The sequence below is a fragment of the Lethenteron reissneri genome, chromosome 69 (genome assembly GCF_015708825.2).
Source record: "Lethenteron reissneri isolate LAM-NWPU_2019-01 chromosome 69, ASM1570882v1, whole genome shotgun sequence".
Lineage (NCBI taxonomy): Eukaryota > Metazoa > Chordata > Hyperoartia > Petromyzontiformes > Petromyzontidae > Lethenteron > Lethenteron reissneri.
The window spans coordinates 9,725,406-9,797,494 of NC_083847.1; the positions used below are offsets into that span (position 1 = coordinate 9,725,406).

The 72,089-nt window shown below is 46.5% G+C and overlaps 1 protein-coding gene across 2 annotated transcripts; it reads left to right on the plus strand.

Moving 5' to 3' along the window:
* The first annotated feature begins 10,939 nt into the window (after positions 1-10,939).
* Positions 10,940-40,640, plus strand: LOC133360557 (putative methyltransferase DDB_G0268948). 2 transcript variants are annotated; one of them, XM_061579353.1, is made up of 6 exons: positions 10,940-11,063; positions 22,471-22,631; positions 24,397-24,610; positions 36,267-36,367; positions 39,153-39,290; positions 40,268-40,640. In XM_061579353.1, exons 1-6 carry the CDS (start codon positions 11,058-11,060, stop codon positions 40,365-40,367), a joined length of 720 nt encoding a protein of 239 aa, XP_061435337.1. In that variant the 5' UTR covers positions 10,940-11,057; the 3' UTR covers positions 40,368-40,640. The 2 variants fall into 2 exon arrangements, with proteins under 2 accessions (XP_061435337.1, XP_061435336.1); XM_061579352.1 differs by having other exon boundaries at positions 10,949-11,168.
* The last annotated feature ends 31,449 nt before the right edge of the window (positions 40,641-72,089 follow it).

The window sequence follows — 72,089 nt, forward strand, 5'->3', positions numbered from 1 at the left end:
GGTCCAGCCCAGTGACTGATATTGTATGAGGTGGAGAGGCCGGGAGTGTGTGTGGCCAAGCCAAGTGCAGGCTGCTGCACCGTTGGGGATCTCTAAGGGTGAGCAACCAAGGGTGCTCGCGGAATAAGCGACTCCCAAGGCTGCTGACAGGCAGGTGCTGGCCCACCGTGTCCAGAGCGTGTTCCAGCTGCAGATCGAATCTGGCCTGCAGACAACCTGCACGCGCGCGTGCAGCGCAGCAGCTCATGGTTGACTGGCACCGTGCTAACTCGAGAGCCGTGAGCGCATGCCAGTTGTGAACCAAGCCTGCCGTTCTACACATCCTTGTGGGATTGTAGAACATATATAAAATGGGACATTAACTTTACACTCACTCACCATTTAACTGTACCTTGAACAGGTTGTGGGCCAAGAAGAATCTCAGCTTTTATGATAATTTAGTATGGATTAATGAGTAGATATATTTAATGGTTACTTAGTCTTTGTTTTTTTCGGTAACGTCACGTAGGTAAAATTAAATTAATGAAAATAACTAAATTAAATCACGACGTTTCGGGCGCAACACAAGCGTCCTTCTGCATATGGGGACAACGTAGCGAAAGCACAATCGCTTAAGTGTGTCTAAGAGATGGCTGTGAAGAGGAATTATATAGTCGCGGGGGATGGAGGGAGGGGAGAGGCCATGGTGAGTGTGGGGACGGGGTGTGAGCTGGAAGGTAACGTTGTGAACACCGGGGGTGCGCTGGGAGGCAACGCATGGCGTTCAAACTGAAGCTATGTGATGCATATGGCGGAAGTAGATAAGCAAGCTACGATTAAGCAGCCTTTAGTTATGCTGATGGGGGGGGGGGGGGGTAAATTAGAAATGTGCAAGCTAAAAAACAACGTGTGGCAATGGTGATGGTAGTGTGTGAGGACGGGGGTAACAGACTGGGAATATGGATATGTTTATGAAAATAAATCTAAACTGGCTGTCTAGCAGTAAACTGCACGGCAGCTAAAGTTTAACTTGGTTAATTACATCCTTCCAATGATTGCTGAATTTGAATCCATCATCTCGGTTGAAGTTATGTCTTTATTTGTATATCTGGTTGGCTTCATGGACAAATCTTTGGTAGTATCCAGGAGGCTTGCAGAGTACCTTGGTATCGGAGAACACAATGTCATGAGAACCAGCAGTATTATACAGTGGTCAGCTACAGCCGAGAATTCGTCCTGCCATGTTTCAAATCTGACTTGTGCTCGCAAATGCGATCAGAAATATGTCGTTTCGTTTCCCAGATATAACAATCCCCACAGGTGCAACTCAGTTTGTAGACACCAGGGTACTGTAAGTCAGGAATAACATCCTTTACGGATGGGATCAGATCACGTATCTTGTGTACTGTACTGAATCGGACCTGGATGTTGTGTTTGTTTAGCATTTTCGAAATCTTTTTGGTAACGCCTGCTATGTATGGCAACGTAATGATTTTGATCAGAGTCTCAGGTGGTTGTTTTTCCACGGTGGGAGAAACAGCTTGGCGGATAGCACGGCCCGAGTATCCATTCATCTTCGGGGCCAGATGTACACGTTCCAATTCACTGGCCAGGTGGTGTTGGTCAGAGATGCAATGGGCCCTATGATATAGTGTTTTGATGAGGGAATTATTTTGTGCCAGATGGTGGTGGGAATCAGGCTTCAGGTAGGAATCTGTGTGGGTGACCTTCCTGTAGACAGAATGTCCCAAAGAGCCATTGGGCCTCCTCTCAAACAGAACATCCAGGATTGGTAGCTTGCCATCCTTCTCCACTTCCATGGTGAATTTGATGGAGGGGTGTATGGAGTTCATGTCTTCTAGAAATTGGTTCAATGCTGGGAGGCCACGTGGCCAAATGACGAAAGTATCATCCACGTATTTTTTACACAGGGAAGGACGCATAGTGGATGTCTGGATGGCTTCTGTTTCAAATTTATCCATGAAAAACATTGGCTATCACTGGTGACAAGGGGGAACCCATAGGGGTGCCCTCATTTTGTTTGTAGAAGGTACCATTCCAGATGAAGTACGTGTTGGCGAGGCAGTGCCTAACCAGCGCAGGGACATCAGGGTTCAGTCCATGTTGGTCTAAGTCTTCAATTATTGTTATGGTGTCAGGCACTGGAACCTTGGTGAATAGAGAGACCACATCAAAGCTGATGAGGACATCATCAGGATACAGTACAATGTCCTTGACAGAGAGACCAAGTGAGTTGAGTGAAGTACTGCTGAGGTGGTCTTGCCAGTGAAGGGAAGCAGAGTGTCCGACAGAAAACGGACCAGTTTGTAGGTAGGTGAGTTGATCGTGGACACGATGGGCCGTAGTGGGATACCTTCTTTATGGATCTTGGGAAGCCCATCGAATCTGGGAGGTGTCGCAGCCGAGGGTTTCAGAGACAGCCGTTTGATTGGTTCGATTAGGGAAGTCGAACTAGTGATGGCAGCCACTCCAAAAGCAATAGAGATCCGACTAATAGCCTAACTGCTAAAACCAACACGATAATCACTAAAGGTACCCCACTACAGCCCATCGTTATACCCCGTGGCTGCCATTTCCATCATCGATTGGCCTATCTCGTCTGTTGGCAGGTTGGCTACAGAAATTTCTGCACTTTACAAATCTGAGGTCGTTTTTTTTGGTCTGTGTCAGTTGTCCATTTCATATTGTATGTGACGCACCCCAGCATTGTTTTGTATGGCTGTAGCTCTTCATCTTTTCGATGTACCCTTGCCTGTGCTAATGGCTGTGTACCCTAGAAATGTATAATTGAGTTTGTGCTCTGTTTTTCGATATCATGATGCACAGTTGTCCCGACTGTCTTTTACTGGGTATTCTCAGGCTATTGCCCTATGTAAATCATTGTGCTGGTTGTAGCAAAATCATCAGTTAGCTCACAAATCAGGTCATAACATCGGATCGCTTTTTTCATAGCCCTACCATATCCATTGGTATCTTTTCCAGTCATTGCCGATTGGGGCCTGCTCAACGATCACTGTTAAAGGGCCCCATGTCTGGTTGTACTCATTTAGCCTTACTTAATTATGTTATACCACAAGTACGGGGTTTACAGTGAATTAACGTATTACACACCACTGTATTTACTTCCTCTCTCTGACTGAGACCTGGCAAAGACCTCTTGACTATTTTTTACTGAAAGGGGCGACTCCATCTGGTTTCTATTTGTGTGAGAATCCACGGTCATCAGGGAGAGGGGGGTGGGGCTGGCCTTATTTCATGCGAATTCTGCAATTGTTAAACTTGTCCTGTTGCCAACTTTCCAGTCACTTGAGCGTCTGGCATTATATTGGAGGCCAATTTGTACCCAGCATTGCTAATATTGCCGTTTCACCCGCAAAGGTTAATTCCCACATTCCTTTCCTCTTGGTGGTGTGTGCTCGTTCTGAACGGATTATCATAATTAGTGACTTCAATGTTCATGTTGATACACCATCCAGAACTCATGTCAGGGAATTCTTGGCCATCATTGACTCTTGGTTTCATCCAGCATGTCAAACAGCCGACAGAGTCTGATGGAAATACTTTAGACTTGGTTAATTCTCATGAGCCTTCACTGTCTGAACTGAATGTGATGGATCCAGATATCCCAGACCACTCTTCTCTTTTAAATGTATTTGTAAAAAAAAAATACCTGCGATCTGCCATGAACCAAGCCCGATTAAAGCATCTGTGGATATTGTATCAATATAGCAGCATAACATTGTGCCATCCACGCCCCTTGGAGGAAATCCTAGAGCCGATGGGCCATCATGAAAGAAAAAACACACGATAACTTTTTTGTGAGTATTGTAACCTTTAAATCGTTTTTATTAATAACTGTCACTGTGAGACCTCGGACTTGCTTTGTTTAACATTATACCTTTTCTGTTTTTGGCAGTAAACAGATTCATTATTTTAATATGTAATTCCTATATTCGATTAAGTGTTATTTCGGTTATCATTAGTTTTCGTGGAACGTATTAAAAACGTTGACCGACAGACTTTTATATATTGTTCTCATATATATTTTAAATAATTTAGTCTTAGCATCTTTGTACTGGTGTTTATCTGTTGATTCGATGCCCCCTTGTGGCCGACTGTGGCCCGATGTGTCGCAAAACGCTGACCCCCAAACCATAGTTGTGCCCCCCCGGTCTAGGTAGTAATACAGGGACTCCTCTACTTACGAACGAGTTGAGTTCCAGAGGTCTGCTCGATAGTCGATTTGTTCATAAGTCCAACTTTTCTCCTGTTGATTCCGAATATGGTGTATGGCATAAACACTAAACACGGGGAATGGCTTTACAAATTGGAAATCTCCCGTAGATGTAGATGCCACTGGTTCTTCATCTTCTGCAGATGTAGATGCAACTACAGCCATCTATTGTATGGCAGTTGAACTTACGACTCTCGGTTTGAACAGTGTTGTATATGTAGGCCTTTTTCCAAAATTTATATTACGAATAATTCTGCCAATAATTTTTTTTTATAATAAATGAAACAAACACTCTCAATCCTGCTACGTCTCACAAGCCACACCAAGCATCTGGAGGTCGTAAAAAATTTAAAATAACAAACTCCGGGGCAAAGGAAGGTTAACGACGAACTGGGAAATCTCCAAATTGTCAAATAACCGCATGACATGACCTCCCCCGACGTTTTGGACAGTTCACAGACAAATAGCCAGACTCACTGGCATGGACGCAGAGCACAGGGCAAACGGACATTATAACTGATATTTTCTTTTTTAATACGGCAAAAGTTCGAAGCTAGGCTATAAGAATAAGTCGACATTATAGACTGCAGTATTCCTTATTTTATTTCTTATTGTATCTTTCTATCTACGTGAATTTACCAAGAGAACCAATGAATATGAATTCCGAGAGCTTAAGTGGAAACTTAGTTATATCTCCAACCTCAGGATATCAAAATATAACTCGAGAATACAAAGCACGGATCCCTGAATACAGACAGGGAACAAACGTTAGTAAAACCCGTGAAATACAGGAGGTAACTTATAATGGTACATTACAAATCTTGGTTAAACATGAGCCAAATAATAATCACGAGGCATTAGACCTAGAGTAACTCAAAAGAGATACAAGAAAAATAGGTCAAACACACAAGACCAGATAATATGTATTCCATGGAATCGGAGCCTCCCCGGTCGCCTTTGTCTTCCAACAATTTGACACAACACATGGTAGCCATAAAATGCGTATGAAGGGTGTCTCCCGTTAAGATAACAAACACCACGACGAGAGGGGGGAATGCAAACAAAAACATAAACTGTGATGGAAAACATCCAGTCAAATGTCAAAAAGGGGGGGGGGGGGGCAACCAGGCGGCTGCGACCAATGAGGAGAACGGTGACAGAGGGCATCTGTTTTTTCTCTCTCTCACAAGAGATGCGCAGAGAGGGGAGAGAATTTCACATATAACCAAAGACACAGATCATGTTGAGAGTACTGCAAGGGGCAGGCTCCGGGGCATGGCCTCGAGATCAACAATGGGTGTTGTGTCTCGCAGAGGTGCTGAGTTTGGCATGGACCAACAGAGTATCGCTGAAAGTTTTATTCTACATTTATCCTAATGTTTTGAGTCGCTTGCAAAGTCAAGGATTGCGATACGTTGTATTGTACTAAGCTATCAGAGTGGTGTAAGAGGTGTGCGAATATTAAACATCACACTTTTATACTATTTATTATTATATATTCTGCTATACACTATACCATTGACCGTCGCGTGAAAGGTACTAAGAGTATAAAAGTGTAATGTTTAATACAATGTATGAGGTAATATATAGTATCGTAATTGTATAGTGAATATACAGCAGTGTGGTATTCTGTAGGGTGGGTAGAATAATACATAGTGTAATGTTACAATGTATAGTCTATAAGCATATTAGTTGTTGCAGCTCCATACTATTAACATTCCTTCCCTTTATTAATGCTAACCCTACTCCCTCCCTTTGATGCTGCTAATCCTGCATAATGCACGTACATATTATGACTTTGAAACCCCCCGCCCACCTCCTATGCATTCCACAAGTAATGACTAATCCCATATCTTCATTTCCTATAAATATGCTAAATTCCTCTTGATATGCGAATTATTTTGTCAAGGTGCTCTTCCCCCTCCAACCAGCTTAAATATACGCTCCAAGCCTGGTGGTGTTTCATTCAGACGCTGTCTTTCCGACAGACCTGTTCTTCACCTGAGGACGGCTGCTTGCGTTGTGGCCGAAACGTCGTGAGAATAATTTTATTATGATTTATTTTTATTATTTTATTATTTACCTTCTACGTGACTTTACCGACAGAACCAAGAAGATGAATCCCTGCAGTCACGAAAGCTTTAAAACAACAAAATAAGTTTCAATTTGCTGAACGACCGCTCACAACTTGAAATTGAAACTGCTATTGTTAATAAAATTTGCAGTGAAATTTGCAAATTCGGAAATATGTCGTCTCCATAAAACACAATAAAACAGTCCCTCCAGAAAAACGCGGAGTTTTTTGGTGATTGTTGCGGGCAAAAATCGTTGATTATGCGGCACGTTTTCTTAAAAAATGCGATGGAATATGCGGGATATTTATGCAATTTTATGCGATTAAATTGCGGGAACTTGCAAAAACTGCGGTTTGATGAAAAAGAGAAAAAAAAGTGATTCCCCCAACACCCTATTCACTAGGCTACTACTTTAATGTAAAGAGTCATTTCTTATTACTTCCTATGATAAGCAAGCATACTACATCACAGAAAGTGCTGGGAATATTTAAGTTCTCATCTTGTTTTATTTCAGACCTTAACAAACAGATGGCTCAAACTTACAAAACATTGAGTCGAACAAGTTCTGTAGCTTTACAAAATGAATATGCTACAACTTCTGTAAAAATGAATAAATAAAATATTAAAAAATAAAATGCGTGCTTCCTGTTTTATAGAGGTAGCTATACAAAACAGACATCTTCTGTTAAAATAAGTGTTTTCAGTGCACAGTAACGTAAGCAATACAGTAACAGTACAGTCTTACAGTAATGTAAATTTACATACTACTAACAAAAAAGTGCAATCTTACAACTGTAAAGTTGCATAAACTCCTGAATAAAACTAACTACGTAGCCTCTAACACTTCATAACGTTCCCATGGCAACAGGGGAAATGGCTGCGCTTGTGTGAAGTAAACGCAACATTTTTCAACTTTCTGCTAAGATATATGTGACTTTTTGCAACGAAAATGCGGGGATTATGAAATCATGCAAGCCCGCATATTTTGCGCGCGGAAATCTGCAATTTATGCGGCAAAAGTGCGGCGTATTTGAAAAAACGCGCCCCCCGCATAAATATGCGGACTTTGGCTGATTTTGCGTGGAATCTTGCGATCGCATAATCGCGTTTTTCTGGAGGGACTGATAAAACCAAGAAGATCCAAAGGAGTTTTTGGTAGAATTTCATTCCGGTTACTGAGCAGCATTTTGCAATCTCCAATTTCTGTGAAAAGTTCGTGGCCATTGATGTTTTGTGTTCAGGTCTTTTAGTCGTAAAAACCTGTATGCGCTTCTGAACACGATCAATTTTCACAAGAATGACATTCCAGAAATGTAATAAAACTATGAAGTTAAAATTTAATATGCATGTCTGTAACTGTTCTGCATCACTTCTGGTTTCAGGCGTCATAGTTGCAGCCCTACTATTTCATCCAGTCCTTCATAGATAGCTTTAACAGCTTCTGATCGTGCACTCCAGCGAGTTTCAGGCCGTTGTAGTTTCTGCCACCAAAAATCAGGCCAGTGACTAAGGCTGAAAGACTGCGCCTGTCTGTTGTTTGGGACGTTCTTCCATGTAAGTTCTTAATAGGCGCGCGTACCAAAATGTAATTACATGACATGTAGGCTGTGTGGTGGGATATATAAACTTTTAGGTTGAGGTGTAGATTTGTGCAGTAGTTTCAGGCTGCCGCGCCCCCCGCAATAAGTTACAATGTAACGTTGTAAGCCTCATTTTGGCGCCCCTTTATCTTGGCGCCCGGGGACATATGTACCCCCCTGCCCCCCCTAGCTACGCCTCTGGCCCTGCAATCGACCAAGGATGGCGAGGCTTGCCGAGTAGTGATGTGTCACCAAGTACGAGTTCGGCGCTGACAGATGGAGTATCGTTCAAAGTTATTCTACAATGAGTACCAGCTCCCACCCGGCAGCTGCACGATCAAGGAGAGAGCAAGAGAACAAGAGAGAAATAGTGGACGAGCGGCGAGCGCGATCGAGCAACTTCAAAGACAAGCGTCGTGCCGACTCAGCTCATCCAGCAGTGAAAGGAGCCTGCAGCTGCTGCCTCAAAGAGAGAGCGAGGAAGCTGTTTGTATGACACGCTAACACTCACACACCTACAACGCTTCACCCGGCGTCTGCTTAACGCAAAGAGTTGAACAAGGAGACAAAACCACCAAGACACACATAACGCAGATATCGGGGCTAATAATAAGAAGACTAATAATAAGAGTGCGTCAACTATTAGCTGATCATGAAGAACATTGCTGCCCATTGAGTTACGTGGATATGGACGTTTAGAAGTATTTTAGTCATTATTTTTGTTAATTGCATTACTGTACCAATGAATTCATTGATGAAACTAAACATTTAGACACATCTATGTTACGAATCTACACACTCACAGGGAGACTATGGTGTTAAAATATCTCTTTTGATCACATAATCTTGCCCGCGAATTTATTGAAGCCTAAGCAAATTGATAAGCATTTGCTGAAGCAGGCACACTGCCGCACACTATTGTTCCAAGACATTTCGTTCATTGCATAATCTTACCAATTAATTCATTGAGGTCTACCTTTGCCTTTGGGACATGTTTCTTTATTGCCGTTCGTATGAATATCGTCACATTCATTTTTAAGGATTTTTTACTATCGTCGTATATGCTTGCGTTACTCCGAGGAATTAACTGATTGTTCTGTCACCCATTTTAATAAACGTAATCATTGAGGGTTAAATGTACGGATCAATGAGGAGAACATCTCCAGGAGTACTGTGTTAACAATTCCAAGCATAAGAGTGCATATTAGAGCGTTATGTTTTTTTGTTTAGAGATTAAAGTTGCTTAACACAGACGTGTCTGAGTGGTGCCTTCCTAAGTTCATACGTAATAATCTCAATCATGAGAACTGTATCCTGCGGTGAAATTTGAATTTTAAGACCTGACATAAAAATACTAAGACATAATCAGTAAATGTTAAAGCGAAAATAATTGTATTATCCCGATTGATAATACAACCCTAGACAACGAAGCCGAGTTTAATTTAGCATAATTAGATCACACTTGCACAACTTCATACAACTCATTGTATTATCCCGATTGATAATACGCCACTGGACAACAAGGCTGAGCGCAAATATCATAACTGCATATATTAGCATAATCGCATACATTAACATAACCTGAACAATAACGCCTTCCTAATCAGCATAAAGTATGTACATTCACATAATTACGCATTTGTTTGTTTGTTTCCTTTTTATTTATTTTTTAAATGTTTCAAGACCCGACATATACAACAACAGGCAACAGGAAATACAAACAGGTTTGTTTGTATCTCTGAAAGTTTGTAAGTCAAATGTTCATGAGTAAAGGAGTGCCTGTAGTAATATTTGTTATCGCTTCATTCAAATATCCCTCTTTTATAGCAACTAGAAAGCAAATTAAAACCCTGCAGGAAAAAAAAATAAACACAAAACATGAAGATAAAAATATATAACCAAAACAATAGTCGCAAATGACAAAAAAGTGATCACAATTGAGAAGTGAGTCAATTCTCACAACCGGGCCAGGAAACCTTCACGGGCGGGAGGCTGGCGGCGACGGTGGTGGTGGAGTGGTCCAAAAAGTTACTACTTGTTGAGACCGATCACTCACGATTGTCCAAAAACGTTATGTTCCTAATCAATTGGTGTATATATCTCCGGATGAAGAGGTGCCGGGGCACACCTATGGGGGGTGTTGCAGGTATGTGTGGCAGTATTATGCGATGTATAGAGGTCCAGTCAGACATAAGGGGGGACCCGAATGAAAACGTAAACAAGTGTAACACGTAGGCTTTCGTGACCAATATCACCCTTAAAACAGATTTCCTTTTGGGGTTAGATCGCATAAATATATAAATATGTCGTTAAACCCGCCACCACCCAACACAGGCAATTAGTAAGGTTTGTCACGTAAACAGAACATGCCAATTCGTTACTTATGCAGCACACCGATGCGTTGGAGAGCAATAACACAACATTTACAATCTGAGTATGACGTTTCACCAGTAATTATAACTAGCTTCATCAGGCGACAGCCAGATTGCAGAGAAGTCCTCCTGTTTCCTTCCTTGAAGCTCACTAAAACCTTCTGCTTTCATTTATGCGATCTAACCTTGTATTATGGAAGAAAACAAGTACAAACACTCCTTAACATACACGATAGACGGGTTCCTGGAAAAACGCGCATATCTGAAAATCGCTAATGTCAAAAGCTATTTTCCCATAAAAAATAATGGTAAAGGAGAGGGTCAGGAGATTTCACTCACACTCGCAGACACAATCACCTCTATTATCCTAACCTATATCAACAGGGTTTTGGTAATTACAAGCCCATAGGCTGCACATAAATGTAGCAGCCTCCTAGCATTGTTACTGAGCTAATCTGGCCCATACTTTCTAAAAACTCCAGCTCACGTATCAGTGTCATCAGTCAGTTAGACTTTCAACACACCCAACAACATGACTATGCCGAGGGGCAACTTAAGCTAGCACCTGTGACACGAGGTCACGAAAGGCATCTGACTATACATACATACACACCTTGACACACACACAGACACAAACTCACATTTGGGTGGGGTTTGTCGTTGGATCCTCTATATAAAGGGGTATCGCTCTCTGGTCTAGAACCATCAGGGAAGCTCCACACCACCTCTTCCTCCTCATCCTCGACACCTTAAGCCAGAGAAGTTCCGCGCAGTCCACCTCCTCCTCGAAGCAGCAATGTCGGTGCGTATGTTCGAGGGCACTGAACATGCCTGCCTGTACAAGCGCTACCGGCCCACCCTGTCGGCAGATGTCTTGAAAACTTTGACGGACTACGTGTGGGAAAAGGTACGTGAGTATTATGTGTGTGTGCTACAGGCTGCGTGTGCGAGTTGCTTTATTGTCAGATGGTGTATGTGTGTGTGGTGCATGCTGTATGTGTTTTGTGCATAAATTATATTCTTGCGTTTGCCAGCAATCCGTTCAGGAGCTGATTGGCAATTTCGAGATATGCTGGTCAACCACGTGGTTTAGCTTTTCCCCCTTCGTTAGAGAAGTGCAGACCTCACCTGGTATACACAAGGTCGTCTTTTCGATCCCGACTCTGACGCTTGCTGCATATTTGGAATTTGCATGTCTGTCTCCCTGAGGTCGCGTGTATTTTTCTCCAGGTCCTCTGTTTTTTTCCTCCACATTTAGAAACATGCATTGGCTGCTTTAAATTTCCACATGGTAAGCCACTTCTTTGAGCTATCATTTGTGATGACCAGGTCGGGTCTGAAAAAGAGCCACATCGCTCAGTGGTGGGGCCTTAGCTGCCAAAATAAAAATCGAACATTTTCAATCCATATGGTAACCTAGAAAGATATTTAAAGAAACTTTTTAAACTCATTGATCGTAAACAATGTGGGTTCCAAGCGTAACCAGCGAGCGCGAATAAATTATGTCAAACATGCAGAGCGTCCCTTGATTTATTTTATTATTATTACACGCTTTTATTTAACTCACTCTGTTGTTGTTGTCGTATACTCAAATCCTGCAACTCAATTTTAACCCACTTCCCAATGTGGTATCGACTGCAAACTTCGCATACTTATGTCTTACTGATGACAATCCTATATGCTATCATAAAAAATAAACAAATTTAAACAATCTTTTTACACGCTTTCTATTAACTCACTCTGTCCGTTGTTGTCGTATCCTCAAATCTTGTAAATAAATTTTAAAGTATTTTTTAATATTACTTATTCGCTTGCAGTTACTTAACGAACACTGGTGGTGAGACAAGGCCATATAAAAGGATGTGTCTGCTGTACGCCAATCCGTTTCGAAGACAATGCACATATATTATCAGAGCATGTTTGTTTGCATGTTTTGTCACAAGTACGTGTGGTTAATGCAGACTTGATGCCTTGCAATACTGTGTATCATCTATTTGTTGTTTGGACATCTTAACAGAACTGTTTTAGTATTGACAAAAAGGGTTATGAAGCCATGAAACCCATTCTTACATATCTTTTCATCATCACGTGAAATGTATGAGCGTGCTTTTTTTTACACAATCCACCAAAACGGATGCATATCTTTTTCAATGTAAATTTCCATAAGATCAGAATGGACACTTTAGCGAGGCATTCCTCAGGGCAGAGAGGAGAGTCGGAGACGAGCTCAGGGCAGCCCCGTCGGGTTGGGACAGGGAGTTATGTAATAGTTGACGTTTTGGGCAATAGGTCTTCCTCAGGAGGTACAAGAAAGTTGGATCAAAATTTAACATGCAGATGTGTCCATTAAAAGGTTTTGGGTTAGATTGCTAAATATACATCTATTCTGTTCAGGTATGGCAGAAACTGTTAAATAAAAGAGCATTTACTGAAAGAAAACGCACACTAACGCAGTCACACCATCACCCACCGCAGAAATCCTCTCTCAACAAGGCACTCAAACATCGGGCTAAGAATGTGTCAAATGGTAAAAGTCTGAGGAGTGAGATAAAACGTGTTAAAGAAGTGCTGCAATTAACGGTTTCAATGATGCACAGGAAAGGGCACTGAATGCCCAAACCAAATGAAATAGAACAAACATTAAAACTGATCAAGCAGTTAAAGGTATGACTGTATTAAAATACCGTACAATCTGGGAGGAACTGATAAACATCTGAGTGAGATTTTAATTATACATATGTATATATATGAATAGCGTGGGGTGCGGTGGTGTAGTGGTTAGCGCGCTGCGCTACCAACCCCGGCGGCCACGGGTTCGATTACCGCTCATGGCTAACAACAGTGACAATTATCTAAACCGGTTCTGGGCCTACCCATAGGTCGACTCATCCTCAAATGAGTTGTACCTAGGGTGCTGTTTGTAGTAAACGTCGCCACTTGAGAGACAAAGGAGGCCGGGTGTAGTGTCGGCCACCCAACCCTTCTTGTGCCATGCGAGCCTTCACAGGTGCTGCTTGCTAACAGCACCTGCCCGAACAGTTTTATGAGATGCAAATTGCATCTCTCAATCGCTTACAATAAACATCGCGACACGTTTAGAGGGTATTTGGCTGCTGCTATGAATTTCCACACGACGATGATAGTCCCACTTCGTTGAGCTATAATTTATGATGGCCAGGTCGGTTCTGAAAAAAAGAGTTACATAGCTCTGTTGGCCTTACATGGTAAACTAAAAATAGTTGAATAGTTTAGTTTGTGTACCACTGCTACAAAGCAGCAGCAGCAAACTATGTATTTAAAAAAGTGTTTCACGGAACCAATACCTATCCACAATCCTCTACTTTGGCACTTGCCCTATCTCACTCGGCAAATACGATCCGCCCCCTCCAGCGGTGATGCAGTGATACTCCCCCACCCACCACCTCGCCCGCCAAACGCCTGCGACACTCACACTCTGCTCATTAGCCCGATTTAGAACCCAGAAGTGACAGTTCCCGCGGTTCTCTACAAAAACAGCGCGCCAAAACAACCACCACCAGACTCCCGTAATTGTTCATTTGTATACTTGAAATTGAAATGTAACGATAAACTTTATATAAGCCTGCGAGAGGTGGGGCTGGGAGGGGTGAGGTGGGGCCGCGAGGGGTGATATGGGGTTGAGAGAGGTGAGGTGGGGTTGAGAGGGGTGAGGTGGGGTTTGAGAGTGGTAAGGTGGGACCGATAGGGGTGAAACACTTGCGGGGTTGGCCTCACTTCGAACACAGCACTCGCCACAGGAACGGCGACATCAGCTGAGGGCCGGGGGGTGAATTGTTTGACTGAGGAGTGGCGAATTTAAGTTACGAAGTTGATTTTTTTTAAACGAAAGCGGCAAATAAGCTACGCGGAAAGTTTAAGGTCCGCTTGTGGGTGTGTTGGTGTAGGTGTGTTGGTGTGGCTGTATGGGTGTGTTGGTGTGGGAGTGGGTGTGTTGGTGTGGGTGTGTTGGTGTGTTGGTGTGGGTGTGTTGGTGTGTGGTGTGTTGGTGTGGGTGTGTTGGTGTGGGTGTGTTGGTGTGAGTGCGTTGTTGTGGGTGTGTTGGTGTGGTTGTGTTGGTGTGGTTGTGTTGGTGCGGGTGTGTTGGTGCGGGTGTGTTGGTGTGGGTGTGTTGGTGTGGGTGCGTTGTTGTGGTTGTGTTGGTGTGGGTGTGTGGGGGTGTTGGTGTGTGGGTGTGTTGGTGTGGGTGTGTGGGTGTGTTGGTGTGGGTGTGTGGGGGTGTTGGTGTGTGGGTGTGTTGGTGTGGGTGTGTGGGTGTGTTGGTGTGGGTGTGTGGGTGTGTGTGTGTGGGTTGGTGTGGGTGCGTTGTTGTGGGTGCGTTGGTGTGGTTGTGTTGGTATGGTTGTGTTGGTGTGGGTGTGTTGGTGTGGGTGTGTGGGTGTGTTGGTGTGGGTGTGTTGGTGTGGGTGTGTGGGTGTGTGTGTGTGGGTTGGTGTGGGTGCGTTATTGTGGGTGCGTTGGTGTGGTTGTGTTGGTATGGTTGTGTTGGTGTGGGTGTGTTGGTGTGGGTGTGTGGGTGTGTTGGTGTGGGTGTGTTGGTGTGGGTGTGTTGGTGTGTTGGTGTGGGTGAGTTGGGGTGGGTGTGTTGGTGTGTTGGTGTGGGGGTGTTGGTGTGGGTGTGTTGGAGTGGGTGTGTTGGTGTGGGTGTGTTGGTGTGTGGGTGTGTTGGTGTGGTTGTGTGGGTGTGTTGGTGTGGGTGTGTTGGTGTGGGTGTGTTGGTGTGGGTGTGTTGGTGTGGGGGTGTTGGTGTGTGGGTGAGAATTATCATTTGGAGAGGGAGATTAAGGAATCGGCGGTGGGAGTTCATTACCACCACCATCATCACCACCACCATCACCACCACCAACATAATTACCACCATCATCACCACGACCATAACCACCACGACCATCACCACCACCACCACACGCAGCTCAGCCTTGATGGAGTGGAGTACGAGTGTAAGTGGTTGTCCACAGTTACCGACCTTTATATGTGACAGAATAACTAAGCCCTTTATTGAAGACAATGGGGCCCACGCAGCATTCAGTAAATAGTACCCTGGGTGTGTAAACATGAGCGGTTGGGATACAAAGGCGGCCGGGCGGCCTTGGTGTAGGTCACCCATACCTTCATGTGCCATGAAGGGATGGTGATACTCGCTACTAACAGCACTTGCCCCTACAGCCTGTTCCATGCTATACGTGGGATTTTTGTCTTTCTCGGGGATGAGTGGCGGTGCAGCGGTTAGCGTTACGCTGCGCTACGATACAGCGGCCAAGACCCGAGTTCGATTCCCGGCTTACGGCAACCAACACCAGTGGTAGCGATTATCCGAACCGGTCTTGGGCCTCTCCCCTTAGGTCGACTGAGCCTTAAATTAGTTACCTGGTGTGAGTGTGTAACCATCTCCACTGGAAGAGACAAAGGTGGCCGGTCGTAGTGCTGGCTCGACGCACCTCCCATAGATATAACTATAAAACTTTTTTTTATTTCACCAGGTAAGACACACTGAGCTATGTAGCTTTTTTTTTAGAAGCGACCTGGCCACAAATGATAGCTCAACGAAGTGGGCCTATCATCATTTGGATATTTATAGCAGCGGCCAAATAACTCTGACCGCGTGATGTTCATTCTAAATGTGGAGGATAAAACCCTGAGGACACGGATAAAAATCCACACGACCACCGAGAGAGAGACGCAAATTCCAAATACACAGTAGTCGTCGAGGTCGGAATCGAACCAACGACCTCCTGCATACCAGGCGAGGTAGTTAACATCTCCTAGCCACGGTAATTATGAGAGAGACCGACAAACTCCAAATATACAGGAAGATTCCAGGCACGTGTGGACAATGATGGCGAACTTGCCGATACTCTTTGACTTTTTGAAGCTATTAACATACATTTATTATCATGTTATAGTGTATTATCCGTGCTTTTTCCATTAAAAACGGTAGTCCCATATAAGTGTAAATGTTTTGTTGACGCACCCCCCTGTATATAACAGGCGTCAGGGTCGGGATCGAACCCACGCCTCCTGCATACCAAACAATGTAGATATCATCCCCTAGCCTCTGCGGTGCCCTGTTTATCATCTGGCTGTGAAGCTCAAACCTCATTCTCATGAAGAGTGAGGTTAACCGGTTTGAAGGGTAGACGATAGATTATTATTTTTTAATCAAAATATATATTTTGCCTGATAATAATGACCTTCAGGTTCAATGATGGTCATGAAAGTGACATTAATCTGGCACATGGGGGGGGGGGGGATAACAGCGACATATACCAATCACTGCTATTTGAAAAAATGATGATGTAGTCGTTTTTGCTTGAGTAATAGATGACGAAGGAGAACGATATAATTGCCATGCAGCATACATGACTAATCCCTTGCTTGTTGCTGTGCATTTTATATGTAGTATATTGTAACAGCTCCGATAATGTTATCGAGTCCAGCATGACAGATTCATGCGCACATCTCCCAGTTGTGCCTGTGACGTCCGGATTAAGATGCGAGTGTAAAATGGACGGCAAATGGAATTTTTTTCGCATCGCTCGGTGGCTCTGTTGTTCACGTGCACAAAACCAGATTGCGTTTTTTTATGTTAACTAAACTAAAAACTATTACATTTTTCCAGGAAAGGTCCACGGAGCTATTAGCTTGTTTTTCAGAAGAGACATTTCCAGCACAAATGATAGCTCAACGAAGTGGCTTATCACGTGGAAACTTATAGCAGTAGCTAAATACTCTACGTACATGTTTCTAAATGTGGAGGGGAAAAACCAGAGGACCCGGAGTAACAATCCACGCAAGCACAGGGAGAGAGGCAATGTTGTATATTTGCCAAACATTAATATTAATTGTGACATTGTCTATTTTTATTATCATAGCTACTTGCAGACAAATATGTGCATTCAGTGCATCCTGAGCATAAAAAAACCATAAGAGCGAGGACCAATTGGCATTTGAGCCAGGAGTGACCCAGGGACATTTCTGAGAGATAAATGTATGGACGTTGCAATGGTATCAGCGTCTCCACATAACTGAGCAGAACAGTATGCGAAAGGGACGATCTGTGGTAAAGCACCATAAACTCACTGACCAACCGAGGACAAATACAGGGCAAAATGACAAGAATGTCCCTTGCCATTTAAACGACTGTTTAAATTCACGAAGCCTGGTGTCTGGAAAGTTGAAATGTTCAAATTGACAACCACCTGCATATGAATAATCTTAAAGATCGTGGTGCTATATGGTAATATCATTTAGGATGTATTGTTACATGACAATACAGCAGAGTCAGGAGGGTTTGAAAATGACTAATTTGCATGTGTTTATTAATGATCACCGCTATAACATACGGTCTAAGTTAAGCATGTGAAACTTGATAATAACGGAATCATGGAAGATCATTTTGAAGTATTGAACCTAAGGATCATTCAGGACAATAACATGTATTTATATATATTCTAATTGTCAATTCTGCGCAATCAAAAATTAGGCAAAGGCTTTCGGGCGTGGCCAGAGCCACGCCCGAAAGCCTTTGTCTTCCCAGTGGGTTAATTCGGAACAGTTCAGACAACCGCCACTGTGTTGATTGTGAGTGGGACTTGAACTCGGCAAAAAAGGCTCATAAAAAGGGACACGGACACCCAAAGGGAGGAATGCAGTTTCACACTTAAACACATGGCTACAGAAACATAAAGTAGCTCTGTCTTTACACAAGTTTTGGGATGACCTCCGGAGGAAGGGAGTATGTTACGATGTATTACATCAGGTGGCAGAATATCTGCGAGCCAGAACCAAAGATGACCTGAGGCTGACCCCGATGGATGCTTGAGGGGTGTCAAAGTGGGAGGAGCTTTGGGCTCTTGATGTGCCTTTGGGAATTTATTTAAATAATTATATATGCTCGAAATTCTTAAAAACAGTACAGGAACTCCGCTACTTACAAACAAGTTAGGTTCCAGTGGTCTGTTTGTAAGTTGATTTATTCATAAGTCCAACTGAGCAGGCCCCTCCCCCCACCGAGTGTTTTTTGGCCACTTTTAATCTGCCCCTCGGCACTTTTGGCACCCACAACAACGCAACAAAATAGAGGTAATTAAAAGGGGCGTACGGTATGCGTGATTGACCTCTTGACTTTCTACTCCAAAACTAGTTTTGCAATGGAGGTGCGGCACACGGTAGCGGTAAAATTGTTACTTTGCTTGTTAAACCCAGGAATGCCTCGCTGAGTCTTGAATGTTCCTATCCAGAAGGGTTCTGCCAAGTTACCAGCATAAGTATTGCGATGATGCTGCTGCTGTTTGTAAAGGCAGTCCTTGACTTAGAAACATAATTCGTTCCCGAGACCAGTTCGTAAGTAAATGGCTGTCTGTTATTCCCACTGAAAGGGCACTGATCACAGTGATGTAATGCTTTGAAGCTACCTCCGCCGGTGTTATTCCTTAGAATGTATTTATGTTTGTCCACTGGTTCCTTGCCAGGCGAGCCAGTGTATAGTTCAGGGGTGCAACAACCTTTTTACAACACAGGGGTGGGTATGCAAGATACGACTGTGGGCCTCTCTCCTTTCTCCCGACTCACTTGTACTGAAACTGCCACAGATGGTTTTTAATCCATATCCAGTAATGCGTAGACTATAACTACATATGTATAAACAGTAGTCCCTTGGTTAAGTGATATTAGTTAACGCGTTTATGCGGCTAACGTTTCTTCTCCCATAGTGACCCCATTGTTTCGCCAGAACGTAAAAAATGTTGACTGATGGGGACGTTTTTATGTTATGCGCACGCAGTGGCGCTAATTTCGGCCAATCAAAGCACTCATACGTCTGACTGAGCTAGCCCTCAGCCAATCAGTGACGCCCATTTGTGCTCTAAATTCAATACGATTCTGCAATACGAGGACTTTAACATTCATGTAAATTCCCCATCTACCACTCCAGTAAGAGATGTGTTAGCCATCTTAGACTTATTTATTTTTCACAATATGTGCAGGGCCCTACTCACTCAGGTAGCCACACCTTGGACTTAGTCTGCTACATTGTATTCTCAACTTAAAACCTTTCTATTGCTGATATAAGCCGTTCCGATCGCTCTGAATAATATTTGAGTTACTCCCCACCACCCCATCTGGTTCCCTAAACATAATATTGCATCGCAGTGTAAAGTCTATCCCCTCTACTTTTATTACCCAGTCTATTTCCCTTTCTCCCATAACTAAGCTTAGTTCGCTTTTGGTGAATGAGGCAGCCTTGTCCTTTAACTCCATTCACAAAACACTGGATTCCCTGGCCCTCTTAAAACCAGATGCATTTCAGCCATCAAATTCTCAACTTGGAGCTCCCCACAAATGTGCGTACTAAAAACTGTAGTTATCAAATCTGAACGTGTCTAGATGAAATCAGATTTAACCATACATTATCAAATATTTAAAGCCTCACTCACACTTACAAGGACGCAATCTCCCTCACAAAGTCTTTCTTCCTCACCAACAAATTTGCTTCCAGGAAATAAACCCAAAATTTTTATTTACAACCACAAAAGCTCTTAAATCAACCTAAACCACTTGACCAGCCACTCTGTGCTCTGAAATTCACTACAGCATTTCCACCTCGAAAAAAATTATCCACCCGGTCTCAATTACTCCCCAATCATCCATATACTTTTGAGTACCCATCTCCAAGTTTTTACAGTACAGTATTAGCTGGGTTCTCTGAAATTGCAGTCTCTGAACTGACTTAATTAATTAACACATTTCATCTGATCACTTGTCCTCTGTATCCTTTTCCTGCCCATGTCCTTAGATATCATTTATTTTCTCTATTTCTATTCGTCCAACATCTTCTTAACATGTCACTAATAACTGGGATTGTCCCATCTACATTTAAGACGGCTTCAGTAACACTGCTTCTCAAGAAACGGGATCTAGATTCAGCCGTCCTTCGGAACTTACACCCAATCCCAAATCTCAATTTCAGATCGAAGATTCTTGAGTTTCACAGTTTAATTTACACCTGCTGTCAATGAATCTACTTGATCAATTTAAGTCTGATTTTAGATCTAGCTATAGCACTGAGGCAGCCGTAGTATGGGTAATGAATGATTTCCTAATTGCTGCTGATAAAGGTTCTCCAAATACTCTCCTCCTCCTTGGCCTAATCGCGGCCTTTGACACGATTGATCATAATATATTGCTCGACCGATTGAAAGTCTTGACGGGGATCTCGGGCACTTCGTTGAAATGGTTCTACTCCTATCTCTTAAACCACAACCAATGTGTTATGATGGGCACCTCTAAATCTACAACTAACACAGTAGAGCTTTATTACGACACCAAGGGTTCAACTATCACTGTCACGCAGATGACACTCAGATATACCTACAGTTGGGATTGGATGTTGTATCTACTGTTTCACTATTAGCACAGTCAATTCCTCATGGTAAAGCCTTGATGGCTCAACTTCCATAATATTAATGATGATAAAGCACAGCGTATTTTTAATTTGTACACCCCATCTATCCAATCCAATCTCTCATGTCAATAGCAACATGAGGAACCTCTTTTTTGCACTTGAGAAACATCTCGGCTCCGTCACATCCTTAACACTGCAGACACTGAAAGACTGATCCACGTATTTATTTTCTCACGCATTGACTACTGTAATGCCCTGCTTTTTTGAACCCCGAGCAAACTCCTAAATAGGCTGCAGAATGTTGAAAATGCGGCCGCCAGGGTGCTTACTACTTACTACACCCTTGAAGGATCACATCACACCTGTGCTTCTATCCGTTACTGGCTTCCTGTACATACCCGTATTGATTTTATAATTATCTTACTGATATTCAAGGACTTAAATGGACTTGCTCCTCCCTACATTATTGACCTCGTTCAGCCATTTGATCCATCACGATCATTAAGATCTTCAGATTGTACATTGCTCTGTATCCCACGGTCTTGGCGTCACACTTGAGGTGATCGTGCCTTTTGAAATTGCGGCACCTAAACTCTGGAACTCCTTTCCCTTCGAGGTTAGGACTTCGGAGACACTGCAAATCTCCAAATGTCTTTCTCTCTTTAGTTACTTTCAAACGTCTATATCACTTCTGTACTTGGTTGTTAACTATTTTCTGCCTTTGCATGAATAGCTCCCTGAGCATGATGATTTAAATTCTGCAACGTAAGGAAGGACACACTGCTACATCCTTCAACTGCCCAGTGGGCCTTACCTGGCGTTGATCAATTGCCTGGAATTGATATGGTGCTTGATGTCACAACGTTTCGAGCCCGTCCAACTACTCCCTTACATAGCCGCCGGCAGATCGCAGATTGTTCTACATTCTGCACGTCAATGAGTCGGCTCGTGACTCCCGTGGTCTGTGGCGCATTGTGAAGGGTCCTGCTGCACTCCAACCATCAATCAACCAGTCAATCCGGACTGTGCACAGTATTTGGGACGTTCTTCGCAAATAACATAGTGACGATCAAGAGGGCAGTTTCTAAGTTGAATGCAACAACATTCTCCTGGTCTGCCATCTGAGTTTGATCAACCTGGAACCAATGGAAACTCGACACTGGCAACAACGTCGGTGGCAGAGGTGTTGATGTTTATCGCATGTCTACCAAAAAGTTGTCTTGAGAGCCATAGTGACCCTGCAAACTGTGGCCCGATTTCAAACTCGAGTGATTTCAAAGTCATATAGTCCCTTTGTCTCAAGCAGTTACTTGAGAGAACACGATGGGACTGAGAAGAAAGCGGCGGCACATGTGCGAAATGCTAGTGGTACAGGATGTTTGATCATAAGTCAGCAACATTATTGCGAAACAACGTACATCGAGACGACGTATATTGGGGACCCCCTGTGCCATGGACGTCTCATTGATCATATACTGTGGAGGTGTCGCATCCTTTCAATCGATTGAGATTAGACGATTTATTTAATTTTTACATTATGAAGTTCGTAACAGAGAGCCTTTTGACGTGCATTGAGTTATAGTCTACTTTGAAAGACCACAGATGATCCTTTAGCTCTGTCACATCCCAGTTTTCCTACTCCCTCTCTCGCACTCTGGAAACCATACCCAGGTTACATGCTCGGAAGTCCATCTGAAAATAATTGTAGAAAGGCTTGGGGAGCAAACAGGCTACATTGCTAAGCCGCCTAATTCTATCTGTGTGTGTGTAGACGGGGACAAAGCCCACCCTCACTGTGGACGTTGGCTGTGGGAGTGGCCAGGGCACGGAGCTTCTGGATTCTTTGAGCACAAAAGTGTTGGGGATCGATGTGAGCCCATCGCAGATTGAAGAGGCGATGCGCGCCAAACATCCCGACAACATCACCTACAAGTAGGTTCACAACCACACGCGCAGAGATAAAGGACTCTCTGGCCTTCCATGGGCATGCATTCAAACATCCACACTAAGTGTGTATATAGGATTGAGTGAGTCAAGAGAGATTAGAGGCTGATTTGGTGGGCAATGTTTGTGTATTATATCATGCCATATAAACTAACAAAAAACTAAACGATTATTTTTTATTTTACTGGGTAACGCCCACTGAGCTGTGTAGCCTTTTTCAGAAGTGACCTGGCCACAAATGATAGATCAGCGAAGTGGCTTATCACGTGGACATTTATAGCAGCCGAACACTTTAAATGCACAGTTCTAAAATGTGCAGAGAAAAACCGGAGAACCCAGAAAAGAATCCACACGACCACAGGGAGAACTTGCAAACTCAAAATATACAGGTGTCCGGGTCGAGATCGAACCCACGACCTCCTGTGTACCAGGTAAGGTAGCTAACATGTCCTAGCTACCGCGGGGTCGTAATATTGTGGTGGCATCCACTTGCCCTGCCACCAAGTAAAGGATCAGCAAAAATACATGTACGTCTGAACCATCGATGTTTCTTTTTTATATCCGTGTATTGCAACCCTCTAACTTTAGAACAATGCAATTTTTTCAATGTTGTGGTCTATTTTTACACCACCAAAGAACATGCTTGTCACGTGCGGGGACATTAAACTAACTGGGAGAATCAGTAACAAGGCAAAGTAGCTTTAATTCCATGTGGAGTGGGTTCCCCGGAGGCACACACTTGAACTCGGGTGACTAGACCACAACGGGGTAACTACATAACCGGATCAGTCAGTAACACACTGCTTGACCCACGATGCCGAGCGTAAAAGCCAAAGACCGAGACCTGAGGATCGAAGAGATGTAGCACCGACGGGTTCCATTCCACAGACAGTTTCCATCGGCTCTCGGGACCTCCCTTTTATGCCCCTGAGCATGGCCTGGCTCTGCCCTCGGCCACGCCCCCTTCTACATCCTACGAGAAGGTTCTGGGCCATACATCACGTGTCCCTCTCACCACCCTTTGACCCCCCTCACTATCCTGTCCTGATCACGTGCCCTTTCGGGTTCATCCAGACTATCACGTCCTCAACTGCCCTCAACCTGACTGTCACCAGAACCATGCCCCCTAGGGCCCCCTTCCATGCCATACATAATCTGGTTCCAGAGAGAGGCTCTAACACGCACAGTTGCACTCTTCTCTCAGTAGCTGGCGCTAAACGTCGTAGTGACTCAATATACGTCATTACACATGTATTGGTTACAGATTGGACACCCAAGGAGATGGCAGTTTTTCAGTATGGTTGTAACATCGATGGTCATACTACTACTATGTGAGCATGCTATGCAAATGCAGCGAGCCAGGAGACTATGGCACAACGTCTCCGGCTGCGAAGTCCGAGATCGATTCCTACTCACGACCACCAACAAGGGCGACAATTATCTGGACTGGTCCTGGGCATCCTCTCGATCGACTTTGCCTCAAATTAGTTCCTTGGTGCGGTGTGTAGTAATCATCGCCACTGGGGAAACAAAGTCGGCCGGGGCCATTATGCTGACCACCCCACCCCCTCGTGCGCCACAGTGCCAGGCCTTCAAAAGCAACACTGCTCGATACTAACAGCACTCGTCCCCAACAGTCTATTAGAGGTTAAGCAGGACATCTTTGTCTCTTGTTTATGTCGCTTCGTGTAACAATGAACAAGCCACGATGCACATTCGGTTGTTTTTTTCGTCCCCCCCGACCCCATCGTAGGGTGGGGCCAGCTGAGACCCTTCCCGTAGAGGATGGCTCCGTGTCGCTGCTGACCGCCTTCGTGTCAGCGCATTGGTTCGACCTGCCAGCCTTCATGCACGAAGTCGAGCGTGTGCTGCAGCCGCGTGGCTGCCTCGTGATTTACTCCTACATGTACCCAGTTGACATCGAGTGTGGAGTTTTCTCGGAGAAACTCACACAGATCCTGTGGAAGGTGATAACATGCAACTTCAATATCAGGTTCATGGTTCTTTGGGTAAAGTCACGTAGATAGAAAATTAAAATCAAATACTATAAAAAATATATAAGCTAAAAACCACGTTATTTTAAATTTTAATGAAATTTTATTTCATAATTATATCTTCTACGTGACTTTACCAAAATAACCATCAATATGAATTCCTGCAGTCACGAAGGTTTTAAGTAAAAATTCAATATCAGGGTTTTGTGCTTCCTTTTGCTTGACTTTAATTTTGTAATCTTGATTTGAGGTTATCATGAATGCAGGAATTATTACCAATTCATTTTTATTCTTATATTATTTACTTTTTATTTTCCATCTACGTGACTTTTTGTATCTGCTTCAACCTTTCACGCTCATTACACACACAAAGTACACGCCAAATAAGAACCACAATACCTCGCCGATCTCAAGGAGCATAAACTATCATCATGCCAACTCCGCTCATCCTCAGCAGCAGCTGCTTTTGGCTGACCATCGCACAAAGACAGTCAATCTAAAGAGATATTCCTCGCTTGAAGCCTTAAATGGAGTAAGATGACGTCATCACTGTGAGGCAATCAGATGCGGAGAGCTAGAGGGGTGGTTTCATTGTAATCATAACGTAATGGATTATGTTTGTATGGAACATGTGCGTTAATCAACATTAATCATATTCATTGGATCGTTCGGTCAAGCCACGTAGATAAATCCCTACTATCATCACCACTACTACCATCACTACTACGTTCATCACCACTACTTCCATCACTACTACCATCACCACTACTACCAACACCACTACTACCATCATCAATTACCCTTGGGCTATACCCATCTCAAACCTATATAACATCCTGCTTCAACAGCTCTCCCGCTACATTTTTTTAATGCCTCAGCAGCTCTCCCGCTATATTTTTTCACCTGATGACGATTGCTTGTGTTGCCATCAAAACGTCGTGATATTTCGATTTTTTTTCTATCTACGTGGCTTTAACGATAGATCCAAAGAATATGAATTTCTGCAGTCACGAAAGCTTTAAGTCAAGATTTCACCATTAATCAGTAATACTATGCCTTGTCACGGCATATAACTGGAAGGTGTATTACTTAATAATATTCTTCCCAGCAGCACTAAGGCTGCAGCTGTGAGAACGGTGAAAATTATTTTTATTTCTCTCAGTGTCAATAGATTTTCTAATATAATTAGTCTTGGCCAGTAATAATTAGTTTTACACAACACATGAACGTTTCAAAAATAACTTTAATGTCCTTGTTGGCAAGCATGTTCTGCAACTGCCGACAGTTTGTGAGTATTCAATATGTATTTGCTGTTATTTTATTCTTATGCGAATATCTAACCCCGTCTAATGTCAGAGTTGTCGCTTGGTAAGGCTGGTTCTAGTTGTATTTAGTGGCGACACGTCACAGCAACGGAACTGTAATTGTTGTTGTGGTTTTACTCTCCAACACACAACTGGTTTAGTGCTGAACTAGTAACTAATTGACTACAATTTGTTTTACGTGACACACCTTGCAGATGGGCTGAGTCAGGGTGGTGGCGGCAGGTTTAACGACATAGTTATATTTACACGATCGAACCCAAAACACTTCTTACGGATAATATTGGTCGCTAAAGACTACTACTACTGTTATAAATTGAATGTGGTGATTATCACCCACCAATGATTTGTGCCTTGCGACATTTACATGGACAAGCCCTGGCCTGATTACAGTGGGGAGAACCTCATAACATAACAATACTTATCATAATAAGGCCACAATGTTAACTTAATGAGCTGGTTTTACGCAATGTGGTGATGTTACATGACAGACGCGGAATGGTGACAGCACCGATTCAAGACACATTCGCACATTTTACTCTCATCATTTGCAGAAAACCCCACCGAAGGATCGTAACCTTATCTTGGAGGTGGGGGTTGTGTGTTCCAATGACGCTCAGAGCTATGTCGCCTGGAGTCTTGTCCTTCTGGTAGGATCTCCCTTAGTGAACAGGTCTGTGGGAGGTGACAGAAAAATAACGATTTAAAAGCCCCTCATGAATAATTAAACAATACAAAAATTGGAGAACCTCCCCCAGACAATGGATACTCTGGGTGTGGTGTTTGCCGGTAAGTGCCTGGTAGCTGGGTGACCCACGTAACCCAGTCGGGCCCAACCTGACATAGCTACGTGGTGCTGTCCTGTGGGCCCACCATCTGCAGGACGAAGGGTGTAGGGCAGGTGCAATGCCAGTATGGCAGGGAGAGGAATGGTCTCAGACAGATTGAATCTTGGCGATGGAGACTAGCTATTGGGACATGTGTAGAGGTGATACGCGCTGGGATTAAGGATCGTATGCACAGTGCGTGATGATTGGCTGTGTAGGTGGTGACGCGCGCTGACGGTGGAGGATCAGGGGTCAGCGCGGGGTCGTGGGTTACGGGGTACCGATTGGCTGTGGGCGGTGACGCGCTGAGAGGGAGTGATCAGGTGGCAGCGCAGTGTGATTGGGGGAGTAATGTTAACACGCGCTGGGGAAAGCGGATCGTAGAGAGAGTGCGTCGTGATTGGGTCATTAAGGAACGACGCTCACGTCGACGCCGCATCAGCTCCGTCCCTCGTGAGCAGGGGCTATAAAAGGGGATGCACACAGGCGTAATAAAAGTGTGTAACCAGCGAAGAAGGAAGACGGGGATGAAGACCTAGAGCCCTGCGGTACCTAGCCCCGCTGTCCTAAGGGGACCGGGACTCTGTGTAACCCAGAGGCGAGTGTAGTGGGTGTAGCCATAGGTCTACACGAGCCGAATGTACTATGTGTAGCCAGGGCATAGGGCTTACACGAGTCGAGTGTATTGTGTAGCCAGAGGCATAGGGCTTACACGAGTCGAGTATATTGTGTGTAGCCAGAGGCATAGGGTCTACACGAGTCAAGTGTATCGGGTGTAGCCAGAGGCCTAGAGCTTACACGAGATTAGTGGAGTGTGTCGGAGGAAGAAGAGAGACCACACGTTGTATTGTGATACCTAAAGGATTTAATAAAAGTGTGTTACCCGTCAAGAAGTTCCTGCCGTCAATTCCCATACTTCAACTGGCGTCAGAAGTGAAACGGTCCTCCAAGCATGGATACAAGGAGGAACCGTCGGACCCACGGGATTGACCACGAGGACAACCTCGACGACGCGGGCCAGCGGGCATCAGGGGGTGAGGAAGAGGAGCTGCCCACGGGGCAGGATCCACCGACGGCGCCGGTCGAGCGACGGGGGACTGACACCGTGCTTCGCGAGGCACACTCCCGTCTGGCGGAGCTGCTGCTCGCCGCCGCGTCCATCTTGGCGGAGATCAGCTCGTCGGGAGGAGCGGGGACGGCGGCCGACGTGCTACAGGGTCGCCCTGCAGATTCCCGCCAAAACGATTTGGCGATTCCCGCCATTTCATCCGCTCCAACTTTTGGCGGGAACGGCCATCACCACGTGGCAGCGGTTCTCCATGCGCGGCCGCTGACGTCACCAACGCGCGCGGCGGACCGCCATCACACACCCGCCACTGGGGCCGCCATCTTACACACCGACGGGGGGGGCAGAGAGGAAGCACGAGGAGGAGGACGACTTTATCTTTCAGCAGCGCCTTCCCACGTTGTCAGCATTCAAGGCGGAAGGCGGGGATTGGAGCCAATTTCAGCGCAGATTTTTGGCGCATCAAGAGATGTCCGCCTGGTCCGACGCTACGGCACTGCGGGCACTGCCTGCCATGCTGGACGACAACGCGCTCGCGGCCTTCACGTCCGCACGCAGGTCGGACCGCTCCACGCTCAAGGATGCGCTGGCTCTCATGGCCAAAGTCTACGGTCCTCCCTCGGCGTGCCGCCATCATTTCTACGCAAGACGGAAGGCGGACACGGAGACCGTGCTCGCCTACCGCACGGCGTTGCTCGCTCTCGCTGACGCCGCGTTCCCTCGTATGGACGAGGAGGGCCAAGATGCGATGGTTTTGGAGCAGCTGCTCAAGTTGGCGCAGGACCTGGGGGTCCCCATCAACACGGCCGACGACACCGATATTTCTTCATTACGGGTCGCCACGAGCATGCAAGCGCACGAGGTCCTTCAATGAAAGCAGGGGGTCGTCTGCAACGCTGCCGTGGCCTCAACTCCGGGTCCGGTTGACACCGTGCCCCAAGTCGTCAGCCCACGAGAGGACGCGTTCATCGCGGGACGAGCGGGGGACTGGAGGTCGGGGGGTCGTTCGCCTCTGCGAGCGGCCCGCAAGCTGGAGCAACCGAGATCTCCGACTACTGTCATCACCTGCTATAACTGCGGCCTTCGTGGCCACGTGGCCTCCGGTTGCCGCGCCCCACGTCAGCGCGCCATGGGACCTCGGCTGGACGACGACCAAGGCCCCAAGTCATCACTGCAAACCCCGGCAAGTCGCGGCACCTCACATGCTTGGCCCGCATACTCGACACGTATGGGTCGTCGCGTTGCGACGAGGGAGAGCCGAGTAGAGTTCGGGGATTCGGTTCGGAGAGGGGGGTTCGGCCGGGACCGGGGAGACATTAAATGGTCGGAATTGGGGCACAGAATAGTGGCTGCCTCAGCGGGTTCATCCGTCGTTACCGGATCGATTGATGGGGTCGAGGTCAGGGTGTTAGTGGACACGGGGGCATCGGCGACTATTATTTCGGATCTCATTTATAATATTCTCCCGGTACAATGTCGTCCGCTTCTTCCGGTGGATGTGCCATTTTACGCCGCTAACGGGGGATCGTTGGGCATTATCGGTCAGATTAGGGCGTCCATTTGCATTGGTGATATCAAATTGTCGGGACCCGTTTTCGTTTCATCTTCCCTGGCGGTTCCTTGCCTATTGGGCACTGATTTTTTGGCGAAAATGCCCATCAAAATTCTCATTGATCAGCGTTGCATTGAACTACCATCGGGTCGCCGTATTTCATTTTTGACGAGCCCTAATGTAATTTGGACGGCGTGCGCTACCATTCAGGCGTTAGCAACACAGACCGTGCACGTGCCCCCGGGTTCACAAATGTTGATTCCCCTCCGGTTACGGAAGCCATGGGGGAAGGAGGCCTCGGAACAGGCCATGCTTTTGGGTCCTTCTAATAGGGCTGTTGGAGGTCTCGATTTATCGGTGGCTCACACTTTGGTTGGGGCAGACAGGGATCCGTTTGTCATGGTTTTAAACGCTGGGGCGCGGCCGGCCGTCATTCAGCAGGGCACCGTGCTGGCTCACGCGGCACGGGTCCCTGCGGAGGAGAGGCTGGTTGCGCAGGCTGATCCGAGCCCCACGAATAGCGTACCATCAAAGGAGGACCTAGATTGGATTGATATGCTGTGCGCGGACTCTGACGATTTGTCAGCGCTACAGTTGGGTGCGTTGCGCGGGTTGCTGATTGAATTTTCGGATGTCTTCAGTAAACATAAGTATGATATCGGATGCACGGACCTGCTACGCCACCACATTGAAACGGGCGATGCGGCACCGGTCAGGCAAAATCCCTTCCGACTGAGTCCTGCTGAGAAGGAACATGTTCAGTCGGCAGTTAACGATATGCTGGAAGCCGACATTATTTCGCCTTCTTCCAGTCCTTGGGGAGCACCTATTGTGCTCGTTAAAAAGCAGGACGGGTCCCTGCGATTTTGCGTCGATTTCCGCCGCCTGAATAAGATCTCGGTGGCCGACGCGTATCCGCTCCCCAGGATGGACGAGTCTCTCGACGCATTGTCCGGTGCGCGATACTTTTCGACTCTTGATTTATTGTCCGGATTTTGGCAGTTGCCACTCGACGAGGAGTCTAAGCCTAAGACTGCATTCCGGACTCCAGGGGGCCTGTTTCAGTTTAACCGGTTACCCATGGGACTTCACTCCTCTCCTGCGACGTTTCAGCGTCTTATGGAATTGGTTTTGTCGGGCTTGCAGTGGGAGACGTGCCTCATTTACCTTGACGATGTCATTGTTTTCGGTAAAACGTTCGAAGAACACCTCCAGCGATTGAGAGGGGTGTTCTTGCGAATGCGATCGGCTAAATTAAAGTTTAAACCGGCCAAATGCCATCTTTTTCGTAAATCCGTGAGGTACTTGGGTCACATTGTCGACTCTTCGGGGATTTCTACCGATCCTGCGAAGACGGACTGTGTCAGTTCGTGGCCGACGCCCACGTCAGTGTCAGACGTGCGCAGTTTCATCGGTTTTGCTTCGTATTATCGCCGATTCGTTGAGCACTTCGCCACCATTGCAAAGCCCTTGCACGCTTTAACGGCAAAAGGAGTGAAGTTCCGGTGGGGACCGGAGGAGGAGGCTGCATTCTGCTCCCTCTGGGACGCCTTGGTAAGGGCCCCACCCTTGTGCTATCCGGACTTTGAGAGTCCCTTCTTGCTAGACACGGATGCTAGCAACACGGGCATTGGGGGAGTGCTGTCCCAAGTCGTTGGAGGGGTCGAACGGGTGGTCGCCTATGGTAGCAGGGTGTTGTCGCCGGCAGAGCAGCGCTACTGCGTCACCCGTCGTGAACTACTTGCCATTGTTTTTTTTGTACAACAATTCAGGCCATATCTCTATGGTCGTCATTTCACGGTCCAGACGGACCATGCGGCGCTCCAGTATTCATTACGGGTTGCCCAGCCCTCGGGCCAATTGTCGCGGTGGTTGGAAGTCCTCCAGGACTATCAGTTCACGACTACGTACCGTAAAGGGTTGCGACACACGAATGCCGATGCCCTGTCGCGGTTGTTGCCTTGTCACAAATGTGCGTGCTTATCGGGATCGGCGCGCTGTAAACCTCCGGTTACGGAAGGTAGGGAGGCGTTGGTTGCGACCGCGAGCACACCAATTGGGGATGGTCCCGCTACCCCAGGGGGTCAGGACTCGCTGCTCTCACTGTCGTTGATTGAGTGGGGCCGTCTCCAAATGGCGGACAGCTCCCTGCTGGCATTGCGCCGAAAGACGGAGGGTTCCGAAGGTAGCCACGACCGAACTGGCTCCTACGAGCTTAAGCAGGGCCTGTTGATGAGATGGGACAGTTTGTCCCGGCGGCATGCGATTGTGGTGCCTTCTGCTGTGAGGGGGAAGGTTGTCTTGGCCGCACACGAACGCCTCTTGCATTTGGGAGTTAACAAAACGCTTGCCCTGCTTCAGCGTGACTATTATTGGCCGGGAATGGGGGGTGACGTGGTGAATATTCTGAAGGGTTGTGTTGAGTGCGCCAGACGGAAACCACCGCCCGTGGCAGCTAATCCACCGCTGCAATCTATTCAGGTCTCGCGCACTAACGAGCTCGTTGCACTCGATATTCTGGGGCCCTTTCCGGTCACGCCTAGGGGTAATAAGTACCTGTTGGTGGGGGTCGAATATTTTACCCGGTGGCCTATGGCGTGGCCACTCGCCAACCAGTCGGCGGCGGCTGTGACGGACGCCTTTGTCCAGGGCTACGTCCTGGACAAGGGGGCTCCCGAACGCTTGCTGACTGACCAAGGGAAAAATTTTTCGAGTAAATTACTGCAGGAGGTGTGCGACCTGTTGGGTACCAAAAAGGTGCGTACCTCCCCGTACCACCCGCAGACGGACGGGATGGTGGAGAGGCTTAACAGGACATTGACCTCTATGCTGTGCCAGCAGGTGTGTGAGTCGCATGTTGATTGGGACCTGCAGGTCCCTGGGGTCCTTGCCGCGTATAGAATGGCCCCCCATGCAGCTACGGGGTTTTCCCCGTTTTTTCTAATGTACGGTCGGGAAGCCGACCCGCCCATGGAAACGCAGCTGGGTCTGCCCGCACCACGAACTAATTCTAAATTGGCAGAGCATATTAAATTTAATATTCATAAACTGACAGAGGCAAGGGAGGCCACACGGCTTAATTCGCGGGCTCGCCAAATTGCGAACGAGCGGTTGCGGGCACGGAAGGTGTCCGTGCACAATTGGGAACCAGGTGACAAGGCCTGGCTGCATTGCCCTCAGGCACCTTTGGCCACGTCGCCTAAATTGTTGAAGCCGTGGCGGGGACCCGTGGAGGTCGTGCGGGTGGCACGCCCCCAGTGCGTTCAGATAAAATGGGGGAAACGCCGTTGGTACGTCCACCCCTCCCGACTGAAACCGTTCTCGCCTCCGTATGGCCTCCCCTTGTGTCGTGAGGGCCGAGCATGTGACGTGACCGACGACCCTGAGGGGGAATTGTCCTTGCCTGCTCCTCACATGTCTCCGCCTGATCCGCTCCCAGGTGTCTCGGAACTGACTGCTGCCGACCACCGGCGGCCGGATCTTCACGGCGGGGCCGGTCCTTCCAGGCCCGACCCGTGCCGTCTAGAGCTGCCGGAGACACCGGACGGTCGCCAACGTCCCGTTCCATACGACGGACCGGCCAGACGGACTCGCGCTAGGTCGCGCTACTTTGTGTAACCTACCACGTGCGGAGTCGAGGCAGCCGGAGCGCCTCGGCACTGCGTGGGTCACAGTGACACTTGGCGCGTTCGTTTTACGGTGTTCGCTTTTATTGTGTTGTTCGTCGGGCTGTATATTGCTTCATATTTAAGGTTGTGTTATGTTGTTGTTGTTGTGTTACGGGGCACACTGGGATGTGGAGTTCTTTATTACTGCGTTGCGTTATGTTGTGTTGTAGGTTAACAGCCGGGCCGGCTGCAAGCTATGTGGGAGGGGGTGATGTAGAGGTGATACGCGCTGGGATTAAGGATCGTATGCACAGTGCGTGATGATTGGCTGTGTAGGTGGTGACGCGCGCTGACGGTGGAGGATCAGGGGTCAGCGCGGGGTCGTGGGTTACGGGGTACCGATTGGCTGTGGGCGGTGACGCGCTGAGAGGGAGTGATCAGGTGGCAGCGCAGTGTGATTGGGGGAGTAATGTTAACACGCGCTGGGGAAAGCGGATCGTAGAGAGAGTGCGTCGTGATTGGGTCATTAAGGAACGACGCTCACGTCGACGCCGCATCAGCTCCGTCCCTCGTGAGCAGGGGCTATAAAAGGGGATGCACACAGGCGTAATAAAAGTGTGTAACCAGCGAAGAAGGAAGACGGGGATGAAGACCTAGAGCCCTGCGGTACCTAGCCCCGCTGTCCTAAGGGGACCGGGACTCTGTGTAACCCAGAGGCGAGTGTAGTGGGTGTAGCCATAGGTCTACACGAGCCGAATGTACTATGTGTAGCCAGGGCATAGGGCTTACACGAGTCGAGTGTATTGTGTAGCCAGAGGCATAGGGCTTACACGAGTCGAGTATATTGTGTGTAGCCAGAGGCATAGGGTCTACACGAGTCAAGTGTATCGGGTGTAGCCAGAGGCCTAGAGCTTACACGAGATTAGTGGAGTGTGTCGGAGGAAGAAGAGAGACCACACGTTGTATTGTGATACCTAAAGGATTTAATAAAAGTGTGTTACCCGTCAAGAAGTTCCTGCCGTCAATTCCCATACTTCACATGTAATGTCGCACCACTTGGGGGAAGGAGCCAGAGCTGGTGGAGGAGGTGGAAAGGTACCGACTAGACGTAGTCAGTCTCATCTCCACACACAATATTGGCACTGGAACCAAACTTCTCGATTGGGGGTGGTCTCTCTCCTATTTCGAAGTAACCCTGGGTGAGAGCCCCGTGCGTGTGTGATAGTGAATCACGAGTTGAGTTCTCGAACAAAGCTCTTGAATTACAGGTCAATCTACATTCCCACCCTCACATATGGTCAGGAGCTTAGGGTAATGACCAAACGGATGAGATCGCGGGTACAAGGGGCCGAAATTAGGTTTCTCCGCCGGATTGCCGGACTCACTCTCCGAGGTTGGGTGAGAAGCTCGGTAATCCAGGAGAGCCTCAGAGTCGAGCTGCTGCTCTTCTAGATCGAGAGGGAGCTATTTGAGATGGGGCCGGCACAGGATATACTGGCGCGAATATGTCGCTCAGCTGGCCTGGAAATACCTGGGAAATCCCCAGGAAGAGCTAGAGTTATTTGCCAAGGAAAGGGAGGTCTGGACAGCCATACTCAACATGTGTGGGGGCCGTTGGCCCCCGGGGTCCCTCCCGCCTTCATCCCCTATTCCGTTTACGTTACCCCACCTCCCTATTACCCGCTACGGTTTCGCCGGCGTTCGAACGCGACGCCCCTACTGTTACAGCCCCGCGCCGCGCTCCCACGCTGCGAGCATACGTGCGCACAGCATCATCAATCAAACGCCATACTCCCCCTCTTTGCACCGCAACGTACAGCTCTCGCACGCTGCGAGCGTGTGCCCGTCTATAGCCCTGTGCGGCACTCGCCCCCACGTCGAATAACCACGTTACCAATGCGCATCCGTATCCGACACGTAACGAACATATGCGCACTCACGCACACAGCTCCCCGCGGCATTCACTCACCACTGAATACTCGCGTTATGACCGCGCACCTGTATCACACACGGGGTGAACACACGCGACACCTACTCTCGCACCGCTCTGCGCAGCGCTCCCCCGAGGCGAGCCGCAGCACTACAGAACCACGGTGTACACACGCTCACCCGCGCGCTCAGCTCCGCGCAGCGCTGCACTCACGTGGCGAACCACTGTGCACACAGCGCACCCACACGCTCACGCTGCTCGACAAGATCACGCGAGACCACGCTTCGCTATTAATGATTTATTATATGCTACCTGCGAATTGATGTTGAATCAGTGAGTCGACGAGGCTGGCCTATTCCACCCAAACCTGTACCTATTCCCTATTTATCGGCTATTATCCTACTTCACCTCCCCACTCACTGTTTGGTGCCCGCGGAGGTTCGCTGCTCTCTGCGCTAACAGCGTACCTCGATGCGTCCCACGGACGTTCGGGTCGCTGGCTGGAGCTGCTGCTGGTCCGCTGGCCTGGAGAGAAGAGCGAGATTTCCCCTCTGCGCCCCTCTATTTATCCTCCCTACCTCAAAGGGGATGCTGCGCTGAACAATGGGCTCGTGCACCTCGAGCCCGCGCACGGCGGTTCCGGGCGCTTTTGATCTGCTAATCAGTGAGCGGCGTTGGCGGCGTACATCCTAATTAATCCCTTACCCTTCCTGACAATGGGGCCTGCGCACTCAAGCGTAATTATCCCAACCCTCCATGACTATGCGCAACAGCTCCTGCGGTCCCGCTATTCATGCTGTCCCGTCCCTCTCCTGCTTGCCCCGTCGACCCGTGGGGGTGTGTGTGGGGGGAAATGCGCCTCAACCGCGGTGGCCGAATGCCCCATGCCGCGACCACACCATATTAAGGCTGGTCGCAGCGCCGCGGCGCAACGTAGCACGGGGGAGGTCGTCCAATTCTATGATCGCCGGAAACCGTGAGAGTTAACCCCGATAAGGGTTTCTCGGATAAAAACCGGTCGGCCAGGTGACCTCCCCTCGGAGCTCTATGGGGGGGGGGGGGGGGGGGGAATGCGGGTGTGTTCGTGTGAGGTGAGGTGAGGGGGACGCGGGGTTGGCTCCGTTGCTTGGTGGTGGCGAGGTCGGGGATTTGGGCGCCTGCCGAACGGCTTCGTGGCGGCGGCATCACACATGCTGCTACCATGACCCTCACCAGGACTGAGAAACGAACGAATGAACATTTACAGAAAACGAATATGTTAAAGAACCCCCTGGGCCTAACGCGTTCAATGTAATGGTTTATTGTGGATTGCTGTTGTTGTTAGGTAACCGAAGATATTCGCCCGTACGAGAGTCACAAGATGAACCACGTGCGTGAAGATTATACTGCCATGTATGAGGCCATTCCATTTGCGGACAAGAAGAGGTTTGAATGTTTTTAACGGCCAACACCACAACATTCTAAAAACGAAGCAGCCTGGAAGGCAATGCTGTTAAAGGTGCCTGGCTCTTTGAGTCTGGGGCGAATTGAACTAAACCATAAAAGTCTAAGACACAACTCTTTGGTTCGTAATGCTTAGTTCCCACCACTCCCCATTCTCATCCCCCATTTCATTATCAGTGTCTTGCCATGAGGCAAAGTATAAATACAGTACCCTCGATTATCCACGTGCAGTTTATCCGAATTTTTAGATTAACCACGCACCTGAGATTATGACTAATAACTCATGAATTTTCCCTTAAGCCCAAATGAATAAACATTGTCATTCATTGTTATTCTTGGAAATGTTCATCACAAGTCACTTGCTTAGACCTAATAAATGTTTCTCCGGTTCATGTGAAATCCACGTGATCACGTCTACGGTACAGTAGTTAAACTAATATTCTTGGTTTTTTCGGTAAAGTCATGGAAATAGAAAACACAAATTTCAATTTTAAACAAATAAAAAAGGAAAAATAATAAAATTATATATAAATTTAAAATTTAAAATAAAAATAAATTGAAAATAATAAAAGCAAAAAACCCACGATGTTTCGATCAGGCGCCTGATGAAGACCGCTTGTGTTGCGATCTAAATGTCGTGGGTTTTTTGTTTTTATTATTTTCAATTTATTTATATGTATTTTTATTTTAAAAAATATTATATATTTTTATTTATATTTTATTGTAAAAAAAATTAGATTTTTAGTTTTCTATTTACGTGACTTTGCCGAAAGAACCAAGAATATGAATTCCAGCAGTCACGAAAGTTAAGTACAAAATTGGATAAACTAACTTTACAAAAGTGGGCTGAGTTTAATGTTAATAGGCGTGGCTCTTTATTTCCACTTTGTGAGCCAATTATTCTGCTGCACGGGAGCCGGAAAGTGTTATCACTGCGCACGCACATCGATATGGGCGATCGTTAGTATTAGTTCTAAATCGATTTTTTATTAATTAATTTAGCTCGTAAAAAAACACTTTCTTTAAGTTTTTTAGCATATACATTTTTTATTTTTGGATTATCCGCGCTTTTTACTTATCCGTGGCCGTCGTCCCCCCATTACAGTGGATAATCGAGGGTCGTACTTTATGTGGATTTGAAATTCTTGCAGAGCAGTGCAAACTACCTCTGTGTTAGAGAATAACCCACAGAAGTATATATTACAGAGCTACTTCCTGATATTCCTTCATGTGACATCCGGCCTTCTCAGTAAGGGCAGCATGTTACCACCCGCACTGCCACTGGGTGTAATGTTCACAGCATAACATTAAAAGCAATATAATACCGGAAACAGGAAGTCTTCTTCACAATTCTGGTAATGGCTTGATGAAGCTGGTTGTTGTTGTAATCACCAGCAAACCGTCAAACTCAAATTGTGAATGTTGCAGTGGGTAAACTCTCTAACACACAACGGGTTAGTGCTGAACTAGTAACTAATTCGCATGTTTTGTGCACGTGACAAACCCTTACTAAATGGTTGTGTCGGGTGGACTTGGATGAACGCCACATTCGTATTTACACGATCTAATCAAAAAAAGTATTTATTATGAATTCCATGAATGTCTGCTCTATGTCTGGCATGCACAAATATCACATGGCCTAACCCAAACAAACAAATGTGGTGTTAAATATTGACTTGAAGCTTTAATGACTGCAGGAATTAATATTATTTGGGTCTTTTGGTAAAGTCACGTAGAGGAGGTTAAAATAAAATAAGAAAAAAAAGTAAAAATTACAACGTTTCGATCGCAACACAAGCGTTCGGCATCAGGAAGAGGGGGTTAGCTTCTAAAAGTAAACTGTTCATAAAGGTTTTGATTTAAAGCTTTCGTGACTGCAGGGATTCATATTCTTGGTTCTTTCGGTAAAGTCACGTAGAAGGGAGATAAGAAAATAATATAAATATGAAACAATAAAAATTCTCACGACGTTTCGACTTAGAACATTTGAAAATTTGAGAAATTTCTGGCTGTGGATTTCACACCTGATGATGATTGCTTGTGTTGCAGTCGAAACGTCGTGAGAAATTTTATTGTTTTATATTATTTCCCTTCTACGTGACTTTACCGAAAGAACCAAGAATATGTTTATAAAGGTTTGAAATGGACGTAGCCCAAATGTCAGCAGCCAATGTTAATGTAAGTGGTGGGCAGCGACAGTGGTAGGTTTTTCCACCAATCAAAGGGCTGCAAAGTAAACATTTGCATGATAATTTAAGATCGTTGAGCGGCCTCCACGGCGGGCGCCCTGAGGTGACATTTGGGCTACGCCCATTTCAAACCTTTATAAACAGTTTACCTTTAGAGGCTAACCCCCTCTTCCTGATGACGAACGCTTGTGTTGCAATCGAAACGTCGTAGTTTTTTGTTAGTTTCTCTGAACCTATCTATGTGACTTTACCGAAAGACCCAAAGAATATAAATGTGGTGTTAGTTTCTTGAATTTTGTTGATATCAATTCATTAAATTCAATTCTAGATTTGAAGTTTTCGTGACTGCAAGGGTCCATACTCTTTGGTCATTAAATTCAAGTTTAGTAAAGCACGCCAGTTGTGTTCGATGGCAGAAGTTGCGTGTTATTACGTAGGTTTTGTTGGTTAACTTTACAATTTAGGTTTTTAGCAATGCAATAGAAAGCCGGTTCTACTGGTGCTGACAGGCGAGTAACATTTTTCTTTAAGGAGAGTTAATAATATCGACATTCCGGGTTTCTTTAAATCATCCGCAGGCTGGAGAGCATCAGGATAATTGGACTCGTCAAGCTGCCGGAATTAATGGGGTTTATCGGCAGCTTCGCCGAATACCAGGCGCTGAAAGCTGAAGATCCTCTTGCTGCACAGGCCTTGATGGAGGACACCGAGAAAAGGTAAGCTCCAGTAATAATAGTTTTTCATAGATTATATTGGCACATGATTATCCAGCTTCTTCCAATACTATCCAGCGATCCCAGGCCGATCCGACAAAACAGACAAAACCACTCCATTTAAAAAAAAACATATCCCAATTACCTAAGACATGTTCTTCAAGAACGCTATTTTAAATAATGATTTAGTGATTATCTGGCTTTTTTTTAATACGACACCCCCTTCTCCCCGAAGCTGCCAGATAGTTGATGATCGACTGTAAAACTGATCTTTATTTATAGAGCACCGTTTATACCATAAGGTTCAAGGCCACTTTGACCACACATCTTCATCGTTTTCGTCGTCACAAGCCATGGGCAGATGGCCCGAGACTCTACTCGAATGAGAAGGATGTGTGGATTGTAATGGGGAGGCTTCCCTGGTTCGTTCGTTTTCTTCAGTGGCTCGTGAACTGTAATTGGCCTACCCATATTTATGTAGGTATTCATTTAAGTGTGAATGCACACATACGCAATTCAAGCACTTTATCATATTGTTTTGTAATATCTTTGAAAAATGATCTACACCCGATTGTACACAACTGAGTCGCTTAGATGTGGACGTCTCTGAAACCGGTTGCTGCTCATGTGCAGACGCATAAGCAACCCTAAAGCGTCGATCTGCTCAGCAATTTGCAGCCACGTGTTTCATCGCATGCTTCACGTTGTGCTAACTGTAATTGGGTGTTACAATCCTGACGTGAGGGGGAGGGTGGAACTTAAAGGGGGCGGGACTCTATTGTAAAGTGGCGTAGCCAGATGCGCTTTAGCCACGCCTAGACACAGCGTGTTTGTCACACAATTCCTCGCTCAGACGTGGACAAAGCAGCTGCAAGCGATTGATGAGAGCGATTTGGATTTTGTGGTTCCGGCTTCACAGACGTATCACTGATCCATACACCAATGAGTATTGGTCAAATGGTCTACTCGTTGCATTTCAGAGTAAAAGAGACTCTAGGTGACGCGGCAGGCACTGCTGAAATGAAGATCGTGGTGAAGACCGTTCTGCTGCTGGCCTGCAACAACTCTCAGAGCTCATAATGACACTGCTGTGACCGAGCGTTCGAAGCCACCTGTTTGTAGCAAACAATACAGGGACTCCTCTGCTTAGGAACCTTTGACTTAAGAACTTTCATAGATTCGACGAACGAACCGTGTTTAGTGTACATGCCGTACAACATGTTTGGAATCGACAGGAGTAAAGTTGGACTTATAAACAAATCAATTTACAAACATAACTCTGGAACCTCACTCGTTCGTAAGTGGAGAAGTCACTGTGGTGTCGTTTCAAATAAAGCAACAGCAGGGATTGCAGATGTGATTGTCTGTGTCATTTACTTATACTTTTGGAGTCGTCTGGAATGCATTTTCACGCATTTTAAGGTATAACTCGATTCTAACGTTTAGTAATTTATGAGATCCATTGAACAAAAATGAGTCACCACATCGCATGGCTCTTTAAGATGCACTTCTGCGGTCACCTGGAATGCTCTTTCTTCCGATATTAGAAAACCACTGGAGCTATTTACTTTTAAATAATCTGCATTGACAAACTCATTTATTTGGAGTGATTGTTTTGTTTAGTTTGTTTTCCTTCCCCCACACCTACAATTTAGCATAGTTGGCTACGTACAGTGCAAAAAAAGTTCAACAAACATACAAATGTGGTCATGGGATAGGTCTTGCATTGTGCCTCGTTATTCCCATTAAATCACAAGAATCAAAATATGTATTTATACTGGAGGAGGAATCCGATAGGCTGTGAAGGTATTTTTCACAAATGTCCAGTAGGGGCATGGGGTCAGACAGATACAACAAACAATATCCACACACACGATAGGAGTGCAAAATATAAGACAGGTAAACCAATCACTTTACAAATTTATACAAATAAGCGTAAACAAATGTGTATCTTACCAGCTAAAGTCCACTGAGCTATTAGCTTTTTTTAGAAGCGACGTGTCCACATGATAGCTCAACGAAGTAACTTATCATTGTGTGGAAATTTACAGCGGAAAAATACTATAAATGCATCTTTCTTAATGTGTGTCAGGAGATACACAAACTCCATATATACAGCTGGCGTCAGGGTGGGGATCAATCCCACGAACTCCTGCATACCAGGCGAGGAAGATAACATCATACCACCGTGGCGCCCCTTGAATAAACACGTAAGAATGTCATAAAGTACAGAAGTTCGAATTGGATTGGTAGATAAATTCCAACACAATACCTCAAAATCAAGTCAGTAGTGACTGCACGCAAGCTTATCTTCAGAGCGTATCAACCAATCTCCAAGCGGGTGTGAGTCACAGACAATGGCTAAACCCATTGCCATGCAAATTAAGGTGGTGAGAATGGCAGAGGACGAGGTCTTGGCCTTTATGACGAACAACGACCTTTCTCCTTCGAACGGCATTTAAAAGGACATTTTGTTCAATGCGGTTTCATACAACTGCGCAATCAATTGATTGGTGAGTTGCTAGATCAGTGGTTTTTAACCTGGGGTGCGAAATGCCCTTTCTGGGGGTGCAAGACATGCCAGATTTTTTAGAAGGTACATTTCCGAAGCACAAATTAAGCACGGGGCAGGTAAGTGCAACTGCTTTGTTTCATCAAACCTATGTATTTATTAACATACATTCTTTTTACGAATGAGAACCAAATGGTTGCAAGTATGCAGTAAAGGTTAAGAAGCACTGCACTAGATGGCATCAGGAGTTGGTTGATGCGTCTATAGTGGCAGGGTTCATCTTCTTGGTTCTTTCGGTAAAGTCACGTAGAAGGGAAGTAATAAAATAATAAAAATAAAACATAATAAAACAATTCTCACGACGTTTCGGCCACAACGCAAGCAGCCGTCCTCAGGTGAAAACCAGGTCCGTCGAGGCGACAGAGTCTGAATGAAACAGCACACGAGCTTGGAGCATATATATAAGCTGGGCGCATTGACAAAGGAATTTGCATATCAAAAGGAATTTAGCATATTTATGGGAAATGCAGGAATGTGATTAGTACTGCATATGCATGTGCATTATGCAGGATTAACAGCATCAAAGGGAGCTGCAGTTACTGCTGCTGCTGCACTTGCTGCTGCTGCTGCAGTTGCTGCCTTATCCATTTTAATATAACACTATGTATTATTCTACCCACCCTAATGTGTATCATACTGCTATATGTTTACTGTACAATTACGACACCATACATTACTCTGCACACTGCACCATGCCAGTGAGTGGAACGTGGTCTGAAAGTCACCGTAAACGTGAACACAATCAGTTAAGATCCGAAATGGTTTATTACGTCCTTCCAATGATTGCTAAGCCAGAATCCATCTTCTCGGTTGAAATTGTCTCTGTGTTTGTATATGTGGATCGCCTCATGAACGAATCTCTCATGATAGCCAGATGGCTTGCAGAGAACCTCTGTCTTGGAGAAGTCAATGTCATGTGAGCCCACTGAATTGTAACAGTGATCTGCCACGGCTGAGGTGTTTGTCCTACCGTGTTTAAGGTCTGCCTTATGTTCACGGATGCGGTCCGAGACATGTCGTTTGGTTTCTCCAATGTAACTGCTACCACAGAGGAAACTTAGTTTGTAGACGCCAGATCACTGTTACAATTCAGTGGGCTCACATGACATTGACTTCTCCAAGACAGAGGTTCTCTGCAAGCCATCTGGCTATCATGAGAGATTCGTTCATGAGGCGATCCACATATACAAACACAGAGACAATTTCAACCGAGAAGATGGATTCTGGCTTAGCAATCATTGGAAGGACGTAATAAACCATTTCGGATCTTAACTGATTGTGTTCACGTTTACGGTGACTTTCAGACCACGTTCCACTCACTGGCATGGTGCAGTGTGCAGAGTAATGTATGGTGTCGTAATTGTACAGTAAACATATAGCAGTATGATACACATTAGGGTGGGTAGAATAATACATAGTGTTATATTAAAATGGATAAGGCAGCAACTGCAGCAGCAGCAGCAGCAAGTGCAGCAGCAGCAGCAAGTGCAGCAGCAGCAGCAAGTGCAGCAGCAGCAGCAAGTGCAGCAGCAGCAGCAAGTGCAGCAGCAGCAGCAAGTGCAGCAGCAGCAGCAAGTGCAGCAGCAGCAGCAAGTGCAGCAGCAGCAGCAAGTGCAGCAGCAGCAGCAAGTGCAGCAGCAGCAGCAAGTGCAGCAGCAGCAGCAAGTGCAGCAGCAGCAGCAAGTGCAGCAGCAGCAGCAAGTGCAGCAGCAGCAGCAACTGCAGCAGCAGCAGCAACTGCAGCAGCAGCAGTAACTGCAGCTCCCTTTGATGCTGTTAATCCTGCATAATGCACATGCATATGCAGTACTAATCACATTCCTGCATTTCCCATAAATATGCTAAATTCCTTTTGATATGCAAATTCATTTGTCAATGCGCCCAGCTTATATATATGCTCCAAGCTCGTGTGCTGTTTCATTCAGACTCTGTCGCCTCGACGGACCTGGTTTTCACCTGAGGACGGCTGCTTGCGTTGTGGCCGAAACGTCGTGAGAATTGTTTTATTATGTTTTATTTTTATTATTTTATTACTTCCCTTCTACGTGACTTTACCGAAAGAACCAAGAAGATGAATCCCTGCAGTCACGAAAGCTTTAAATCGAAAAGTGGCAGGGTTCTTTATTAATTTTTAGAGTAGGGGGGTAGCCACTTTCACCGGGCTTGTGATAGCAGCACGATGATGATAGGGGCGTTCTCACTGTTTGTGTCTTGTCAGGGGCCATACTAAACGCCACCAGGGGCCGCCAGAGGCCCGTGGTGGCCTTGCAATGAAGAAGACTGAACTTCAATATACACTAAACTACTATATGCTATTCATTACGACATACTACTATATACTACTATACAGTACGATAGACTACCCTACTATATACTGGATCCGCAGCTTTCTTTACCAAAATATAAGCTACGCCTTAACTTGTGGGAGCAATAAGTCTAACGCGTGTTTGAGGTGTCTTGAATCAAACTATTTTTTTTATTTCTTAGTTGCACAAAAATTAGCGATTTCTAAAGTTATATCTTCGCCTGTTCAGGTACTGTATCACGTTGTTGCACGGTCAAAGACTGTCCACTCGCTCCCCTCCCGGGACACCAGAGGGTTGTGGAATAGCAACTCTTTATTTCCCAGTGTTCTTCTGAGGAGTATCGTGTATCTGTACAGCATTCATTCGAATCTGAATAGCTGCCCTGTATCCTGAATTGATTACTCCACTGGTGGGCGTGGCCTACTTTGCAGTCACGTGAGTTTATGGGTCCATGGTCATCATTAACTATTCATAATTATTATAAGTGTGATTCATTACATTAGGGCCCATACCGGCTACATAAACAAAGCCAATTGAGGTCTAAACCCGCTCATTAATGGGACGTTGCTGAATGGATGAGGACGTGGCTCAGCCCCACTTACGAGCACGCAGATTGGCCGAAATTGGCGCCACCACGTGCACACAACGCAAACATGATACCGTTAGTCAACATTTGTGCCGTTCTTTCGAAACCATGAGTGTCACTATGGGAGACGAAACGTTAACTGCAAAGACCGTAAACCGATGTCACTGTAAACCGAGGGACTATCTATGTGTTTAGAATATATTTACAGTAGATCATCGCATGAAAAAATTATAATAGGTTTAACCCTTTCTGGCAAGCAAACAGGTGTCTGCATTAACCACAGGTACTTGTGGTGAACATGCAAAAAAAACATGCTTTGATAATAATATATGCATTGTCTTTTAAACGGATTGGTCTATGTTGTATATGCCGGGTCTTGAAAAATGTATAAATATAATACAAAATTAACGAAAATGGAAAAATGCGTAATTATCCGAATTTATGCAAATGTATGTAAGTGTGCGCATACACTATGCTAATTAGGAAGGTGTATTCATATTAAGTAAATGCGTGTGATTATGATAATACATGGTGTTATGATAATTAGGCTCTGCATAGTTGTCTAGGGTTGTATTATCAATCGGGATAATACAATTATTCTCACTTTAACATTTACTGATTGTGTCTTAGTGTTTTTATGTCAGGTCTCCAAATTCAAATCTCAACGCAGGATACAGGTCTTATAAATAAGATAATTATGGATGAACTCAGGAAGGAACCACTCAGACTCTTCTGTGTTAAGCTTTCGTGACTGCAGGGATTCATCTTCTTGGTTCTTTCGGTAAAGTCACGTAACTTTACCGAAAGAACCAAGAAGAAAAAAACATAACACTCTAATATACGAATTCCTATGCTTGGAATTGTCACAATACTCCTGGAGATGTTCTCCTCATTGATCCGTACATTTAACCCTCAATGATTACGTTGTTAACTGGGTAACAGAACATTCGATTAATTCCTCAGAGTAACACGAACCTATACGGCGATAGGAAAAAGTCCTTAAACATGCATGCGGCAATATTCATACGAACGGCAATAAAGAAACATATCCCGAAGGCAAAAGTATACGTCAAATGAATTCATCGGTAAGATTATGCATTTCACTAAATGTCTTGGAACAATGGTGTGCGGCAGTGTGCCTGCTTCAGCAGATGCTTATCAATTGGCTAAGGCTTCAATAAATTCGCTGGGAAGATTCTGTGATTAAAATAAAGATTTTAACACAATATTCTCCCTGTGCGCATGTAGTTCTGTAACGTAGGTTTCAAACGTTTAGTTTACATCAATTAATTCATTGGTAAAATGTATGCAATTAAAACGATAAATAACGACTAATATACTTCTAAACGACCGTATCCACGTAACTCAATGGGCAGCAATGTTCTTCGTTATCAGCTAATAGTTGACGCACCCTTATCATTAGTCTTCTTCTTATTATTCGGGGTATGTGTTTCATGTGTGTGTGGTGGTTGTCTCCTTGATCAATTCTTTGCATCAGGCAGACGATGGGCAATGCGTTGTAGTGTGTGAGTGTGGGCATGTCATACGAACAGCTTCCTCGTTCTCTCTCTCTTTTTGAGGCAGCAGCAGTTTTTGTCCACTGCTGGATGAAGAGAGTCGGCACAACGCTCGCCGTCAGCGGTGCATGATGATTCCGTCGTCAGATAGCGCCCGCAGCTCGTCCGCTGGCCGCCGTTGCTCACTCTTGTCTTGGTTCCCAGCTGGTGCTGGTCGGTGTGTGGGGTCGAACCTACGTTGCTCTCCCTGAAGCTCTCCTCTTTTTCACGGGCGGTTGGTCAGGCTCTTTCCTCTGCTGGATGAGCTGAGTTGTCACGACGCATGTCTTTGAAGGTGCTCGTAGCGCTCGCCGCTTGTCCGCTGGCAGCTGACACCCTTGCTCGGTGGCGCTGGTGGCGCTGCTGGCGCTGCTGCGTGCTCTCTCCTGCTCCATGCTCTCTGGCGGTGCACGATTGTGCGTGCAGCTGGTTCTCTGCGATGCTGGCTTGGTCGATGCTTGGCGCTTTCTGCCCTTTCTCAAGGTTGATTGCTTGACGTTGCTCGTCAGTTCAATTCGAGCTGCAGCTGCCCGTGGGAGCTGGCACTCACTCTCAAAACTTGTAAATTGTATTCGCACACCTCTTAAACCACTGTGAAAGCTTAGTACAATACAACTTATCGCAATACTTGACTTTGCAAGCGACTCAAAACATCAGGATAAATGTAGAATAAAACTTTCAGCGATACTCTGTCGGTCCATGCCGAACTCAGCACCAAGCATCACCTCGCCCCTCTTCTCTGCGAAACACCACACCCATTGTTGATCTCGAGGCCATGCCCCAGAGTCTGCTCGCTGGCAGTAATCTTCTGTAGCTGGCGGTTGACTCGTGGCTTCTGCTGATGCAGCTCGTTGATGATGTGCCAGTCACGGGGGCAAGTTCCCGGAGCCTGCCGATCGCAGCACTCTATTGTGTGTGTCGTGTCTCTATTTTTATGTGAAATTATCTCCCCTCGGCTCGCCTTCTCACAAAGGACCGGAACTTTCTTTGATTTCGCTCTCATCCTGCGGGAGCAGCTGTTCGTCCGGCCTGTGTGTGTGTGTTCTAATTTTATTGAAGTAATATAAGTTTCATCAAGGCCTTGGTTCCTGTCGCCTTCCTCAAGCTATCCCGCCATCAATGGACATAATTGTTACTTGGTTTATGTTTCCCAAGATTTGAGATTTCGCATTGTTATTACCACGTATATTCCTAGGATTGTATTAACCTTTGTTGTCTGTCTGTATCCAGGGATTTGTGTTGTTTTACTCGAGTTATATTTTGATGTCCTGAGTTTAGAGACCTAACTCAGTTTTCACTTAAGCTTTCTTTACTGCTGGAATTCATATTCCTTGGTTTTTTGTAAAGTCACGTAGATAGCAAGATACAGCAAGAAACAATATGCAAGGTGAATGAGAGTAAAATAAGGTAATTAATAAATCAAGGCCACCAATATGACTGCAGTCTGGTTTTTAATCTGGGTGAGTGTGTTGGGAGTCTATGATGCCCACTTATTCTGGTCGCTATCTTTTTTTGGACTTTTCCGTTAACTAAAATAACCTAAAAAAAACTTGTCTGTTCGGTTTTCGCCGCCCGGGAAGCTGGCGACGCCTGTTGTTATTGTACGTGCTTTGAAGCCGTGTCGAGATTTCCCCAGAATCTCAGTAGCAATCCCCCCCCGCCCCACTTTCTCTTTTGTTTTTGGGTTTTTTAAAATTACCTTTTATGGCTTATCTCCGGCTGCCTGGTCAGTGTGAGGGGCAGCTGCTTTGTGAGGGGTGGGGTGTGCTGCACCCTTTCATGTCCCATGCTCGCCCTGATCAATTATAAACAAATATTGGCAGAATTATTCTTAATATGAACTTTTTGGAAAAGACTTATATATACAACATCTACACCAGGAAAAGCCTTTTTAGGGTCTAGTCTCACCAATGTCAGACCAGCGAATGATAAAAGGCTCTTTGGTGTAGAAGGCTGTCTCTGGTGTAGACCAATCTGTTTCAAAGACAATATATATTTTTTATGCCTGTTCGTATGGTTGATGCAGACATGATTCCTAGCAAAAGGTTTCTATTTGGTGTTTGAACATCTAACTGCCTGTTTTATTGCCAGAAAGGCTAAAATCTAATCTTATTTTTTCATACTTTTATACTGGCACAAAATGACTCATGTTGTAGCTGCTCACCCCGAGCTATAAATGCCCTGATAGTGCATTGTCATTGTGATGTTCGCCTTTCGGTGTTCTCTGGTCTTACACTGGTGAGAATAGGCCCTAAAGACGCTGTGTCTGGTGTAGACCAATACTTTTAAAGACAATGCATATATTATCAGATAATGTTTTTGTTTACATGTTTATCACAAGCACGTGTGGTTAATGCAGACATGATTCCTTGCAAAAGGTTATATTTGGTGTTTGAACATCTTACTACGTGTTTTAGTGCCAGAAAGGGTAAAAATTATTTCTTATTTTTTTCATACTTTAATACTGGCAAAAAAATGTCCCATGTAGAAGATAATCGATCCTCTTTGGTTCTTTCAATAAAGTCACGTAAGTAGAAATTATGACGATTGCTTGTGTTGCGATCGAAACATCGTGATCTATTATTTTTCTACCTACGTGATTTACCGAAAGAACCAACGAGTATGGATTCCTGCAGTCACGAAAGCTTCAAATCAAGATTAGATCATTGATTACACTGGCCTACAATTTTTTAGATGTCGTCTGCCTCAGAGATTAAGTGTGCTGTTTATTATGGATTTTGACGTACTGAATTCAAATATGATAATTAAAAAAACGGATTGGTTGCTGTTCCCAAGATATTTTAGTTTTACATTTTACATCTAAATAGTGTGTAGATAGTAGAGTTTTACTCATAAATTGTAAACCTAGGCCTTTTCATGTGTATATGGTTGCTTTACATGATAACATGTCACCTGTCCTGTTTATGTGTAACACTTTAAGAATCGGCAAAAAGGTTACATAAATAACATTTATTATAAAAACAAAAGGCAAACCACAATTACGTATATACAAGTACACTAGCGGAAGGTACCCGGCGTTGCCCGGGAGAAAAAAGCAGACATACACATGGACTTACACACAGACATCGACCCACACACGTAGAAACATATCGACTTACACGCACACACACATATGGACTCACACACGGACTGTCACACACACACACACACATTGCCGTAAACACATCGACTAACAACAACAACCGCCATTCGCCACTAAGTGGCGGTGACGTCACCACGATGCTTGTGCCAGGCCAAGTGCACCTTGAGGCCACGTGAAGTGTCGAACGCCCGCTGGCAGGAGGTCACGGGGCAGACCCAGGTGAACAAGGCCGACTAACTGAGATGACTGGCCGATGCACCACCTGTGCCGCCTACTGTACCAACTTGCTGTGATTTAGCCACCCGGCACTCCGCTCGCTGTTGTGAGCGCTCCTCCACCCTCTGTTGTTGTGGGAGGGCGACTGCCTCCAACTGCCCAGTAGCGTCCTTCACGAGCCTCCTCCACAGAGGCCGATCTTAAGACTGCTGGTACCAGTCATAGGCAAGTCCACTCTACTCCACGTTCTCCTGTACCACATCACTCCTTCTACTCTCCAGCCCGTCCAGCACCCGTTTAGCCACCTCAATCCGGCCGAACAAAAGCTGTTTTGGCATGTGGTGACTGGGCATGCAGGCTACATGACCCAGCCAGTGCAGCCTTGGCTGCCGGAGGAGCTCAACGATGGGACTTTGTCCACATATTTCAAGGATTTGTGAGCTCCTTACACAATCCAGCGTGGTTAAACCCAGGATGGATCGTAGGCAGGCCAGCCTAAATGTTTCTAACCGGCGAAGATGTTCCATTAGGGGGGGCCCACGTTTCTCAAGCGTAGAGAAGGAAGGGAATGACCGTGGCCGAGAAGATCTGAAGCTTCGTGCTGAGTGATAGACCAGGTAGCTTCCACACAGCGTTACGCAACCGATGAAAAACGAATGCTGCTCGATTAATTTGGAGTGAGACCTCTGCTGTTAAACCGGAGCCGGTCATGAGCATACTGGCCAGGTATGGGAAACTCTCCACTCTCTACACAACTGACTTATCACCGATTGGGAGTTGTGGGGGTGGAGTGCCTGATGGTACAAAATACCCAGGCAGGTGCTTCGTTTTGGTGGGGCTGATGGTAAGGCCCCATCTCTTAGTGGCACACTCCAGTTTCAGCAGCAGCACCTTAAACTCCTCCTCTGAGTGAGCCGCAATTAGCAGGTCATCAGCATACATAACATGGTTGACCAAAAGGGAGCCATCCCTTGACCGCACCCGGGCATCGATCAGCCTCCCATTGTATCTGTACCAGATGGAAATTCCTCCGGTACAGCTACTGAAGGCTTCACGAACTACGTGGCCGAAATAGATGTTAAATAATGTTGGAGCCAGAGGACATCACTGTTGCACCCTCCTAGCCACGTAGTTTTACCCATCATGAAGGTCCTTAATGATCGTGAGCAGCGGGTCAGGGACTCCGAAAGCACGAAGAACAACCCTGAGCCCAGGCCTACTGATGGTATCATAGGCCTTGACCAGGTCAATAAAGCAGAGATATAGGTCTTGTTGGAATTACCTACACCTCTGCTGTAGCAAACGGGACATAAAATATGGCATCTGTCCAATTCCGCCCTTTTCTGAAACCACATTGGGGTTCTGCAAGCCTCTCCTCAGCGTGCCTGGCAACGCGGTATTGAATAATCCTTGCCAGGACACACACATACACATGGAAGTACACACACACACATTGACTGACACACATAGACACAAAAATGCACATTGACTTACACACTGACATGGAGCCATGCACACACATTGACTAACACACACACAGCGACTGATACACACACATGGACCGAGACGCACACTTGGACGGACACACACACATCGGGCGTTGTCCATTCGAAAAAGACACACACATGGACTTACCACACAGATGCATGGACCTGCACGCATACACATATGGACTCAAACACACACACACATCGACGTGCACAGCAATCCCTGATGATGGCACAGCTATCAGCATCGCAGTACTACATATCAGTAAATAGCGGGACTTGAGCAATTGAAACAATAGAAATGCATATAAAAAATAAGCTGAAATAAGTGTACATTAAATATCAGCAGTACACACAGTTACGTTGAGAAGCAGGCTACCGTCTAGATTATAGACTGGCAGTAAGCCGACTCAATGACATAAGCATTGCTACAGTGGACATAAAAATCTGGCAATACAGGCAGCAGCTGAAAAAGCAGGATACAGTCGACATGAAAGGTTGGCAGTACACTGAGTGAGGTAAAGAAGAAGGAAACAGATTATAGACTGGCATACACTCAGAGGCGTAGCTAGGGGGGGGCAGGGGGGTACACGTGTCCCCGGGCGCCAAGGTAAAGGGGCGCCAAAATGAGGCTTACAACGTCACGTGATAACTTATTGCGGCGGGCGCGGCAGCCTGAAACTACTGCACAATCTACACCTCAACCTAAAAGTGTATATATCCTGCCACACACAGCCTACATGTCATGTAATTACATTTTGGTACGCGCGCCTATTAAGAACTTACATGGAAGAACGTCCCAAACAACAGACAGGCGCAGTCTTTCAGCCTTAGTCACTGGCCTGTTTTTTGGTGGCGGAAACTACGACGGCCTATTTTTTGTTCTTATTAGTGACATCACGCTCCAGGCGGCTGCAGCAGCCGGAGCAGCCCACGCACGTCAACATAGCGTGGCCTTCATTTAGCAGCATTTACTACAAGGCTCACTTATATGTGTACGTCGCTCGTACCTTATATTTGAACTGACCTAAGAGCCGAGCCATGCTCGCTGGCGGACACTAAGTGAGAGTGTTACTGTGTTAGCTAGACCACCGGTGCCACGACTACAAGCCACCGGACGAGCGTCAACCTCGGCGGGTAAGTCTATGCCGTTACATGGCCGCGTACGACCGACAGTATAAGTTTATAGGCGGTGGCGTCCAAAGCGGCGACCTATTTTGGTTACTTGAACAACAAGAGGTATGTTTTATATTTTTTGATGAATAAATTAATGTTTTTTTAAATATAGAATACAATTTAATATATCGATATTTTTAAATATCTGCAGCATAATCTGCCTTTAAGCGTATAAATTATGTACTTTTAATCTGCATGTATAGCCTAATTATTATAATAATTATTTATTGTAGTAGCACTATGCCAGTGCCACTATGTTATTGTCTAGGCCTACACATATTTTTTTTCACTTCAGTGTACTCAGTGATATAATAATATATTTATAATTTTTGTCAACCATGTCAGGAAGAAAACGAAGTGGAGCTCAATGTCGTAAAAGAAAAAAACAAGCTGAAATGGCATAAAAGAAGTCAAGTACATTACTGGCTAGCTTTTAAAAGAAAGCCAAGAAGAAAGAAGCTGAAGCTGAAAACTCCAACTCTTCAGAATCAGAAGATGGCGGCTATCAACCACCTATTTCAGAGCATGTAAACGAGAAGGTTGAAGACATTGAGGACTCGGAGAAAAACATGGTTCAGACAGATGTTACTGTCTATGTCGGTGGTAGAGCAGGCCTCTGGAGCAGACCGCAGTCGCGTAGCTCTTCCGCGTCTGCTGGGTTTATATCCATGAGTGTGGTTCTGCCGATGGCAAGCAGAAATTCGCGAGAGTATGTGCGCCTTATGTTTAATCGACGTGATGATGACAAACAAATGCACGTAGATGGATAACACAAAAAACATAAAAACACCGATCTGATGGGAGTGTATGAGGAAGCAGAAGAGGGGAAAGCGCGGAGGTATCGAGGCTAGGCGAGCGGCTAGCCCTCACCGGCCGGCTATCCCTACCATCACACTGGCCAACGTACGCTCGCTGGAAAACAAACTGGACTATATCCGCCTTCTTCGTACAACTTCCAGGACTGTGAGTGAGTGCTGTGTCCTTGTGTTTGTGGAGACATGGCTTAACGACAGCGTCCAGGACCATGCCATTCAGCTAGCCGGGCTAACATGTTACCGGGCGGACAGAGCGCTCGCCGAGGGGGGGAAGACTCGCGGCGGGGGACTTTGTGTTTACATCACCGATGCCTGGTGCCGCGACGCTGTTGTGGTCTGCCAACACTGCTCATCATCGGTGGAGTTTATGGTAATTAAATGCTGGCCATTCTACCTGCCGAGGGAATTTAGTGCCATATTGCTGGTGGCACTATACATCCCCCCTGGCTCCGAAAACAACAGGAACGAGGCACTGTATGAACTCCATCAGCACATCAGTGACCAGCAGACAGCCCACCCAGATGCCTTCCTCATTCTGGCTGGGGATTTCAACCATGCCAACCCCAAGCTCGTGTTTCCACAACTCCAGGGACACATCAACTTTCCCACACGAGGAAACAATATCCTGGACAATGTCTACACTACACACAAAGGTGCCGACAAAGCCCGTCCCCTCCCCCACCTTGGGGCCTCAGATCACACCACTGTTCTGCTAACGTCAGCGTACAGGCCGCTGGTTAAAGTCACCAAACCAGTTATAAAGCGGATATGTGTGTGGCCTGAGGGGTCTTCAGAGGCACTCCAGGACTGCTTCTCCACCACCGACTGGAACATGTTCAGAAAGGCAGCCACCTACAACAACACCGTAGACCTCCAGGAGTACACGGAGACCGTCACTTCCTACATGAGGAAGTGCATGGAGGATGTCACGGTCACCAGAACCATCTCCATTCGGGCCAACCAGAAGCCATGGCTGACAGGGGAAGTCCACAGGCTCCTGAGGGCTCGGAACGCCGCCTTCAAAGCTGGCGAGGAGATGGGCCTGAAGACAGCCAGGGCCAACCTGTCGCGAGGCATCAGATTGGCCAAGAGGCAGTACTCCAGGAGGATCGCCGACCGCTTCAATGACAGCAGAGACACCAGGAACCTGTGGGGAGGGATGCAGACCATCACGGACTATAAACCCTCTCCGCAGACCTGTGACAGCTCCACCTCTCTGCTGAACCAGCTGAAGGACTTCTTCGCTCGCTTTGAGGCAGACAACAGCACCCCAGCACAGAAGACTCCACCACCTCCCGGTGATCAGGTGCTGACGCTATCCCCAGATAGCGTGAGGAGATCCCTCAGAAGGATGAACCCAAGGAAAGCCCAGGGCCCTGACAACATTCCGGGTCGTGTCCTGAGAGACTGTGCGGAGGAGCTCACAGATGTCTTCACCGACATCTTTAACACCTCGCTGAGACAGGCTGTTGTACCCACGTGCCTCAAAGCTACCACCATCATCCCGGTCCCGAAGAAGTCATCTCCCTCCTGCCACAATGACTACCGCCCGGTCGCACTCACTCCCATCCTTATGAAGTGCTTCGAGCGGCTAGTCCTACAACACATCAAGTCTGTCCTTCCCCCCGCCCTGGACCCTTTCCAGTTTGCGTATCGGTCTAACCGCTCAACCGATGACGCCATCTCCGCTACCCTCCACTCAGCTCTCACCCATCTGGAGACTAAAGACTCCTACGTCAGAATGCTGTTCATCGACTTTAGCTCAGCATTCAACACAATCATTCCCCAGCAGCTCATCCACAAACTAGACCACCTGGGGCTCAACACCTCCCTGTGCAACTGGCTATTGGATTTCCTGATAGGGAGACCACAGGCAGTTCGAGTTGGCAGCAACACCTCCAGCACCATCACACTGAACACAGGGGTCCCCCAAGGATGTGTGCTGAGTCCCCTCCTCTTCACTTTGCTGACCCACGACTGCACACCATCATTCAGCTCCAACCTCTTCATTAAGTTTGCGGATGACACAACTGTGGTGGGTGCCATCAAAAACGGTGATGAGACAAACTACAGGAGTGAGGTGAACAGGCTGGCCACGTGGTGCAAGGACAACAATCTCCACCTGAATGTTGAGAAGACGAAGGAGATTGTCGTGGACTTCAGGAGAATGCACACCCAGCATACTCCGCTAACCATCAACGGTGCTGCAGTGGAGAGGGTGAGATGCACCAAGTTCCTGGGTGTGCAAATCTCTGAAGACCTGTCGTGGAGTCACAACACTGCATCACTGGCCAAAAAAGCCCAACAGCGCCTGTATTTTCTCCGCAAACTGAGAAGAGCAGGAGCCCCGCCCCCCATCATGCACACCTTCTACAGAGGCACCGTTGAGAGCATCTTGACGAGCTGCATCACCGTGTGGTACGGCACCTGCACCGTGTCCTGCCGCAAGACTCTGCAGCGCATAGTGAGAGCAGCTGAGAGGATCATTGGTGTCTCTCTCCCCCCTCTTCTGGACATTTATAACACCCGCATCACCAGCAAAGCAATCAAGATTGCAGGTGATCCCACCCACCCATCTCACAGCCTCTTCAGTCTGCTGCCGTCAGGGAGGAGACTGCGGAGTCTTCCAGCCAGGACCAGCAGGCTCAAAGACAGTTTCTTTCACCAGGCTGTCAGGAGACTCAACTCCCTCCCTGCTCTACCATCACTCCCCCCCTCTGCCCACCCACCCCCCTTTGCCCCCTGACCCTATCCCCCACACACACATTCACTCGTACATCCTGATCTCTGGACTGCACATTGCACTACATCGCACTACCACACTGGTTTAAATATCTTATTTCTTTAAATACTTTATTTAAATAATATTTTACATTTTAAAAATTCTTGACTGTTGTTTATTTTAAGTTTATTACATTTTTGATTATTTATCTTGTGTTGATCGCCGATTGTTTATTGTTTATTTATGTCTGTTAATTGTGATTAATTTTTTAATTGCTTGGTTGCACCGTGGGACCAAGAGAGAGGACTGTAATTTCATCTGTGTTGTATGTCATGCATGTAACACACTTGACAATAAAGTGACTTTAAGACAATAAAGTGACTTTAAGACTCCGAAAACACTGAAGACCAGGGCGTCGTCGTTGAACAGGTTCAACATGATGATGAACTTGTTGACAGTAACGGGGAAGATGAGATAGAAGAATATTCTGATAGAGAAGCTGAAAATACTCATTATGATGCTGTTCCTGCTGTACTAAGGTTTCACGATGTTGGCTACTTAAATTTTGATAAAACGACAAAGCTATCGAAAATATCACAGCCTCTTCGCAATTAAATGATTACTCTCGGATCCTTGCCTTTTCAGCACAGAGACAATCTATCATCAGTATCCAGAGAACGTTCAATTACATCAGCATGGTTTAAACGCCGACTAGCGAACGGAGAGGAAGTGAATCGTTCGTGGCTATTATATTCACCAATCAATAAAGCTGCTTACTGTTTCTGTTGTCTATTATTTACATCATCGAGTTCAAACTCACGAGCTTCGTTTGAGTTAACAAACGGTTTCAACAAGTGGAGAAAGCCAGAAAAACTAAATTCTCATGAAAACAATCCTAGCCACCGCACAGCTTTTACTACATGGAAGGAAGCCGAACGAAGGATAATTGATGGTACTGGAATTGACGCAGTTATTCAAGCTCAGATTCATTTGGAAAAACAACGTTGGCGAGATATATTGCAAAGAATACTCACCTGTATTAAGTTTCTGGTTTCACAAAATTTGGCACTACGTGGCCATGAGGAAAATTTGAATGTGGATGAGGATAAAAATGTTGGAAACTTTCTCGCGCTGATCAAACTCGTTGCTCAGTATGACCCATTGTTAGCAAAACACGTACAGCACGCAGGAGAAAATCCGGGATCAGTTTCTTATGTCACCGGAAATCCAGAATGAATTTATCCACATACTTGCGTCGACTGTAAAGAACCAATTGTTGGGTGATATCAGGAAAAACAAGTACTACGGTATCTTACTTGACTCAACTCCGGATCTAGGACATCGGGAACAGCTTTCTCAGGTCATAAGATTTGTGGATGTGGATTTTCAAACTAAAAAAGTAACTATTAAATAATCATTTTTAGGTTATATCGAGATACATGCAAAAGATGCAGCAAGCCTAGAAAGAGTCATCGTCGAGAGACTGAAATCTGACAACATACCTCTAGCCGACTGTCGGGCACAATGTTATGACAATGCTGCTGTGATGACTGGGCATATATCCGGCCTTCAACAACGAATATGTGACAAAAATCACAGAGCATTGTTTGTCAACTGTGACAACCACAGCTTAAACTTAGCAGGAGTACACTCAGCTAAACAGGATCCACTTGTCACATTTTTTGGAACAGTTGAAAGTATATATTTGTTTTTCTCTCGTTCAACAATTCGTTGGGAAGAGTTAAAAAAAGCTGTGCCCATCACAGTAAAGCTTCTTCTTCTTCCTAGCGTTGTTCCCGCTGTGGCGCAGGGTCCGCTTTTCGGCATTGTCTTCTCCATTTGGCTCGGTCCAGGGCATCTTCAGGGGATGCGTTGACCGTCTTCATGTCTTCCTTTATTCGGTCCATCCATCGCTTCTTCGGACGTCCGCGTGGACGGCGGCCCTCTGGCTCAATACGCACGGCAGTCTTGGCCACTGATGACTCTTCACTTCGCATCACATGGCCGTACCACCGAAGCCTTGCCTCAAGCATCTTGTCCGCAATGGGGGCCACACCAAGTCGCTTCCGAACGTCTTCGTTCCTGACACAATCCCATCGAGTGAGCCCGAGGCTCCATCTGAGCATCCTCATCTCCATGGTGTGGAGAGCTTGTTCGTGTACAGTTGTGGCTGGCCAGCACTCGGATCCATAGAGTGCCACCGGTCGGACGATGGTCTTGTATATTTTTCCCTTCAGCCTATCTGGCATTTTCCGATCACAGAGGACTCCGGTGACTTGCCTCCATTTCATCCACGCCGCATTGACTCGTGACCTCACATCAGTCGTGATGCTACAGTAAAGCGGGAGTCTGAAACACGCTGGAGTGCACGATCAGAAGCTGTTAAAGCTATCTATGAAGGACTGGATGAACTAGTAGGGCTGCTAGACAAATTATCGGAGGACGTAACTATGACGCCTGAAACCAGAAGTGATGCAGAACAGTTACAGGCATGCGTATTAAGTTTTAACTTCATAGTTTTATTACATTTCTGGAATGTAATTCTTGGAAAAATTGATCGTGTTCAGAAGCGCTTACAGGCTTACAGGATCCTACTATGAATTTCAAGGAAGCAGCAACTGATCTTGAATCTTTGGAGCATGAATTTGTCAAGCTTCGTGATGATTTGAGCCAAGTTGCTGTAGAAAACGCCAAAACAAAATGCATAGCCTGGGGGATAGATGTGGACAGAAGAATTAGGCGACGTCGGAAGATGCCAGGAGAACTGGTAAGAGATGCAGGACTTTCAGCAGAAGAAGAAATTGTGCGCGTTATGAAGAGCGTATTTGATCGACTTCAACAGGAGATGTCAACACGGTTTTTACGACTAAAAGACCTGAACACAAAATTTGGATTTCTGCTGGACGTCAAAACTCTTCTATCCGACACAGATGTCGATGCAATTCGTCGAAATTGCACAGATTTTGGAAATTTCTATGACACCGACATCAATGGCCACGAACTTTTCACAGAAATTGGAGATTGCAAAATGCTGCTCAGTAACCGGAATGAAGTTCTACCAGAAACTCCTTTGGATCTTCTTGGTTTTATTGTGTTTTATGGAGACGACATATTTCCGAATTTGCGAATTTCACTGGAAATTTTATTAACAATAGCAGTTTCAATTGCAAGCTGTGAGCGGTCGTTCAGCAAATTGAAACTTATTCTGTCGTATTTGCGTGCTTCAATGGGACAAGATCGTCTCAGCGATCTTGCTCTTCTTAGCGTTGAAAGAGAAACATTGGAAAAAACTGATTTTGATTACGTGATTGACCAGTTTGCGACAGTGAAATCAAGAAAAATTTATCTTTTGTAGACTATGCCAACCAGTCTACGACAGTGAGTGAGCCATGTAATATAATTTCTATAAATTTTCTTCTTTAAATACAATGCTTCATTAAAATTTAAATTGTTATTCCTTATTCTATGTAATAGGAAAATGTGATTAAACGGGGGGGGGGCGCCAATTTTATAGTTCGTCCCCGGGCGCAAAATATCCTAGCTACGCCTCTGCATACACTCATACTGGTCGAAAGGAAAATTATCAATGTAGATAGAGTGCCAGTGCACTGACATTAAATAATCGGCAGGCAGCAGTCCACAGCACAGACTGGCAGTACACCATCGCAACATCATAAAAAATAACTAAAGGAAATATTTAGCAACCTAATAATGAAAAATGACTTTTCTGCACACAAACATTATACTAGTAATATTTGCCAATTTATTACTTTAATAATAGTAAACAATTAACCAGAGTTCTTAGCGTAGGAAACAAGGAAAATTGTACTTACTATAGCCGTTGTGAGGCCTTGTCCCGTGCGGAGCCCCCGTCCTGGCCTACATTGGCCAGCCGGAGAAGGTGACACATTGGCAGGCTGGGGGCTAGGCCGCTACCCTGCCCAAGCCGCAATAATACTATGTAATCGCTGTCGTACTATTAATATGTAAGGACTTTATATCAGTAACTGTACACATCGTGTTGGGCGGGGGGTGGCGACGAGGACATCAGACTCTGAAGAAATAGCCGCAGGGTTATGTATATATTTATAGAATGTGAAACACCTAAAAAAAATGTCTCCCGTGAGCGCGCATCACTTGGCAGGGTAAGCCCCTCCCCCACGCAAGTGGCGTGAGTTGGTACGGTCGGTTTCGCGCAATAAATAAATCTATCTAAATCACACTAAATCATATTCTTAGGTGTTTTTGGTAAAGTCACGTAGGTAAAACATCAAAATTAATAAAAATAATAAAATAAAATAAAGATCACGACGTTTCGGAGGCAACACAAGTCTCCGTCATCAGGTGGGACAGTCACAGCCAGATTAGCTGCATCAAGTGAGGCAATGATTCAAGATGTAATCCCTTAAAAGCGAGTTGAGGGGGGAGGAGAGGGGGGGCTCATCAGAATGTGGTAGCCAATGAATGGAAAGTATCGGGAGAGAGGGGCCAAAAAAGGGTGATGTTTTACCTACGTGACTTTACCGAAAACACCTAAGAATATGATTCCTTGCAGTCACGAAAGCTTCAAGTCTAGAATTCACACTAAATCGCTAATTTACCTAATTTAAAGGTGACGGACGTGAAAATGGAATATCCTATTCCCATCGCGGGGCTGATTGCGTGCTGGATGGCAAAACAAATTAGACATATATCCCACCGTTCGTGAGCCAAAATCCCTCGCAAGTGAGTACGCGCGGAGAACTTTATATATAAACTAGCGGTAAGTACCCGGCGTTGCTCGGGCAAAAAAGGAAGATACACACATGGACTTACACACAGACATTGACCCACACACATAGAAACACATCAACTTAGACGCACACACACACATATATGGTTAAATCCAGGAAAGGATCGTTAGCAGGCCAACCTAAATGTTTCTAACCGGTGAAGATGTTCCATTAGGGGGGTGCACGTTTCGCAAGCGTAGAGAAGGGAGGGAATTACCATGCCCGAGAAGACCTGGAGCTTCATGGAGCGAAAGACCAGGTAGCTTCCACACAGCGTAACACAGCCGATGAAAAGATAATGGCGCTCGACTGATTTGGAGTGAGACCTCTGCTGTTAAACCGGAGCCGGTCATGAGCACACTGGCCAGGTATGGGAATCTCGGCAATCTCTCCACAACTACCGCATCACCAATTGTGAGTTGTGGGGGTGGATTGTTCGATGGTACAAAATACCCAGGCAGGTGCTTAGTTTTGGTGAGGCTGATAGTAAGGCTCCACCTCTTAGTGGCAAGCTCCAGGTTCAGCCGCAGTGAGCAGCAATCACCAGAGCATCGGCATACATAACATGGTTGAGCAATAGGGAGGCATCCCTTGACCGCACCCGGGCATCGATCAGCCTCCCATTGTATCTGTACCATATGGTAATTCCTCGGGAACAGCCATTGAAGGCTTCACGAACTACGTGGTCAAAAGATGTTAAATAATGTGGAGCCAGAGGACATCCCTGTTACACCCTAAGGTGTAGAGGGAATGGCTCTGACTGACGGCCATGTAGTTTTACGCGGGGCCGCTCACCATCATGAAGGTCCTTAAGGATCATGAGCAAAGTTTGAGGGGCTCCGAAAGCATGAAGAACAACCCAGAGGCCAGGCCTACTGATGGTATCATAGGCCTTGAGCAGGTCAATAAAGCACATACATTCACTCACTCACATGCACACATGGAGCTACAGACACGCAAAGAAATGGACTTACACTGACTGACATGGAGCCAGCCATGCATACAAAGCGACTATCACAGACAGCCATGGACTGACACACACAGACATCGACTCACACACACAAATACATGGACTTACACACACATACATAGACTGACACACATTGCCCTACACACACATAGACATATGGACTGTGACACACAGACATCTACTTTAGATACACACACATGGATTAACAAACACACATCGACACACAAACGCACATTGACTTACACGCTCAGATGGAGCCATGCACACACATCGACTCACACACACGCATTGACGTACACACATCGAGTGAAACAGACGTATGAACTAACACACACATGTGGACTAACACACACACAGCGACAGATACACACACAAATGGACTGACACACACACAAACACTTGTACATACACACACACGGGGCGTTGTCCATTTGAAAAAGACAGACACACACATGGACCCACACACATAGAAACCCATCGACTTACACGCACACAAACACATGGACTCACACACACAGACATCGACTTTAGGCACACGCATCTAGTTTCTGCACACGAACATTATAATAGTAATAGAGTTTCGATTTAAAGCTTTCGTGACTGCAGGGATTCATCTTCTTGGTTCTTTCGGTAAAGTCACGTAGAAGGGAAGTAATAAAATAATAAAAATAAAACATAATAAAACAATTCTCACGACGTTTCGGCCACAACGCAAGCAGCCGTCCTCAGGTGAAAACCAGGTCCGTCGATGCGACAGTCTGAATTAGCTCGTGTGCTGTTTCATTCAGACTCTGTCGCATCGACGGACCTGGTTTTCACCTGACGGCTGCTTGCGCTGTGGCCGAAACGTCGTGAGAATTGTTTTATTATGTTTTATTTTTATTATTTTATTACTTCCCTTCTACGTGACTTTACCGAAAGAACCAAGAAGATAGTAATAGAGTATTAGGCAACGTATTAGTTTCATAATAGTAAAGATTGAAGCAGAGTTGTTATGTGCACACAAACATTATCATTGTAATGTTTGTAAACGTATTTGTTTAATAATAGTAAACAATAAACCTGAGTTCTTAGCGAAAGATTTAATAAAATAGTACTTTACATTGGCGTGGTGACGCCTCGTCCCGTGCAGAGCCCGCGGCCTCGCCTAGATTGGCAAGCCGGAGGTGAGACATTGCCAGGCTGCGAGCTGGGCCGCTACTCCCGCCCCCCCACCATCCCCCCGCCCTCGCCATAATAATACTATGTAACCGCTTTAATAATATAAAATTAATATCTAAGGACTTTATATGAGTAACTGCACGCATTGGGGTGGGGGGTGTTGTATATGTTGGGTTATGAAATTTGTTATGTTGTATGCGTGCGTGGGTGAAATTATTATGTTGTACCTGTGTGTTATGAATATTCAGTGAAAATAATAATTATTAAATGAAATTTGGCCAAATGTGTAATTATCCGGAAATATGTTAATTTATGTAATTACGCACATTTTAATTATGCCAATTCGAGAGGTAATCGTATTAATTATGCGAGTGGGTGTAATTATGATAATGCAAGTCGTTATGATAACCAGACCCCGCCTCGGTGACGAGGGTGAGTTATGATCGGAATAAGGCAATTAATCGTATGCGGTTATGCAGGTGTGGTGTAAGTATGCAAGATTAACTTAGATTAACTCGGCATCGTTGTCTAGGTTCGTCTCATTCTCGCTTTAACATTCCCAGAGTGTATATTCGTGGTTATATTTAGGTCCCCGGATCACCCCGTTATCGCTTTAACATTTACTGAGTATGTATTAGTGTGTTTATTAAGGTCACCAAGTTCAGATCTCAACGCAGAAGCAGATCTTATGCATAGATTTCAGGAAAGAATCACACAACCACTTCTGTATTGATCAATTTATTACTAATTCAACCTTAACTATGATATAGTATGCGAACTCTCAATCCCGGAACGTCAACACGGCATCAATACAGTATCATCAACGATTGTCTGATTTCACTTTGACAACGGCACATGAATCCCGCATAACGCGATGGTTGTTAGTGAGAGAGAGAGTCGTTAAAACATGCAAATACTATGCTAAGAAAACCTTAACGTTAATGAATGATTATACTCAATATTGTTCACGCAGTACCGCACTCCTTATTGATCATACGCAACCCTTATCACGTTGTTAGCACCTTGGGTCACGGGACAGTTGAATATTTTGTAGAGGATGCGAGTACGTGCGGCGATTATGATTAAAAGATACTTGAAAGATTATACGGCGATAAAAAAAACAATCAAAACAGTTATTATTCTTAAAGGCACCAATCTCAACAGATACATCGGCAGGTTATCTGACCACAGAACGGCTCGGAGTAAGGGCCTGCGACGGTGCTCCTTTTCCGAAGATCGTTATCTTATACCAAGTTTACTAATTGGGGACCAGATCACCTGATAAGGATCCGGTGGGCCACCACTCCCCACGTGAGCGTGGCTCGGCGGAAGGAGGTGCCAAGAATCAGTTCGTATTGATGGATCTGTTGGGAATTTATGCGATTAAGAGTACAGCCCACTAAATATTAAAGATAAAAATTACGAATACTCTTATAAACGACGGATGGCCATCACTCGGTCTCGTTGTGATGCCTTCCCAGCCACGGATGGCTTATGGGTTCGAGTGTGTTTGAGTGGTAAGAGTTGTCTTGAATAGTCAGTGTTCGGAGTCGATTCTTTATGTCAAACAGACGCCTGGTGGTCGTGTGATGAGGGGGCGGTGCGCGTCATACGTATCAGTCGCTCCCCTGTCACCGTGGTGAACTGGTTCGGATGGCTGTTGATACGCTGTCGCAGTTCGGAACCCGGTCGGTAGGTGGCGCCCACAACCCGCTCGCAGCGCGCAGTGCTGGGTCGTCGCCGAACCGCGATGCTCACCACTCCGGCGGCAGCAGAGACCTCCGACTCGGCAGAGGTTGACGAGCTGAAGATGAGTCGAGCCGACCCGCTGGTCGCAGCTCGCTCCTGAGCCGACCCTCCCGGTCGAGCTCGCTCCTGGGTCGACCCGCTGGTCGCCCTCGCTCCTGAGTCGACCCGCTGGTCGCACTCCTGAGTCGACCCTCTGGTCGCACTCCTGAGTCGACCCTCTGGTCGCACTCGTTCCTGAGCCAACCCACTGGTCGCACTAGTTTCCAATGCTCAGGATCCGTTCCTTTATGCCGAAAAATCCCCCTGGATCCCGCCCACAAGGCGGGACTTCTTTCGATTTTTGCTGTGTCAGGATCTGTCCGTAGGCAGGTGTGTCCATGTGTGTGTCCGTACGTCCGTATGTCCTTGTGTGCATCACCCACGATATATTCCGTTGTCACACTCCCTCCATAAACCCACGAGCAAACAATCAGATGTTACAAATTGCCTCGAGGTCGTCTCTCTGTCTGGCCTTCTTCATGAACCCAAAACACAGACGTTACAAATGTCTCATAGGCGTCTTTGTTCGCACCACCTGGAGGGAGGGGCAACGCTCTCTCCGACCCGGCGCACAAAGAAATGGTTAAAAAGTTTTAAGTTAACATTTGTCCCTTACTATTTCACAGTTATGATTCTGTATGTAACCTAAGGTCTGTCGTTTCCCATCGTGGTGCTTGACTCCAGTGGAGGTGTTTCCCCGAGCGTATACACACTCCTATCCCGCTCTGCGGGGATACAAAGACGGCCGGGATCTCCCTTTCTCTCCGACCCTGGGTTTAACATCGTTTTTATTATGTATTTATATTCGACCTGGTGGTGATTCATCCCGTTATCCTGGCTTTTCATAAGTTTTACTTTGTCTTTTCATGCATATGCTTATTATTATTAACTTATTTCCGATATCTTAGGTCAAGGGGTAAGCTTCTTGATCCTAGGAATTCGTATTCCTTGGTGTCTGCATGGTTATATAAGCGGAATATAGTTTACGGTGAATAGCGTTAACATTGATGTTGTGTACGATATTATGTATTGTGATGTCTTTAACTTAACTTGTTTGTCAGAGCTTTACTGACACGAAGTTGCATTTCATAGCCCCGCAGTCTTTGCCCCACCCTATCTCTGCTCGCCGTTGTTGTTGCCGTCCAGCTGAGCCGTTAACTCAAGGCCTCATTAATTTCCGTCACTCCTTGTAGGTGAGGGTTGAACCTTGGAGTCAGTTCTGGTTTTTGTCTGCCTGCTTCTTCTTGTGTCCCCTGACCCCGGGAGTTATTATTCCCACTTTATGGCCTGTCGAAGCTCGACTCGCTGTTGCTGGGCTGGTGTCGTTCCCGGCTTTTTGCTTACGTTTGCAGTTCGCCGTGCTCCTAATTTCCTTCCCTCTTCAACCTTATATCGACTATTCGCTCCTGTCTGGGTGCGATTCAATTTTGACTTAGGAAGGTTCTGATTGTCATATGCTTCGGGTCGAGTTGTATAGAAAGTATTAAAGTATGGAAATAACATTTTATATTGACTTAATGATGGTGATGGTTCAGTAGGCGTAACTTGTGGCCTGGTTTAATTGGAGTGGGTGTGAATATCAATAACTTTAGCCTACCCTGTTGTTAAATTCCGACTTTAACGTTACTTTAATAGCAATACAGAATAATTGAGCTTTTTGTCTTAACTAGGCGAATGCGAACTTCTGGTGACCCCCGCAGCCTTGTTATTCAGCTGGGTCTTGCCCGCCTTGAGAGATATACAACACTCTTTTAAATCAGCTCACTCCCCTGTGCACACAGCCTTGAGCTGACCCACTTATCTTTATCTTTGTTTCCTCAGCTGCAGGAGGACAAGGCGTGCTTCTACCTCCCTTTCTGTGTGCACGTGTTCTAATTAGCTCGGAATCCCTAAACACACAATCAGTGATGATTCCTGGCTTTCTGTGGTTGTGATTTAGACAAAGGCGCCTCTGTTTCTTCCATTGCCTTTGAGTCGACACTGCCCTATTATTTGCCCATGTGCTGAGGTCATAGAATTCGTTTTGACTTCAGTAATATTAACATTCAGTATTGGATTAGCAAATGGGCAATGGTTCATTGATGTAGCTCGCAGCCTGGTCTCCAATTTGAGCGAGCGCGAGGATCGATAATTTAGCCTACTCTGTTGTTGAATTTCGAATTTTGACGTTACTTTAAAACCATGCAGGATAGTTGGGCTTTTTGCCTTAACTATGTCTGGCTGACACTCCCACTGTCTCTGCCCTTGCACGGGTGACATGTGCCCGTTCATCAGGCCTTATCTTTCCTTGAAGCAAGGTTGCAAATTCTGCCATCCTAGCCCTCCTCCGGTTCATTACTTAACAACACCTGGTGTTTTGCAGTTTGCTGCGCTTGGTGTGTTTCACTCATTAAAAAAAACAAGTTAAAAGATAATATATAAAAATATCGTCAAATATTATTAATCTCAATTTTGGAAGAAGGGTTAGGATACAACAGGGGGGGAAGAGGACATCACACTGTGAAGATAAATCGGCAGCGTGATGTGCATATCTATTCCATGTTAAACACGTAAAATAAAATGTCTCCCGTGAGCTGGAGCGAACGCGCATGACTTGGCAAGGGTCCGCCCCCCCCCCCCCCCACGCAATTGGCGTCACTTGGTACAGTCGATGTCGCGCAATAAGTAAATAATGAATAATAGAAACAGCACAAATGTGTTAATTAAACTACTTTAAAGTTTACGGATGGGAAAACGGAGTAGCCTAAACCCACCACGGGGCTTAGGGCGTGCCGCCTGGAAAATTATTTCGGTCTTAAACCCCACCGTCCGAGAGCCAAATCCCCCGCAAGCGCGAGCGTGCGGAGACTTTTATATATAAGAGAAGAGAAAAAAATAATGAAATAATGATGGTGATATTCCTCAGTAAAAATACATATTCTGTTTCTGACAAGGTACAGTTAGATGGTGAGTGTAAAGTTCGCCGATGAACATGGTTTGCTGAGTTCGGTTCTAACCCATAATCGACACAGTAGCAGTTGTATGAATCGGCCCTGGTCACCCCTCCTCCTTTGATCGACTCAGCCTTAAAATTATTAGCTTCTGCAGTATGCAATAGCTGGTATATATGTAGTGCTCAACTTGACACGACAGCTTCTTGCTTTTCTCTCTAACTTTATTTCACTAATACCGATCAACATTCCTCCAGCTAACACCAATCACCATTCCTCCAGCTAACACCAATCAACATTCCTCCAGCTAACACCAATCAACATTCCTCCTGCGCGCTCTCCGCTCGCCGCGTTCCGCCGGCCTCGCTCGCTCCGCGTCTCTCCTCCGTCGACTCTCCTCTCCACTCTCTCCATCATAGTTCAGCCGCTCTTTATTGGCTCCCCTGTCACACTCAGCCGTATCTATCGGCTTCTCCACCACTCCAGCCGCTTTCTGCTGGATTCGCCATCACACTCCAGCCGCTTCTGCTGGCTTCTCCATTGCTACCTTATACTTCTCGGCTGCTACCTTATACTTCTCGGCTGCTACCTTATACTTCTCGGCTGCTACCTTATACTTCTCGGCCTCTACCTTATACTTCTCGGCTGCTACCTTATACTTCTCGGCTACTACCTTATACTTCTCGGCTGCTACCCTACACTTCTCCACTACTACCCTACACTTCTCCACTGCTTCTGGCTCCGCTGCTTCAGCTCCAACATCCTTCTCCTCCCGTCTCCTTCAAAACCCCCTCTCTTTATCCCCAAGCCAATTAAACTCCAATTAATCAGTGGCGTCCCCCGCGACGCACCTCGCCCCCCCCCCAGCCCCCACTGGCACCTGCTACATTTTCCAAACAACACGGCGCCACTTAGCGACAACAACTTCCCGGCCAATCAGCGCCCTGCGTCCTTAATCACCCCCTACCCTTCTCTGGCCTTCTCCTCACGCCTAACCACAATAACAACCTCGACCTCGTTTGCTCCCACTGTACTCTGCGCGTGCGTACACCCACTCCCGCATGTGGCGCGTATTTCAGGCACTACATATATTATCTTGGTCGCTTAGAATTTACAATTAGAATATACTAGCAGAAAGTCTCCAGATTTGCCCAAGGGAAAAACATAGATATTTCAAAACTTGTATTCTCTTTAAAAAACATAACATATCCATTACACAAATACGAATGTAGTGCTGTACTTTACACTGACAACTTCTTGCTTTTCTGTCGTCACTTTATTTCTACTAACGCAGCACATTTCAGTAACACTCTCTGGCGCGTTCCCCGCTCGCCTCGCTCTGCCGGTCTCGCTCCCTCCGCTCTGATGTCTCTCCCGACTCTCTTTGCCGCTCCTCCATCACAGTCCGGCCCCCTCCCTCGGCTTCTCCGTCTCACTCCAGCAGCTCTCTCGCGGTCTCTCCGCCTCACTCCACTCTAGCTGCTACTCTATACTTCTTCTGTTACTCCACTGCTACTCTAGACTTCTTCTGTTACTCCACTGCTACTCTAGACTTCTTCTGTTACTTCACCGCTACTCTAGACTTCTTGTCTTCAGTTCCGACCATCTACATCCGCTCCCAGGCACGACTCCACTCCAACTCCCCGCAACTCCAAAACTCCCTTCTATTTATCCCTATCCTTATTAATTCCCAATTAATTAGTTGGCATCCCCCCGACGCCCCTCGCCCCCAGCCCCCACTGCCACCTGTCTCTTTTCCCAGACTTGGAGGCGCCATCCCACACACAACAACCAGCCAATCACAGCCCCGCGTCCTTAATTGCCCAGCGGCCCGTCTACGACTCACCCTTCGGCCCCTGGTAACAGCTGCGTGTCTCGAAATGGCCCCACTGTACCCCACACGCACGTGTGTGCAATTTCCCCCCCCTGGCGCATGTTAAACCACTACACTAATATAAAAAATGTTTCCTCAGCCCGTGCTACTGAGTTGCATGCGTTGTTTGCTGTGTGAGACAGCCACGACGCCACCGTTTGTTTTGCATGCCACAATGCCACTCTTTTTGTGTTCTTTTTTAGCTTGGAGAGGCTTGAGATTTTTGGGGGGGAAGTTTTTTTCTGTGAACAAAATTAGTAGGTTTTTTAATGTGAAAGAAACTCCCATCTCTAAGCAAAGTTTTTTGGGTTGCTTGGTGCAACCGTGAGTCGGAGTTCCGCGCATGTGTAGGGGTGTTAGAGAGAGAGCCCGTTATGCATGGCAGCTTATGGCAAACAAACACAGTGGGCGGGGCTACGTGAGTGCACGGGGAGGTGCTCTCTACGACGTCCGTGCCAGGCACCCTGGGGGGGGCTGATTCGGATGTTGTGATCCCCCGGGGCCCCACCCCTCAGCGAGGGGTTGGGTATAAAAGGGGATGTATCAAAGGGCTCGGGAGTCATGTTAAGCTAACCAGTGAAGACTGAAGACGTCTTAGCTAGAGCCCTGGACTCCCCTGGTTCGCCGTCCTTATCAGGGCCGAACAGGACCGAGCCAGCGGCGTGGTCCCGAGGTCCAGAGCCGGTGCTCTTGTCAGAGCTGGTCTGGGACTCAGGGTACTGGGCCCGACTTACCAGTGTCGGGCCAGACAGCCTCCCCTAGCCCATTAGAGGAGGACTCGGAGGCAGGCTAGAAGTAGCTAGCGCGTGTATCCCCAGCTAGCCGGGTGAGGGGGCCGACACCCCCTCTAGTGTTGTATGTCACAACCGTGCTGTGTGTAATAAACCCGTGTGCCTCCAACTCCGGCGTCCAAGAGTCGTGAACTCTACTACATCTGGTGTCAGAAGTAAAAATCTACGAACATGGACACGCGCCGGACAGCTCGAGTCAGGGTACCGGAGGGGGAGGACACCGTTGCAGTCGGGGAGCCCGGGACGCCTGAAGAAAGCACAGAGCAGTCGGGGCCCGAGGCGTCCACACCGCGGCAACAGGAGAATGGGGAGCCGTCGACAGAGGGGCTGAGGCAGGCGCACGCTAAGCTGGCGGAGTTGCTGTACGCCGCTGCCGCCATGCTGGACTGAATCACACAGCTGGGGGCTGCTGGACCGCCACGGGGCGACGCCAGCCAACCACCTCAGCGCCTTCCCGCCATTTCGACGGAGCACCGCTTTGAAAATCCCGCCATCGCCGCAGCTGCTGTTGAGGGCGTGGCCGGTCTGAGCATCGCGTCCAACGGCGGGAGTACAGTACCTACCGCGTCATCACCAACGGACGGAACGTCACCACGGGTGCGACCGGCGATGCCATCGATTGTTCGCACCGACGCAGAGCCGAGTGAGGGGGACGAGGGAATGCGATCTTCCACGGCAGCCGCTGCCTTACATCAGCGACTACCTCCACTCAAAGAATTTGTGGGCGAGGAAGGCGACTGGGGCGGCTTCCAGCGGCGCTTCCTTGCTCACCAGGAGATGGCGCAGTGGACGGACGCCGAGGCTCTCCGCGCGCTGCCGGCACTCCTCGACAGCGACGCCCTCGCCACTCTAACATCGGCACTGAAGGAGAGGCGCTCCACGCTGCAGAAGGCGATGCAGGTGCTGTCTGCAGTATACGGTCCGCCGTCGGACTGTTGGCAACTCTTTTACGATCGCCAGCGGGGGGCAAAGGAGTCGCCCCTGGCGTACCGCACAAGCCTCCTGGCACTGGCAAAGGCGGCCTTTCCACGGATGGACAACGAAGGTGTCGACGCCATGGTTACAGAGAAGATACTCCTGCTGGCGGACGACTTAGATATCGTCATCGTCGCACAGGACGACGCAGAGATGTGCTCCCTCCAAGCGGCCCGACTCCTCCACGCAAACCTGTGCTCACAACGACGGAAGGCCAGCAAGGCGGCGAGCGAGCGTGCCGTCGCTGCAGCCACCCTCCCGGCGGAAGAGATTTGCGCCATCGACCATCAACGGCAGCAGGGAGCGGGAGTACGGGTGGACCGGGGCGGTTCAAGCCATCTCAACCATCCATCGTCGTCGCCAGCGCTCCCGCGCTGTTACAACTGCGGCATCCGGGGCCATGTCGCCTCGGGGTGCCGCTCTCCTCGGCAGCGCGGGACGACACCTCAACGGGACGCCGGCCCTCGTCACAAGCTCCACCATCATAACCCGGCGAGTCGCGGCACCCCTCATGTTTGGCCCACGCACACGCCCGTCACACACTCAAACACCGCAGCGAATGGGGGGCCGATATCGCGCACCATCGCACCAACACGCACCACTCTGGGTACTCATATTGAACCTGGCCAGTGGTCCGTGTTGGCCCATCGCGTTCTAGCCGCATCGTCGGGGTCGTCTGCCGTTGTGGGGCACATCGACGGGGTTGAGGTGCGCATCCTGGTCGATGCGGGAGCATCGGCGACCATTATTTCGGAGTTAATTTACAATATTCTCCCTGTCCAGAGCCGTCCTTTGATGCCCGTTAACGTGCCATTCTATGCTGCTAATGGAGGCTCACTTGGCATCATTGGACAAATTCAAGCCCAAATTTGTATCGGGGATATTAAATTGTCTGGGCCGATTTTTGTTTCCTCCTCGCCGGCGGTTCCGTGCCTGCTGGGGACGGACTTCCTGGCCAAAATGCCGATTAGGATATTAATCGACCAGGGATGCATTGAGCTCC

Bases quoted from the DNA above. Each gene is read 5' to 3' on its own strand.
- LOC133360557 (XM_061579352.1), top strand. From the start codon at position 11,058: ATGTCGGTGCGTATGTTCGAGGGCACTGAACATGCCTGCCTGTACAAG. The intron at 11,169-22,470 runs GTACGTGAGTAT...GTGTGTGTGTAG, and splicing joins CGGACTACGTGTGGGAAAAG to ACGGGGACAAAGCCCACCCT. The intron at 22,632-24,396 runs GTAGGTTCACAA...ACCCCATCGTAG, and splicing joins CCCGACAACATCACCTACAA to GGTGGGGCCAGCTGAGACCC.